Source organism: Phyllobates terribilis, unplaced genomic scaffold, assembly GCF_046119375.1.
Source record: "Phyllobates terribilis strain yellow unplaced genomic scaffold, ASM4611937v1 Scaffold_4__5_contigs__length_816908805, whole genome shotgun sequence".
NCBI lineage: Eukaryota > Metazoa > Chordata > Amphibia > Anura > Dendrobatidae > Phyllobates > Phyllobates terribilis.
The window spans coordinates 503,565,897-503,637,985 of record NW_027362764.1 but is presented as its reverse complement, the minus strand read 5'-3'; the positions used below and the strand labels follow the sequence as shown (position 1 = coordinate 503,637,985).

At 44.6% G+C, this 72,089-nt stretch overlaps 1 protein-coding gene across 2 annotated transcripts; it reads left to right on the top strand.

Annotated features, from left to right (window-relative positions):
* The first annotated feature begins 32,993 nt into the window (after nt 1-32,993).
* On the top strand, nt 32,994-68,872 carry DEK (DEK proto-oncogene). 2 transcript variants are annotated; one of them, XM_073678832.1, is made up of 11 exons: nt 32,994-33,320; nt 46,736-46,901; nt 47,989-48,087; nt 50,047-50,156; nt 53,849-53,943; nt 54,026-54,146; nt 54,266-54,463; nt 64,981-65,116; nt 65,925-66,088; nt 67,965-68,033; nt 68,212-68,872. In XM_073678832.1, exons 2-11 carry the CDS (start codon nt 46,745-46,747, stop codon nt 68,221-68,223), a joined length of 1,161 nt encoding a protein of 386 aa, XP_073534933.1. In that variant the 5' UTR covers nt 32,994-33,320; nt 46,736-46,744; the 3' UTR covers nt 68,224-68,872. The 2 variants fall into 2 exon arrangements, with proteins under 2 accessions (XP_073534933.1, XP_073534932.1); XM_073678831.1 differs by lacking the exon at nt 32,994-33,320 and adding an exon at nt 33,380-33,403.
* Nucleotides 68,873-72,089: the final 3,217 nt, after the last annotated feature.

Here is a 72,089-nt window from a genome sequence, read left to right as displayed (position 1 = left end):
AAACCTGGGAACGTGTGTCCTGAGTCTGCCTCCAGGAGAGCCGAGCGAGTCGTCTTGCCACAGGTGGTGTGAGAGTGGGTGCAGGATTCCAGGAACACGTGTACCTGCCACAAAGACCGGTGGATGTCCTGGGTGAAGGCTCCCAGCCAGCCAGAGAAGTCCAGCAGCATGGAGGAGCTCGTTAAGCACCTGGTCCAGGCCCAGCAGAGCATGCAGCAGGCCCAGCAGAGCATGCAGCAGCCGCACCAGGAGACGACCAAACTGTTGCTTCAGCAGATCCATTTGCAGCAAAAGTCACAACAGCAGCACCAGCAGGAGGCGCAACAGCAGATACAGCTTTTGGCGGACGCCATCCAGAGCAGGGCGGCCGCCCCACCCTCAGGGACGACTGATGATTCTCACGTCAGGAAGGCGGTAAGGCGGGCCATGCAGAAGATGACCCCTGGGGATGATGTAGAATCATTTCTGACTGTTTTTGAGAGGGTGGCTGATCGGGAGAGACTTCCACCAGCACAGTGGGCAGAGGTTCTGGCGCCATATTTATCGGGTGAACCCCAGAAGGCGTATTTTGACTTGGTGCTGCAAGATGCTAAGGAGCATCCCAAACTAAAGACAGAGATCTTAGCACGTCTGGGAGTAAATATGGCGGTGAGAGCCCAACGAGTTCATCACTGGGCGTATGCTAGCAACAAACCCCCTCGTTCGCAGATGTTTGACCTCCTGCATCTTGTTCAGAAGTGGCTACAACCGGAGTCCTCCACTCCGGCCCAGATGGTTGAGCGGGTGGTGATTGACAGGTTCATGCATTCCCTTCCCAAGCCAGTACAGACCTGGGTTGCCCAGGGTGATCCCCAGAATGCAGATGACTTCATCGGCCTGGTAGAGAGGTACCACGTAGTCGAGAGATCTCTTGGGAAACCGGATGCAGTCACTTCTCCCTACTGGGATACCCAAAAGGGGGCGGGTTCACCACGGAAGGGGTCTAGAGCCACCACTGGGGGACGTCCCACTCCTACTGAAGGTGCCTTTAGAACAGTTGGTAATGATATAGTTTGCTGGCGGTGTCACAACCCTGGACATGTAGCCGCCAGGTGTCAAATATCCCCTGAGCCCATGGACTGCAGCCTAGGCAGACAGGTATCCTATTATGCCTATCCAGCCTGTAGCGTGGACTGTCGACCCGGCGAGGGGCCACAGGCGTGTGCAGTGTCCATTAATGGAATAAAAGTGCTTGAGCTGTTGGACTCCGGGAGTCTGGTGACCTTGATCAGAGCATCCCTTCCCCACCACTTGATCCCTTCCAAAACCCTGGGCGTTCAGTGCATCCATGGTGACGCCAAGGACTATCCCGTGGCCACAGTAACAGTGGGGACAGACTGTGGTGCCCAGTCCCATGAAGTCGGGGTAGTAAAGGACCTGATACATCCCGTCATATTGGGCCGTGATTTTTCCTTATTCTGGGACTTGTGGGGGAAGGGAACTGGACTAAATAGCATGGGGAAAAGCCAGGTCCTTGAAGAAGAACCCCCGATGAAGTCTCAGATGGAGGAGTTCCCACTGTGCGTCCTTGTCGGTGATGAGGGTGAGACGGTGACCGAGGAGGCCGACCTCCCTGCGTTAGATATGTCCAGAGAGAACTTTGGGACTGCTCAAGTTCGAGACCTGACCTTAAAAGGGGTGTTCGACCAGGCTACTGTATGTAATGGGGTTGCCCAAGAGCCGGGGGGCGACACCAGATTCCCTCACTTTGCAGTGCAGGGGGAGTGGCTATATCGGGTGGCCAAACTGAGGGGCGGTAAGATAGTGGAACAGCTGTTAGTACCGGGGCCATACAGACGGCGGGTGCTAGATATGGCCCATTCACATGTTCTGGGGGGACACCTAGGGGTCGAGAAAACTCAGGAGAGGATATTGAGAAGGTTTTATTGGCCAGGGTGTTATCGAGAAGTTCAAAACTATTGTAGGTCCTGCCCCACCTGCCAAATAACCGCTCCCTCCTCCTACTTCCGTAGCCCCTTAGTCCCACTACCTGTGATAGAGGTTCCCTTTGAGAGGATTGCCATGGACCTCGTGGGCCCCTTAGTTAAATCAGCTCGGGGCCACCAATATATCCTGGTCGTCATGGACTATGCGACTCGGTATCCGGAAGCGGTTCCCCTAAGGAACATGTCCAGTAAAAGTATAGCCCGAGAGCTGGTCCATATTTTTGCTCAGACAGGTCTACCAAAAGAGATTCTGACAGACCAAGGAACCCCCTTCATGAGCAAGGTGATGAAGGAGCTTTGCAGAGTCCTTCAGATAACTCAGCTTCGGACCTCGGTTTATCATCCACAGACGGACGGCCTAGTGGAACACTTCAACAAGACATTAAAGGCGATGCTCAAGAAGGTCGTTGAAAAGGATGGGCGAGACTGGGACTACCTGCTCCCATTTCTCCTTTTCTCGGTCAGAGAAGTTCCTCAAGCCTCCACTGGCTTCTCTCCATTTGAGCTCCTATATGGGCGGCATCCAAGAGGTCTCCTAGACATCGCCAAGGAAACTTGGGAAGCTGAAGTCACGCCACACCGGAGTATCACCGAACATGTCACCCAGTTACAGGAGAGAATGTCAAAGGTGATGCCCATCGTGAGGGAACATCTCCTCCAGGCGCAGGAAGCCCAGGCGAGGGTCTATAACCGGTCGGCGAGACTAAGACAGTTCCAGCCCGGGGACCGTGTATTGGTAATGATCCCTACCGTCGAGAGAAAGTTCCTCACCAAATGGCAAGGTCCATACGAGGTGGTGGAGAAAGTCAGCGAGGTTAATTATAAAGTCCACCAGCCTGGCCGAAGAAAGCCGCATCAAATATATCATGTAAATTTGCTCAAGCCGTGGCGGGACCGTGAACCTGTGGAAACTCCTTGCCTGGGAGCCGCACCAGAAGGCAAGGTGGAGGAGGTCACTATTGCAGAGACTCTATCATCGGCCCAGAAGCCACAGTGTCGAGAATTACTACAGCGGAATCGGGAGCTGTTCTCAGAGTTGCCGGGGCATACTCAAGTGGTAGAGCATGATGTGCTGACAGAGCCGCACGTACGAGTGAATCTGGAGCCGTATCGGATTCCGGAAGCACGCCGGGAGGTGATCTCGGCCTAGGTGAAGAGGATGTTAGACCTCGGAGTAATAGAGGAGTCAAAGAGTGGGTGGTCGAGCCCAATCGTCCTCGTGCCGAAACCCAATGGAGAATGGAGGTTTTGTAATGACTACCGCCGGCTGAATGAGGTATCCAAGTGTGACGCGTACCCAATGCCCCGTGTCGACGAACTCATCGAGAGGCTTGGACCGGCGAGGTACATCACCACTCTCGACCTGACGAAGGGCTACTGGCAGATCTCCATGTCCCAGATGGCTAAGGAGAAGACGGCTTTCTCAACACCTGATGGGTGTTTTCAATACACGCGGATGCCGTTCGGACTACAGGGGGCCCCAGCCACTTTCCAGAGGGCTATGGATCGGATCCTAGCCCCACATAAGAAGTATGCCGCAGCCTACCTCGACGACATTGTGGTCTTTAGCCCAGACTGGGCTAGTCACCTACCTAAACTACAGGCCGTTCTGAACGCGCTAAGGAAGGCAGGATTTACCGTAAATCCGAAAAAGTGTGCCATCGGGAAGGAGGAGGCCAAGCACCTGGGCTATGTTGTTGGGAGAGGCGAAATAAAGCCGCAAATCAAGAAAGTGGATGCAATTCAAACCTGGCCGCAACCTCTCTCGAAGAAGCAGGTGAGAGCATTCCTAGGAATGATGGGATACGACCGGCGGTTTATCCCGAATTTCACCATGATTGCCGCGCCACTAACGGATCTTCTAAAAGGCACCAAATCAACCATGGTGAAATGGACCGAAGAAACGGAGACCGCGTTTCAACAGTTGAAGCTAACACTGTGCAAGCAGCCGGTCCTGGTCGCGCCAGACTTCAAGAAAGAATTTGTGGTCCAGACGGACGCTTCAGAAGTTGGTCTTGGGGCTGTACTCTCCCAAGAGATAAATGGGGAAGAACATCCCATTCTCTTTCTAAGCCAAAAGCTGTCCTCCTGCGAGAAGAACTATGCCATAGTAGAGAAAGAGTGTTTAGCCATAAAATGGGCCGTGGATACACTGAAATATTACCTACTAGGCCGGAAGTTTAGATTAGTATCAGACCATGCCCCGTTGAGATGGTTGAGGGAGAAGAGGGGTAAAAATGCCAGGGTAACTAGATGGTTCCTAGGGCTTCAAGAGTTTAACTTTCACGTGGAGCATAGGCCCGGGAAGTTACATGGGAATGCAGATGCCCTCTCTAGGATTCCCTGCCTGGTGTCAGAAGGTGCCCAAACCCCCGGCTTTGGGCAGAGGGGGGGAATATGTGACAGTGTCACTGGTTTTATATGTGAGGGGAGGTATGTGTCACTCAGGGTGCTCTCCTGTGTGAACTAAGACCTACTTTATTTTTCTGCCAGCGTGTTATATGCTGGTAGATTTACTCTGTTAAAGGGTGTGCGGTTTTATGGGAATGGCAAAGAGGGCGGGACGCCATTCCCCCTACCTCCCCTCAGGGTGTGGCTGAGCAATGTGTAAAAGCTCAGTCCTGTTTTTTTTCCTGTGGAGTGTGTTCTGGAGAGGGAAGTCTCCAGACAGTATTGTGGAAGCTGCAGAGCTTTTCACAAGGACTTTAGCAGTGCAGTTTATGCTACCGAGAGCGGGCGGAACCCGCTCATCTATGGACTGAGTTATACTTTGTTTTGTTTTTTCCGTTTAACCCAGAGGGGTCATGTTTGTTTTTCCTGTGAAACCTGCATGAGTTTATGGCTGATAATAAACCAGCAGAAAGGAAACCTGGGAACGTGTGTCCTGAGTCTGCCTCCAGGAGAGCCGAGCGAGTCGTCTTGCCACAATATATATATATATATATATATATATATATATATATATATATATAAAATCAGTGGCCTAACTAACAAATGTCTAATGTTATTATGTTCGCTACATTTGTTTTCTGGATTTCTGTGGATAGTCGATGTATGTGCAGGAACACAGATTGCTATACGATCTGACGTGAAGAGCTACTGTCCCAGTTTTTCTTGCTGACAGGACATTTTAAATTGCTTGTGTGACCTGAAACTTGAATTAAGATCTTCGGTATAGAATTCTCTGAACCTTGTATAAGAGTCCTAAATAGGTTTTTGTACTAAGTCCTCAACATCAATCTGTTAGCCTGTGGAGCTTTCTCGGATGTGGGCGCCACCTGGTGTAAAGAATCTATACTGCAGACTGACAGTTTGAAGAGGTACAGTACATGGTCTGTGTCTTATGTCCTCCAATGAAGAGGTCTTCTGACTTAGTCCAAATCTGGAGAAAATATTAATGCGCATGTCAAGGGACTTAGAGCAGAGAAAGCCAGAACTGTCAATACGCATGTCATGGCACATAAACTCTGATGCTATAAAAAAGAATTAGGGCACAAGTATTGGGACTACAGGGGTACATCCCTAAAAACAAGAACGGTAGAGAAATATCCCAAACTGTCTATTATAAAGGATAATAATTATAGAATATATGTTTTACCAATATATGACCATTTCGATCTATATGTTATAAATCACCAAATCTAAAAATAGGACAAATATGAGATAGACAGCTCTTCATTTTGAGGACTTCTACAAAGTTAGAAATATTTCATAAATACATCCACATCTGTGTACAGGGTCCATATATTCATACCATTTATTACTCAGATCGATAATAATAAATACAGACCCACTAATTAATCTTTTGTAAAGTCACTGGCAAAGTGCTGGAGCGGAGGTATGTTTCACTGAGGCTATTAGCTTCAGTGCTTTGAAACCCAGATGATTTGCTCCAGCACAGTGCTACGAGGGATTAAGCAGCCATTATAAGTCCTGGGTTTTTGAGAACAACCATAGAGCGGGTGGGAGGTTGTTCTCCACATCTCCACCCTATGGTGTAATCTGGGGTTTAAATAGACATTCAGGCTTTCAGCATTCAGTAGGTCTGGAGAGGCTAACTCCAGATATGTTTGTGTTGAGCTAATCTAAACCCTGTGGAGTTGCTAAACTCTGAGCAGGCGAATCCCTGCTACCACAAGGACTGTGCTTTGTGTGACCACTTTGTTTTGCCAAAAGGGCCATGTTTATTTTTACTTCAATATGGTTTATGAAGCCTGTATAATAAACCAGGGAAGAATTTAAAGAGACAGTGTTCCCATATCTACCTCTGTGTACTGATGACTGAGCCGATCTACCACAGGTGGTTGTAGAAGTGTGGGTAAGATCCCCAGGAGGCACATGTAGCAGCTGAGGACAAACCGCATGTCCTGGGCAATTGCCACCATAAGCCAGGAAACTACGACAGACAGCATGGAGGACCTGATTAAGCACCTGGTGCTACAAATTCACCAACAGAAACAACAGCAACAAGACCAGCTCAGACAGCAACAGCAGATGGAACTGCTCGCAGAGGCGGTTTGTGGGAGGCCAGCAGTGCCTCCCCCAAGTCCAGGTGATGACTCGTACGTCCGGAAAGCGATAAGACGAGCCATGCAAAAAAAAGGATGATGTGGAGGCATTTTTGATTATTTTTGAATGGGTAGCAAAGCTGGAGAAGCTGTCGCCAGAGCCAGAGCAGTGGGCGGAGGTGCTGGCCCCATATCTAATTGGCGAGCCCCAAAAGGCTTATTATGATTTGGCATTACAGGATGCACAGGAGTATGCCAAATTAAAAACTGAAATTTTGGCATGAGCTGGAGAGACTGTCAGTCAGAGCCCAAAGCGTTCACCACTGGGTGTATTATGGTGATAAACCCCCTCGCTCCCAAATGTTTTCTGCATCTTGTACAGAAGTGGCTGCAGCCAGTATCCTCCACTTCAGCCCAGGTGCAGACCCGGGTTGCCCAGGGAGACCCCTGCAATGCGGACAAACTGGTTGGCTTAGTGGAGAGGTCCCTAAGGAAGCCAGGCGGTGTTGCATCCCCATACTGGGGTACCCAGAAGGCGCCCGAACCTCTAAAGAGGGGTAGTAGAGCCACGACTGGGGGGAATCCAAGGCCCCAAGGGGTTGCTGAGAGGTTGCCAAAGGCTGCCGGTAAATACCTGATCTGCTGGAAGTATCACGGTCCTAGACACATAGCCGCACGGTATCCTATGTCCTCCGAGCAGATGGACTACAGCATAGGGAGACGCTGTTCATACTATGCCAACCCCGCCTGCAGTGTGGACTATCAGCCCAGTGAGGGGCCACAGTCATGTGACCATAAATTTCGTATGGGTTTCGGGACTTTTGGACTCGGGGAGTTTGGTGACAGGGCCACACTTCGCCACCAGTTGATCCCCGAGAAACACGTGGATGTCCGCTGTATCCATGGGAACGCCAAGGACTACCCTGTCACTAGAGTGACTATACTAACGTACTGTGGGGTGGAGTCCCATGAGGTCGGAGTGGTTAAGGACCTGCTACACCTGGTGATTATAGGGCGGGACTTTGGCCTGTTCTGGGACTTATGGCAGAAAGCGGGGGTACCAGGTGTCTCAGACAAGAGCCGGTGCCACCATGGTGAATCCTCATCACAGTCGGAGGCGGAGAAGCTGTGTGTCCTTGCAAGTGATGTGGATGAGAAAGCGACCCATGAGACCGAGATTCCTGAGTTGGGGGTTTCTGGGGGGAATTTTGGTACCACTCAAATGCAGGATCTTAAGTTAAAAGGTGCATACGATAATGTGACTGTGATCAATGGGGTCGCTCAAAAGCCGGGGGCTGACATCAGATTCCCATATGTCACAATAGATGAGGAGCTGCTTTATCAGGTCACTAAACCTAGATGGGAAGTGATAAAGCAGTTGTTCGTGTCGGGTCCCTAGAGGCGTAGGGTGTTAGATTTGGTCCATTCTCATGTTTTGGGTGGGCATTTGGGAGTAGACAAAACCGGGTCCTGCAGAGGTTTTACTGGCCTGGGTGTCATCGAGACATTGTTAATTTCTGCCAGTCTTGCCCTACCTTTAAGATAACTGCTCCAGTATCCCACTCCCGCAGCCCCCTAGTGCTGTTGCCCATTATATAGGTCCCATTTGACTGGATTGCCATGGACCTTGTCGGGCCCCTAGTTAAGTCCGCCAGGGGGCACCAGTACATCCTAGTGGTGATGGACAACGCAATACGATACCCGGAGGCAGTACTACTGAGAAACTCCTCTGCCCGGAGTATAGCGCGAGAACTAGTTCATATCTTCTCACGAACAGGCCTGCCAGAGGAGAGACTGATGGACCAAGGAACTCCTTTCATGTCGAAAGTGATGAGAGAGTTGTGTAAGGCTCTACAGATTACCCAACTCTATACGGACAGACTGGTAGAGAGGTTCATCAAGACCCTGAAGTCTATGCTTAAGAAGATCATGGAGAAGGATGGCGAAGACTGAGACTGCCTATTACTGTACCTACTGTTCTCCATTCCAGAAGTCCCACAGGCATCTACGGGCTTCTCACCCTTCAAGCTAGTATACGGACAGCACCCTTGGGGACTTCTAGACATTGCAAAGGAGACCTGGGAAGCAGAGGTAACACCTCACCAAAGCGCCATCGAACATGTGGCCCAGATGCAGGACCGGATCACAAGGGTGATGCCAATTGTGAGGGAGAGCCTACTTCAAGCACAAGAGGCCCAGGCAAGGGTCTACAATTGGTCAGCGGGACTAAGACAGTTTAGTCCTGGAGACCGGGTGTTGGTGTTGATCCCCACGGTGGAAAGTAAGTTCCCGGCCAAGTGGCAAGGGCCATCCAAGGTGGTCGAAAAGTTGAGTGATGTAAACTACAAGGTCCACCAACCAGGGAAAAGAAAGCCATATTAGGTGTACAACATTAACCTGCTTAAAGCTTGGCAAGACAGGGAACCGGTGGAAGCTACGTGCCTTGGGGCCATCCTGAATCCCAAGTCGAGGATGTTACAGTGGCAGAGACACTGGCCCAGAAGCAACAGTGCCGAGAGCTGCTTCAGCAGAACCGGGACCTGATTTCAGAGCTGCCAGGTTGTGTTGTATGCAGGTGGTCGAGCATGAAATCCTGACGGAACCGCATGGGAGGGTGAACCAAAAGCTGTGTCGGATTCCCGAATCCTGCTGCGAGGTGATTTCCAAGGAGGTGAGGAGAATGTTCAGCCTTGGCGTTATCGAGGAGTCAAAAAGCAGCTGGTCCAGCCCCGTTGTGTTTGTGCCGAAGCCGAATGGAGAGTGGCGTTTCTGTAATGACTACTGGAAGCTGAATGAGGTGTCCAATTTGACGCATATCCGATGCCCCGGGTCGAGCTCATTGAGAGGCTAGGGCCAGCCAGATATATCACCACCCTGGACCTAACAAAAGGGTACTTACAGATTCTCCTGTCCCCGAGTGCCAAGGAGAAGACTGCCTTCTCTATTTCTGACGGGTGCTATCAGTACACCAGGATGCCGTTCAGTCTGCAGGGAGCCCCAGCTACCTTTCAGATGGCCATGGACCAGATCCTAGCTTCTCACAAAAAGTATTCCGCAGCTTACCTGGATGACATTGTGATATTCAGCCTGGATTGGAGAAGTCATTTACAGAAGGTCCAGGCAATACTGGATGCGCTGAGGAAGACAGGGTTTACTATAAACCCAAAGAAGTGTGCCATAGGGAAAGAAGAGGCAATTTACTTGGGCTACATCGTCGGAAGGAGCGAAATAAAGCCGCAAGAAAATAAGGTGGAGGCTATCCAAAATTAGCTGCAACCGAACTCCAAGAAGCCAGTTCGGGGTTCAAGCGTTTCTGGGAATTGTGGGATACTAACTGCGATTTATCACGAATTTTGCCATGATCGCCGCCCCCCTGACATCTTCTTAAGGGAACAAAGATGTCGATGGTCAATTGGCCTTCTGAAGCAGGGATGGCATTCCAGGAGTTGAAGCTGGCCATATGTAAACAGCCGGTCTTGGTTGCACCTAACTTCACTAAGAAGTTTGTGGTTCAGACGGACACCTCCAAGGTCGATTTGGGAGTGGTGTTGTCCCAGGAAATAGATGGCGACAAACATACAGTCCTAATCCTGAGTAGGAAACTCTCCTCCTGTGTAAAGAACTATGCCATCGTAGAGAAAAAGTGCTTGCCCATCTAATGGGCAATTGCAACGCTGAGGTACTACCTGTTAGGCTGGTAGTTCAGGCTAGTGTCAGATCATGCGCCCCTGAGATGGATGAGATGGATGAAGGAAAGGAAGGACAAAAATGCCTGGGTGACTAGGTGGTTTCTCACCCTCCAGGACTTTAGTTTTCATGTGGACCACAGGCCAGGGAAACTACATGGTAACGCAGATGCCCTGCTCAGACTTCCCTGTTTAGCAAGTGAACGTGCCAAAAAACCCTGCTTTGGGCAGAGGGGGGGGGATATGTGACAAAGTCACTGGAAAAGTACTGGAGGGGAGGTATGTTGAGTCCCTGAGGCTATTAGCTTCTGTGATTTGAAACCCAGATGATTTACTCCAGCACACCAAGTGCTGTGAGGGGTTAAGCAGCCTTTTTAAGGGCTGGGTTTTTGAGAACAACCATAGAATGCATGGGAAGTTGTTCTCTACATCTCCACCCCAGGGTGTGGTCTGGAGTTTAAATAGAATGCCTGCTCAGGCATTCAATGTTCAGTAGTAGGTCTTGAGAGGCTTACTCCAGATATGTTTGTGTTGAGCTAACCTGAACCATGTGGAGCTGCTAAACTCTGAGCAGGCGGATCCCTGCCACCACAAGGACTGTGTTTTGTGTGACCACTTTGTTATGTTTGTTTTCCCCAAAGGGCCATGTTTATTTTTACACCACCATGGCTTATGATGCCTGTAAACAAACCAGGGAAGAATTTAAAGAGACAATGTTCCCATGACTACCTCAGTGTACTGCTGAGTGAGCCGATCTACATATACAGGGTGGTCCAAAAGTAGGTGGACTGAAAGTGTAATAAGGTTATGAAGGGGGAGATTTATCAAACACTAAATTGCAGCCACCTGTCTGGATCATCCTCCAATAAACCATGAATTAGACGTGGACGATAAGCTTTCCACCCAATAGATTTCAGGATTCGCATGATAGAAGCTCGTGAAATTCCCAATTCCAAAGAGGCTCTTCTGGTGGACTTTTTTGGACTCTGAACAAATGTTTCAGCAACAAGTTGTTTATTATCTTCTGTACAGACGGTTTTGGGTCGACCAGTTTTTGGAGCATTAAGGATTTAGCCAGTGGCATTGAATTTGTCACAAATGCGGTAAATGGTTTGTCTCTTTGGGGCTTGAGTGCAAAAATGTTTACACCCAATTTGCTCTAACGGTTTCAGCATTTTGAGATTTCCAATACTCTGTTAAAATCCATTTTATTTGATCTGTATTTCAATTATTTGCCATTATGTGTTATCTGAATTATCTGAAAGGAAAACAGATTTGGGGGAGATCTATCTGTGAAAACCAGATCTGTAAAACTGTCTCAGTTGCCCTTAGCAACCAATCAGATTCCACCTTTCATTTTCCAAAGAGTCAGTGAGGAATGAAAAGTGGAATCTGATTGGTTGCTAAGGGCAACTGAGCCAGTTTCACTTTACACCATGTTTGGTAAATCTCCTCCTTCATAACCTTATTACACTTTCTGTCCACCTACTTTTGGACCACCCTGTATATACACTGCTCAAATAAATAAAGGGAACACTTAAACAACAGAATATAACTCCAAGTAAATCAAACTTCTGTGAAATCAAACTGTCCATTTAGGAAGCAACACTGATTGACAATAAATTTCATGTGCTATTGTGCAAATGGAATAGACAATAGATTGAAATTATTGGCAATTATCAAGACAAACTCAATAAAGGAGTGGTTCTGCAGATGGGGACCACAGACCACATCTCAGTACCAATGCTTTCTGGCTGATGTTTTGGTCACTTTTGAATGTTGGTTGTGCTTTCACACTCGTGGTAGCATGAGACGGACTCTACAACCCACAGAAGTTGCTCAGGTAGTGCAGCTCATCCAGGATGGCACATCAATGCGAGCTGTGACAAGAAGGTTTGCGGTGTCTGTCAGTGTTGTGTCCTGAGGCTGGAGGCGCTACCAGGAGACAGGCCAGTACACAAGGAAACTTGGAGGGGGCCGTAGGAGGGCAACAACCCAGCAGCAGGACCGCTACCTCCGCCTTTGTGCAAGGAGGAACAGGAGGAGCACTGCCAGAGCATTGCAAAATGACCTCCAGCAGGCCACAGATGTGCATGTGTCTGCATAAACTGTTAGGAACCGACTCCATGAGGGTGGTAAGTGGGCCCGACATCCACAGATGGGGGTTGTGCTCACAGCCCAACACCGTGCAGGACGCTTGGCATTTGTCACAGAACACCAGGATTAACAAAGTCGCCTCTGGCGCCCTGTGCTCTTCACAGATGGAAGCAGGTTCACACTGAGCACATGTGACAGACGTGACAGAGTCTGGAGACGCCGTGGAGAGCGATCTGCTGCCTGCAACATCCTTCAGCATGACCGGTTTGGCAGTGGGTCAGTAATGGTGTGGGGTGGCATTTCTTTGGAGGGCCGCACAGCCCTCCATGTGCTCGCCAGAGGTAGCCTGACTGCCATTAGGTACCGAGATGAGATCCTCAGACCCCTGGTGAGACCATACGCTGGTGCTTTTGGCCCTGGGTTCCTCCTAATGCAGGACAATGCCAGACCTCATGTGGCTGGAGTGTGTCCGCAGTTCCTGCAAGATGAAGGCATGGAAGCTATGGACTGGCCCTCCCGTTCCGCAGACCTGAATCCGATTGAGCACATCTGTGACATTATGTCTCGCTCCATCCACCAACGTCACGTAGCACGACAGACTGTCCAGGAGTTGGCAGATGCTTTAGTCCAGGTCTGGGAGGAGAACCCACAGGAGACCATCCACAACCTCATCAGGAGCATGCCCAGGCGTTGCAGGGAGGTCATACAGGCACGTGGAGGCCACACACAATACTGAGCCTCATTCTGACTTGTTTTAAGGACAATACATCAACGTTGGATCAGCCTGTAGTGTGTTCTTTCACTTTAATTTTGGGGGTGACTCCAAATCCAGGCCTCCATTGGTTAATAAATTTGATTTCCATTGATGATTTTTGAATGATTTTGTTGTCAGCACATTCAACTTTGTACAGAATAAATTATTCAGTGAGAATATTTCATTCATTCAGATCTAGGATGTGTTATTTGAGTGTTCCGTTTATTTTTTTGAGCAGTGTATATACAGTGCATTGTGAAAGTATTTGGCCCCCTTGAACTTTTCCACCTTTTGCCACATTTCTAGCTTCAAAAATAAAGATATAAAATTCTAATTTTTTGGGGAAGAATCAACAACAAGTGGGACACAATCGTGAAATGGAATGAAATTTATTGAATATTTTAAAAATTTTTAACAAATTAAAAACTGAAAAGTGGGGCGTGCAATATTATTCGGCCCCCTTGAGTTAATACTTTGTAGCGCCACCTTTTGCTGCGATTACAGCTGCAAGTCGCTTGGGGTATGTCTCTATCAGTTTTGCACATCGAGAGGTGGAAATTCTTGCCCATTCTTCCTTGCAAAACAGCTCAAGCTCATTGAGGTTGGATGGAGGCCATTTGTGAACAGCAGTTTTCAGCTCTTTCCACAGATTTTCGATTGGATTCAGGTCTGGACTTTGACTTGGCCATTCTAACACCTGGATACGTTTATTTTTGAACCATTCTATTGTAGATTTTGCTTTATGTTTGGGATCATTGTCTTATTGGAAGATAAATCTCCGTCCCAGTCTCAGGTCTTTTTCAGACTCCAACAGGTTTTCTTCCAGAATGGTCCTGTATTTGGCTCCGTCCATCTTCCCATCAATTTTAACCATCTTCCCTGTCCCTGCTGAAAAGCAGGCCCAAACCATGATGCTGCCACCACCATGTTTGACAGTGGGGATGGTGTTTTGAGGGCGATGAGCTGTGTTGCTTTTACGCCAAACATCGTTTTGCATTGTGGCCAAAAAGTTCGAATTTGGTTTCATCTGAATAGAGCACCTTATTCCACATATTTGGTGTGTCTCCCAGGTGGCTTGTGGCAAACTTCAAACGAGACTTTTTATGGATATCTTTGAGAAATGACTTTCTTCTTGCCACTCTTCCATAAAGGCCAGATTTGTGCACTGTCTGATTGTTGTCCTATGGACAGACTCTCCCACCTCAGCTGTAGATCTCTGCAGTTCATCCAGAGTGATCATGGGCCTTTTGGCTGCATCTCTGATCAGTCTTCTCCTTGTTCGAGATGAAAGTTTAGAGGGACGACCGGGTGTTGGTAGATTTGCAGTGGTCTGATACTCCTTCCATTTCAATATGATCGCTTGGCACAGTGCTCCTTGAGATGTTTAAAACTTGAGAAATCTTTTTGTATCCAAATCCGGCTTTAAACTTCGCCACAACAGTATCTCGGACCTGCCTGGTGTGTTCCTTGGTCTTCATTATGCTCTCTGCACTTGAAACAGAACCCTGAGACTATCACAGAGCAGGTGCATTTATACAGAGACTTGATTACACACAGGTGGATTCTATTTATCATTACCAGTCATTTAGGACAACATTGGATCATTCAGAGATCCTCACTGAACTTTTGGAGTGAGTTTGCTGCACTGAAAGTAAAGGGGCCGAATAATATTGCACGCCCCACTTTTCAGTTTTTAATTTGTTAAAAAAGTTTAAAATATCCAATAAATTTCGTTCCACTTCACGATTGTGTCCCACTTGTTGTTGATTCTTCCCCCAAAAATTAGAATTTTATATCTTTATGTTTGAAGCTAGAAATGTGGCAAAAGGTAGAAAAGTTCAAGGGGGCCAAATACTTTCACAATGCACTGTATATATAATATAGCTCTTGAGAAAGGCTCACACCTTGAGACATCGCCACCATGAGCTATTAAAAAGTAATTTTTTCACTTTTTGAAATGGAGTGCTTCCTCAATTTTCTTATATGGTGTGTGTGTGTATGTGTGTGTGTGTGTATATATATATATATACAGTGGGGAAAAAAAGTATTTAGCCAGCCACCAATTGTGCAAGTTCTCCCACTTAAAAAGATGAGAGAGGCCTGTAATTGACATCATAGGTAGACCTCAACTATGAGAGACAAAATGAGAAGACAAATCCTGAAAATCTGATTTGAAAATGACAGAGGTCAAACGTTTTCTGTAATTCTTCACAAGGTTGGCACACACTGTTGCTGGTATGTTGGCCCATTCCTCCATGCAGATCTTCTCTAGAGCAGTGATGTTTTGGGGCAACACGGACTTTGAACTCCCTCCAAAGGTTTTCTATATGGTTTAGATCTGGAGACTGGCTAGGCCACTCCAGGACCTTGAAATGCTTCTTACGAAGCCACTCCTTTGTTGCCCTGGCGGTGTGCTTGGGATCATTGTCATGCTGAAAGACCCAGCCACGTTTCATCTTTAATGCTCTGGCTGATGGAAGGTTTGCACTCAAAATCTCACGATACATGGCCCAATTCATTCTTTCATGTACATGGATCAGTCGTCCTGGTCCCTTGGCAGAGAAACAGCCCCAAAGCATGATGTTGCCACCCCCATGCTTCACAGTAGGTATGGTGTTCTTTGCTCCCACAGTTGATTTCTTCACACCAAGCTGCTTGCCTATTGCAGATTCAGTCATTCTCTGTCTATAGATGTGATCAGAACATCTGTGTGTTGATCACATAACCAATCACATGATCTATCAAACGGGATCATGGGACATGCCATTTGATACATCCGGTACCTGGGGGGGGGGGCACACCTTCTAAACTGCCTGGGGCCCTGGCTACTCTTAATCCACCCCTGCATACACTATATAATGAGAGAGAGAGAGAATGTTTTAAGGCATTTTTATTACTTACTAAAAAGTCAAAAGTTTACATACATTTCATTAGTATTTGGTACCATTCCCCTTAAAATGAATGACTTGGGTCAAACATTTGGGATATAATTCCACAAGCTTCTCACAATAGTTGGTCAGAATTTGGACCTATTCCTCCTGACAAAACTGGTGTAATTGATCCAGGTTTGTAGGTCGCCTTGCTCGCACCTGCATTTTCATCTTTGCCCATAAACTTTCAATAGGATTGAGATTAGGGCTTTGTGATGGCCACTCCAAAACATTGACTTTGTTATCCTTAAGCCACTTTGTTACCATTTTGGCAGTATGCTTTGGGTCATTGTCCATTTGCAAGACCCATTTCCGCCCAAGCTTTAACTTCCTGGCTGATGTCTTGAGATGCTGGTTCAGTATTGCCACATATCTTCTTTTCTCATGATGCCATCTATTTTGTGAAGTGCACCAATCCCTCCTGCAGCAAAACAACCCCACAACCTGATGCTCCCACTCCCGTGTTTCACAGTTGGGATGGTGTTCTTAGGCTTCCAAGCTTCTCCCTTTTTCCTCCAAACGTAACGATGGTCATTATGCCCAAAAAGTTCAATTTTAGTTTCATCAGACCACAGGACAGGTCTCCAAAAATTAAGGTCTTTGTTCCTGTGTGCATTTGCAAACATTAATCTGGCTTTAGGTTTCTTTTGGAGTAATGACTTCTTCCTGTCAGAGTGGCCTTTCAGCCCATGTTGATACAGTACCCGTTTCACTGTGGTTATTGACACAATCTTACCAGCTTCCGCCATCATCTTCACAAGGTCTTTTACTTTTGTCCTTGGGTTGATATGCACATGTCTGACCAAACACGTTCATCTCTGGGACACAGAACCCCTCTCCTTCCTGAGCGGTATGATGGCTGGACATTCCCATCTTGTTTGTACTTGCGTATAATTGTTTGTACAGATGAATGATGTACCTTCAGGTATCTTGAAATTGTACCCAAGGATGAGCCAGACTTGCACAAGTCCACAATTCTCTTCCTGATATCTTGGCTGATTTATTTAGACTTTCCCATGATACTACACAAAGATGCAGTGTGTTTCAGGTTTGCATTAAAATACTTCCACAAGTGTGTCTCTAATTAACTCAGATGTTGCCAAAAAAGCTATCAGAAGCTTCCAAACACATGACATCATCATATGGGCAGTCCAGAATTGTTTAAAGGCATAGTAATCTTAGTGTATGTAAACTTTTGACTTTGCAGTAAGTAATAAAGATACCTTAAAACACTCTCTCGCTCATTATTCTGGCATTTGGTAAATATTAAAAATGATGGTAATCCTAATTAACCTAAATAGGGAAAGGTTTATTCTGATTTCATGTCAGATATTGAGAAAACCATGTGTATGTGTCTTTAATATAGTGTATGTAAACTTCTGGTTTCAAGTGTGTGTGTGTATATATATATATATATATATTTATAATTCAAATTCAAAGAAGCTTTAGTGGCAGGACAAATAAACATTAGTTTTGCCAAAGCATGTGTACAGTAGGGAATAGGGTGTAATAATTATAATGGATACCACAGGAGTCTCTTTGCGTGGAACAAAGATACTACAGAACACAGTTTATAGGTGTCAAAGTTTATATTATGAACACACGGTGTTTCAAACAAGTGCAGACGAAAACTCAAAGCCATGAACACTCAGGAGAAAATGCAATCAGCAGAGCAGTCTGTAAAGCACAGTTCACACTAGAGGATGCTAGAAAACAAGCAAGTCTTTATCAAGTCCATAAACAAATATACATATAGATGCAAGGAAGTCCATACAATATATATTAGATAATCCAGGGAGACCTGTGTAGGAAGTCCCTGATAGTTGCAGAGCACGGGTCTGTGCTGCACTATCTAATGAAGGTGAGTCAGAGCAGAAACCAGCTTACTTGTTAGCAAAATGCAGGTGAGGATTGAGGCTCAGAGAAAGAAGCAGGAGCAGCCAGGAGAAGGAGGAATGCTGGTAACAAGTGAATGCAGCAGAATCTCTGAGAGCAGGTAACAGGAGATCCACACAGGTTTGCAGGGGAGAGCAGGAAACTAGGAAACCACCAGGAACAGGCAGAATACTCTAGCACCGACTAGAGGCTGGGGTGGAGTTATAAAGCAGGAAGACAATGGGCACATGAGACAAAAGACACCATCTTGAAAGAGGGCAAAAATGGGCAAAATGTAATCAAAAATATTCAAAGTCCTGACATTACTCCCTCCTTAGAAGCGGCCTCAGGACGATCCTGGACCCGGTTTCTCAGGAAATCTCTGATGGAAACGAGAAATTTTCTGTTGGGCATTGATGTTTTCCACAGGTTCCCAAGAGTCTTCTTCAGGGGGATACCCCTGCCATCTTATCAGATATTGGAGCCGATTCCTGCGAAACCTAGAATCAATAATTTCTTCCACCACAAATTGTTCTTGCCCATCAATCACCACAGGCTGCGGAGGTGGCACAACACGTCCCTGGAAGGTATTAGGAGATACAGACTTTAGGAAAGAAACATGGAAAACTGGGTGTACCTTCATAGTCCTAGGCAACTTCAGACGGCAGGCCATAGAGCTCACAATACCGTTGATCTTGAAAGGGCCGATGAATTTCTGTCCAAGTTTCTGTGAAGGAACGTTCAACTTCAGATTTTTAATGGATAACCACACGGAATCTCCTACCTTGAACATGGTTGCCGGTTTACGGAATCTATCAGCCGATTTCTTGTAACGTTCCTGAGCTGAGGTCAGAGATTCCTTCAGAACCTCCAGATTTTGCCTCATCGCAGTCAGCCTTTCCTCTACGGCTGGAACCGGAGCATTAATCGGAGACTTAAGTAAGATACTCGGATGGTAACCCAGATTGGCAAATTAAGGTGTGAACTTAGTGGAGGCACTCTGAGAATTGTTATATGAGAATTCAGCTAATGGAAGTAACTCCAACCAATCATCCTGAAGATGGCTGAAATAGCATCGTAGATATTGTTCCAAAGTCTGGTTGGTACGCTCGGTTTGACCGTTCGTCTGGGGGTGATAAGCGGAAGACAGACATTAATATTGAGTGCACAGCAGAACCCCTTCCAAAATCTTGAGGTGAACTGCACTCCACGGTCAGAGATGATCTCATCCGGGACCCCATGCAGCCGAAAAACATTCTGTATAACCAAGTTGACTGTATCCTTAGCTTAGGGGAGACCGGGGCAAGGAACAAAATGAGCGGCCTTAGTCAGGCGATCCACTACCACCAGGATCGTATTCATGCCACCTGATGTAGGCAGCTCCACAATGAAGTCCATTGAGATAGACCCCCATGGGCGGGACGGAACAGGTAATGGTTGAAGAAGACCCGTAGGTGACACACGAGGAGTCTTATAATGAGCACATAACTCGCAAGAGAGAACATAGTCCTTAGTATCCTTCAGGCAAGTCGGCCACCAGATAAATCGGCTTAGGAACTCTTGTGTCTTCTGTACCCCCCTGTGACCAGCCACCTTGGAGTCATGGGCCAACTTGAGGATCTGAAGACGGACGGCCTCAGGGACGAAGATACGTCGATCTCTGAACCACATGCCACTCTTAAGGACAAGAATAATATCAACAGGTGGATTGGCCAGAAATACATCACCGTCCTAGGCCTCCTTGAACTCCTTCCACAAGTCCTGATTGTGGATAACTCCGATGAAGTTGGCATCAGATAGAATGGTCTTGGACGGGGCTCCAGGTACAGAATCCGCAGCATGGATTCGGGATAAAGCATCAGCCTTCCCATTACGAGAACCTGGACGGTTTGAAATAACAAAATTAAATTGATTTAAAAATAGATTCCAACGAGCCTGATGAGGAGAAAGACATCTAGTGGATCTGAGAAACTATAAATTGCGATGGTCAGTCAGCACTACAATCTGTTGTGTGACTCCTTGCAGATGATGCATCCATTCTTTGAAAGCTACAATAATAGCTAGCAGTTCCTTGTCTCCCACATCATAGTTCTTTTCAGCTGATGTAAGTCTACGGGAAAAGAAATCACAAGGATGTAGCAGACCCTTTTCTCCAGTTCTTTGGGAGAGAATGGCCCCCAAAGCATTATCGGAAGCGTCCACCTCCACAATGAAAGGATGTGCTGGGTCTGGGTGGATCAACAGCGGTGCTGAGGTGAAACAAGTCAAGCCGATCAAAAGCCTCTTGAGCCTGTGATGACCACTTAAAGGGCTTTTCCTTCTTTGTCAAGGAAGTAATGGGATGGACAATGTCAGAAAAATTTTGAATAAAACGTCTATAGAAATTTGTAAAACCAATAAAACGTTGGACCTCTTTAACGTTCTTGGGTACTGGCCAGTCAAGGATTGCCTGAATCTTACCAGATTCCATGTTCAGCCCCTGAGGAGATGACATAACCTAAAAACTGTATCTCAGAACGATGGAACTCACACTTCTCCGGCTTAATATACAGATGGTTCTCTTTCAGACGTTTCAAAACAGTTTTGACATGTTCTTCATGTTCTGTAGAGCAGGGGTCCTCAAACTTTTTAAACAGGGGGCCAGTTCACTGTCCCTCAGACCATTGGAGGGCCGTAATATTGTTTTAAAAAAAAACTATGAACAAATTCCTATGCACACTAGACATATTTTATTTTGAAGTAAAAAAAAACAATACAGGAACAAATACAATATTTAAAATGAAGAACAAGTAAAGTTAAATCAACCGGTATTTCAATAGGCAGGTAAATGTCCCCAATAGGCAGGTAAATATCCCCAATAGGCAGGTAAATGTCCCCAATAGGCAGGTAAATGTCCCCAATAATCAGCATAGGTCCCCAATAGGCCGGTAAATGTCCCCAATAGGCAGCATAGGTCCTCAATGGGCAGGTAAATGTCCCCAATAGGCAGCATAGGTCCTCAATAGGCAGGCTGTTTCCCCCTTATAATGCCCCATGCAGGATGTCACCCCCCATATAATGCCCCATGCAGGATGTCCCTTTCTCCCACCATATAATGCTCCATGCAAGATATCACTCCCCTGTCTTTATAATGCCCCATGCAGGATGTCACCCCCCCATATAATGCTCCATGCAGGATATCACTCCCCTGTCTTTATAATGCCCCATTCAGGATGTCACCCCCCCATATAATGCCCCATGCTGGATGTCACCCCCCCATATATAATGCCCCATGCAGCATGTCACCTCTCCATATAATGCCCCATGCAGCATGTCACCCCCTCCCCCATATAATGACTCATGCAGGATATCACTCCCCTGTCTTTATAATGCCCCATTCAGGATGTCACCCCCCCCCATATAATGCCCTATGCTGGAAGTCACCCCCTATATAATGCCCCATGCAGCATGTCACCCCCCCCATATAATGCCCCATTCAGGATGTCACCCCCATATAATGCCCCATGCAGGATATCACTCCCCATATTATGCCCCATGCAGCATGTCACTCCCCCATATATTGCCCCATGCAGGATGTCACCCCTAATATTATGTCCCATGCCTCCATACATTAAAAAAAATCAAATACTCACCTCACTTCTCCTCACTTGCTGGCGCTGCTCAATTCCGGACTCCAGGTTCGCCGGCGTCTTCCCGCTCTGCGCTGACTGTGACGGCTTAGGGGAGGGCGCGGTGGAAAGACATCACCGCACCCTCTGACCTGAGACGTCACAGGGAGCGCAGAGCAGAAAGACAGCGGATCTGCGGAGGCACAGGGAGAGGTAAGTATCCGGCTGCTGGGGCCCTGAGCAAGCTGGGGGAAGCGGGCGCTGACACCGCTCTCCTCCGCCCACAGCCCGGCGGGCCGGATAAAATTCCTCCGCAGGCCGCATGTGGCCCGCAGGCCGTAGTTTGAGGACCCCTGCTGTAGAGAGTCAGAAAAAATTAGAATATCGTCCAAATAGATCACCACAAACTGATCCAATAAATCTCTAAAAATGTCATTAGCCAGATGTTGAAATGTCACAGGGGCATTACAAAGCCCGAAGGGTATCAGAAGATATTCAAAGTGTCCATACCGACATCTGAATGCTGTCTTCCATTCATCACCGGAACGAATACGCACAAAATTATAAGCCCCACGAAGATCTAGTTTAGAGAACACCTTGGCATGGCGGACTCTTTCCAATAATTCGGGAATCAAAGGTAAAGGATAACGATTCCGTATGGTTACCTTATTGAGTTCCTGATAGTCAATACAGGGTCTTAGGGTCCCATCCTTTTTTTACAAAAAATATAGGCGCCCCTGCTGGTGAGGAAGAAGGACGTATAAAGCCTTTGGACAGATTTTCATCAATATACTCCTTCAAGGCTTGAAGCTCAGGTGCTGCCAAAGGATATACGTTGCTAAAAGGAATAGCCGCCCCAGGAAGCAGCTCAATGGGACCGTCATAATGCCTATGTGGAGGAAGTTGATCCGCCTTCTTCTTGTCACAGATGTCAGAGAATGCTTTATACGCTGAAGGTAAAGTGAATACCTGTACAGTAGATTTTGTATCCGTAGACTCAGGGACAGCTTCAGTTATCGCTGGGTTGCTCCTAGTCCGAAAAATAATCTCCTTGGTCTCCCAGTTGATAGTCGGGTTCTGAGAACGCAACCAAGGGATGCCTAAAATCACAGGGAAATGAGGAGAAGAAATTAACAAGAAAGAAAGTTGCTCCTGATGATTAGGCTCCAACAAAATCTTAAGAGGTACAGTCTCCTGATCCACAGGCCCGGAGATTAAAGGTGACCCATCCACTGTTTCCATGGTAACTGGAGAGGCTCTTCGCTGTATCTCAATACCATGTTCTTTGGCAAATATAATATCCATAAAATTGCCTCCTGCGCCAGAGTCAATCATAGCTACACTGGAAATCCACTGTCCTGAACACAGGATCTTAATAGGGAGTGAACAGTGAGAGTTCTTTTCCTTCAACTCCCTGGGAGGTGTAGTCATAGAGAGAGAATGGAATACAGCATTTAATGGCAGGCTACATTCAGAGATGTCAGATTCACCATCACAGTTATCATACTCTCCTACCGCTGCTAACACTTTGTTAGGCCGCTTGGGACAGTTGATTAGACAGTGGTCAGATTGGCCGCAGTAGAAACATAGACTTTCCCGAAGGCGGTGCTCCCGGCGCTCATTACTCTCACGCCTCTGCACAGAATCAATTTGCATGGGCGCCTCCTCTACCTCCCGAGATGTTTTACCTGCAGGCTCTTTGGGAGGAAGGGAAAAGTTAGACATACCGTTAAATACAGACAATTTCTCCTGCCTATGTTCAGTAAGGCGTATGTCTATGCGTACACAATGCTGTATAAACGCTTCTAGCTCTTGTGGTGACTCAGAGCGGGCAAATTCATCTTTTACAATGCTAGACAGACCTCTCTTAAAGATAGGTAATTGTGCATAACTGTCCCAATTGGTATCTACCGCTAATCTCCTAAATTCAGTAGCATATTCAATAACAGAACGTTTACCCTGGCGTAAAGATACTAAAGCAGACTCAGCGGTTGCACGGCGGTTAGGGTCATCAAACATTAATGCCATAGCGGCTAAGAAATCATCCAAATTATTTAACCGTGGATCACGAGACTCGATCATCAGATTCGCCCAGTGGAGCACTCGTGAGGTCAGCTGCATAATTACACACAATACTTTGGATCTATCAGTAAGGAAGCGGTCAGCATGTACATCAAAATATAGCATACACTGATTCACAAAGCCATGAAATTTGTCGCGATCACCATTAAATCTGAACGGAGGCAACTTAGGTGGGCTAGTTGGTGCGGTAGTCCAGAAGGTAAAGTCACTTGTGCCGCCATTTGAGTACTAATGTCCTGGAAAGCCCGTCCGTACTGGGACTCCAAGCCCGCAAGTTTGTTTTCCTGGGCCGCCATTCGGGTACTTAGGTCCTGTAAAGTTTGTCCAAACGCTTGTTCATTACGTTCAATGCCTCCAAGTTTCTTTTGCAAACCTTCCACATCCTTCTGAAGAGATCTAATTACGGAATACACCTGCTCTAATTTGCTTTCTGCAGACATTGTTCCAGCAGACTCCTTTTTCTTTTTTTTTGCTAGAGTATCCTGTAATAATTATAATGGATACCACAGGAGTCTCTTTTCGTGGAACAAAGATACTACAGAACACAGTTTATAGGTGTCAAAGTTTATATTATAAACACACGGTGTTTCAAACAAGTGCCGACGAAAACTCAAAGTCCATAAACACTCAGGGGAAAATGCAATCAGCAGAGCAGTCTGTAAAGCACAGTTCACACTAGAGGATGCTAGAAAACAAGTAAGTCTTTATCAAGTCCATATACAAATATATATATAGATGCAAGGAAGTCCATACAATATATATTAGATAATCCAGGGAGGCCTGGGTAGGAAGTCCCTGATAGTTGCAGAGCACGGGTCTGTGCTGCACTATCTAATGAAGGTGAGTCAGAGCAGAAACCAGCTTACTTGTTAGCAAAATGCAGGTGAGGACTGAGGCTCAGAGGAAGCAGCAGGAGCAGCCAGGAGAAGGAGGAATGCTGGTAACAAGTGAATACAGCAGAATCTCTGAGAGCAGGTAACAGGAGATCCACACAGGTTTGCAGGGGAGAGCAGGAAAGTAGGAAACCACCAGGAACAGGTCACAGGCAGAATACTCTAGCACCGACTAGAGGCTGGGGTGGAGTTATAAAGCAGGAAGACAAGGGGCACATGAGACAAAGGAAACCATCTTGAAAGAGGGCAAAAATGGGCAAAATGTGATCAAAAATATTCGAAGTCTTGACATAGGGATTGGGACTGTGGGGATAATGGATGGGGGCACATCCAGGGTGGGACGCTATGGAAGTCCATGGTATATCATAGTTCTCTTTCTCACAGCATACTGGGCTGCTATCTCCACCGCGCTCTCCCCTCAGCAAGATAAATGTTTTCTCTTCCTCCTTCATGGATCTGAAATTCGGGAAGAGATCAGAGAGTCTCCTGAAGTGAGTGTCCCTCACTGCTGAGTATTTGGGGCAGTGTAGCAGGAAGTGGGTCTCATCCTCCAGGTCACAGTGTGGGCACAGTCTGTCCTCCCTGGGCTTGTAGCTGTCTGTGCCGACCAACCTCGATGGCCAGATTGTGGGCGCTGAGTCTACATCGGCTCAGGATCTGGCAGTCTCTGGGGTGCGGGAGTTTCTCCAGATATGCAGTCAGTCTGTAGTCTCTGTAGACTCCGGTACATGGTCCGTTTCTGTGAGGTGATGATATCGTTCCTCCAGTCAATGACATACCTCTCCTGACCCTCATCTACCATCTTTCTGATTCTAACTTTTGTCAGGCTGCTGTGATTGGTGTTTTGGTCAGGTTGGGTTTGGGTGAAGGTGCTTACAGAATTCCAGGTGGAATATTTCTCTTGGGCTAGAATCCCACCTTGACCAGTCAGAGTATGTGTGAGGACCCCAGACTTCGCTGCCATACAGGAGGATTGGGGTGATGATGGCATCGAAGATTTTTAGCCAGACCCTCACAGGAAGCTTCAGATGGTCGAGTTCCCTACAGATAGTATAGAAGCTTTTGCAGGCCTTGTCCTTCAGGGGCTCTATAGCATGTTTGAAGCTCCCTGACTGGTGAATTTCCAGGCCCAAGTAGGTGTTTTTGTCCGTTACTGTAAGAGCGCAGTTGTTTAGCTCAACTGAAGGGTGCTGGTCCAATCTTGTATATTTTCTGGAACACCATGATGTTTCTTTTGTTTGGGTTGATATTTAGTGTCCATGTGGAGCTGAATTTCTCCAAGATTTTCAGGTTGTCTTGGAGACCTTTCTCGGTTGGTGACAGTAGCAGTACGTCATCTGCATACAACAAGAATTTCACCTGGGTGTCATGGAGTGTGAGACCTGGTGCAGCAGAGAATTCCAGAGTCGTAGCCAGCTCATTGATGTAGATATTGAAGAGCGTGGGACTTAGGCTGCAGCCCTGTCTGACTCTTCGGCTCTGCTGGAAATCAGCCATTCTTTTCCCGTTCACTGTAACGCTGCAGTGGTTCTCAGTGTTGGAGCTTTTGATGACATCATAGATCTTTCCTCCTATTCCACTATCCAGCAGTTTCAGGAACAGGCCCAGGTGCCATACTGAGTCGAAGGTCTTTATAAAGTCTACAAAACAAGCGTATATCTTCCCGTGCTTTGTGTTGTGGATGTGACTCTGAATCAGACTGTGCTGAGTGTAGATGTGGTCAGTGGTGTGGTTGTTTGGCATGAACCCTACTTGGCTTTTGCTGAGAACATTGTGTTCGGTGAGGAAACTGAGGATCCTCTTGTTTAGGATGCTGTTAAACAGTTTTCCCAGGTTGCTGCTGACACATATGTCTCTGCAGTTGGCGGGGTCATCCCTGTTCCCACTCTTGTGAATGGGTGAGATGAGGCCTTGGTTCCAGGTGTGAGGGAAGTAGCCAGCGCTCAGCACAATATAGAACAGTTTAGCCATTGCAGCCTGTATTTCTACACCTTATGGAAGAAACTTCTCTGAAACTTCCTGTAATGTAACTGGTGTATCCAGGGGGTTTTGGATTTTTTTTTTTACTTTTTGCTCCATTGCCTTTAGTTTTGCTATTACGTTTTCCTGTTCTTGGCTTAGTGCTTCCTTCGGGATGTCTTTCTAGAGGTCACTGAAGTACTGGAGCCAGGTGTTGCTGGTTTGGATATGGATGTTGCTTTTCTTGCTTTTTGTGCCCATATGGTTCCATAGTTCGCAGAAAGAGATGTCTTGGAGGGCGTCTTGGAGTTGGTTAAGTTTAGAGGAGATGTAACTCTGCTTCTTCCTCCTGAGGATGGTTTTGTATTGCCTTTGTATGGTGTTGTAGGCATCTCTGGGATCTGCAAGGATCTTATAACATTATCTGCATTAAAAAGGGAGACACATGAAAGACCACGTTAAACATCTGTGATGGTCATTATGAATATCTATTCATGCCTTTTGGATTATGGAACACATGGATCTTTTGTGATGTCCTGTGCTAGTACGTCCAAGTCTATTTGGTTGGCATCCTAGTCTTCTCCAGAGACTTAGACTCACACCACCTTCATGTTGACTCTTTTCTGAAGAGACTGTGAAAAAAAACTTCTTTATGACAAGCCAGAAAAATGTTTCTTTGAGCATCATAAACTGCAGTTTATCCACTTTATCATTTCATCTGGAGGTCTGCGTTTGGATACAGAGAAGGTTTCTGCTAACTTGGATTGGACACAACCACTGGTCTCAAAGCCCTCCAAAGATTCCTTGATTTTTCAAATTACCGCCTATTCAATAAAAGTGCCTTTACTAGAAAGGGTGCCAATTCTCGGAACTAGTCAGATTCTGAAGTTCAAGCCTTCTAGAAATTCAAATATTGTTTTCCACTGCTCCTAATGTTGACAAGTCTTTCTTCCTTTGAAGTGGATGTCTCTAAATTCCTTTGAATTTATCAGATTCTTCTGCAAAAAATTCTCTTCAGCGGAACAGAATTATTCTATTGTTGACTGTTCGCAATAAAATTAGCTCTAGAGGAATGTGACATCTTCTTAAGGGATCTAAGTTCCTGGTCACCATCTATATGAACTATAAAAATCTGTAATGTCTTCAATCAGCCTATATGCTGAATCCACATGAAGCTTGATGGAAAAATAAGATTTGAGAGTCCTCAGTGGATGAAGCTTGATGGTCATTCTTCTTCTCGTGGTTTGATTTGATCCTCACCTACCAGGAAAAATTTCAGTGCTGACACCTTATCCAGGTACTGGATCCAAGTGATGCCTCTAGAGTTACACCCTCACATGTAATTGAACCTGTACATATCCTTGCTTCCATCTCTCCACCTAAAGGATGATATCTAGTTTCAAAAGCACTCCACGGGAAAATCTTCTCTTCTGCTCAACTTCTGTTATCTGTAATCACCTAGGTGTTAAATTAATTAATGAACTCTTTTCCAATTTCTACAGGTCACCTAAATGGAAAAAAAAATGTCAAAAAATATGTGCCATCTTGTCCTTAGTGTGCCGTTCAAACTCTTATCTGGCACCTCTCAGTCCTCTTCAGTCTCTTCCTATACCACAAGATCCCTGGGCTAAGATTTCTATGGACTTTGTTAGTGACACTTACTGCCTGAGAAAGATCAGTATCATCTGTCCGTAGTGGATTGTTTCTTTAAGATGTCTCTTTTTGTTGCATTACTAGGACTTCAATCTGCTCTACAGCTAACTCAATTGTAGTTGAAAGAAATTTCAAGTTTCCACTGTTCGAATAGTGACTGACGGTGGTGTGCAGTTTGTTTCCAGGTACTGCAGAGTACTCAAGCATCTAAAAATCTCCTTAGACTCCTCTGCCTATCACACTCAAAGTAATAGGCAAACTATAGGATCAGTCCATTGAACAATATCTATGAATTTTCTTTCATTCCCATCAATATAATTGGCCAGATTTGCTTCCATTGCCTGAATTAGCCTACAATTCAGTTTCAGAGTCTTCTGTGAAATCTCCTTTTGTTACATTGTATGGTCAAGAGCCTTGTTTTCCTGTGTCAACTGTATTAAGAAAGCCAACTTTTTGCTGTGAATAGTGTCTCACAGGACATCCATAACATCTGGATTGAGATGCAAACCAATTTAGCTACAGTTGCTGCAAATGTGAGGTAGAGTATTGATAGACAATGTCAACTTGTTGCCAACATCTCTCCTAGGTAAGGTTAGTCTTCCAATAACATCAATTTACAGAATAACCATAATTTTATTTATTTTCATGAATTAATAGTATGTATAAAAATAAGTAACTCTGTAATATACCTTATCCGAGAAATATGCTTTGTTCTCTTGGACTGATATTTTATTCTCAGTAATCTTAATTCACATGTTAAATCTATATTCACTGAAAATAGACTTTCACATAAGATTCTATAGACAGAGGTGGGTGTGGAGGAGAGCGGAGCTAGAGGCAGCTATAGGCATGCTGCTGCAAGTTCTTCTGAAACTGTACACTTTAAAAAAAATCGTTGAATTTAGGAGCCAGCTTCTTGCAACTATCCATTCCAGCTTACTCATCCGGTTACTTCTCACATTAAAAATTCCAAATGCTTTTCATATCTCCTTAATACATTCTCTGGTACATAAATACATTTTCTTCTACTGTCAAGACAACATTTGCTTATGACATGGAGTATGAGACCAACCAAATTCTGGACTGCAAGAAGATTCGTGGGAACATCATCTACTTGATAGATTGGAAGGGATAAAGTCCCAAGAAGAAAGGATGGGTCCCTAAAAAGGATTAATATTTCCATTTTGCTCAGGAAATTTCATGCGAAGCCTTCTTTCTTCTGTTACAGACTCTTCTGGGGAGGTGCCACTAAAAGATCACTACTATTACTTACCTGTCCAGGCACCAATGTCAGGCCCTGCTTCTCCTCAGCCAACCTCCCTGGGTTTTTCAAGTAACCCAGCAAACTCCTTTGACATCACCCAAGGCCTTTTAAGCTACCGTATTTTTCGAACTACTAAGATGCACCGGACCATAAGATACACCTAGGTTTTAGAGGAGGAAAATAGGGGAAAAAAAAGTTTAAGCAAAAAATGTGGTCATGATGCACTGTTATAGGGAGGTCTGCTGCTGACACTGTTATAGGGGTATCCATCCTGGTATGCACGGCTCCCTCCTCCCCATCCGTCCTGGTATGCACGGCTCCCTCCTCACCATCCGTCCTGGTTTGCTCGGCTCTCTCCTCCCCATCCGTCCTGGTTTGCTCGGCTCCCTCCTCCCCATCCGTCCTGCTATGCACGGCTCCCTCCTCCCCATCCGTCCTGCTATGCACGGCTCCCTCCTCCCCATCCGTCCTGCTATGCACGGCTCCCTCCTCCCCATCCATCCTGGTATGCACGGCTCCCCTCCTCCCCATCCATCCTGGTATGCACGGCTCCCCTCCTCCCCATCCATCCTGGTATGCACAGCTCCCCTCCTCCCCATCCATCCTGGTATGCACGGCTCCCTCCTCCCCATCCATCCTGGTATGCACGGCTCCCTCCTCCCCATCCATCCTGGTATGCACGGCTCCCTCCTCCCCATCCATCCTGGTATGCACGGCTCCCTCCTCCCCATCCATCCTGGTATGCACGGCTCCCTCCTCCCCATCCATCCTGGTATGCACGGCTCCCCTCCTCCCCATCCATCCTGGTATGCACGGCTCCCTCCTCCCCATCCATCCTGGTATGCACGGCTCCCTCCTCCCCATCCATCCTGGTATGCACGGCTCCCTCCTCCCCATCCATCCTGGTATGCACGGCTCTCTCCTCCCCATCCATCCTGGTATGCACGGCTCCCTCCTCCCCATCCATCCTGGTATGCACGGCTCCCTCCTCCCCATCCATCCTGGTATGCACAGCTCCCTCCTCCCCATCCATCCTGGTATGCACTGTCCCCTAATCCCCACTCTGGTATATATGGCACCCCTCATCCCTATCTTGGTATGCATGACACCCCTCCTCCCCATCCCGTTATGCATGGCACCCCATCACTGCACACAGGAAAAGAAATAAAGGATTCTATTCACCTCGCATCCAGCGCTGCCTCCTGTTCTGCTGCCAGCGCCCTCACATGCTTAGATCAGCTGACAGGATATTCACTCCTCTCTAAGCCAGGACTATGGGCGTGGACTGAAGATTCATTGTCTTTAGCAGCGGGCACATGTAGTAGCTGCAGCAGCCGGCTACTGCCTGTGCGCTGCTCCTCCCCCACCATCTACAGCCAGATATGCACTATCTGGACTATAAGACGCAGCCCCCTCCACTTTCCTCCAAACTTTTGGAGGAAAAAAAGTGCGTCTTATAGTCCGAAAAAAATGGTATGTGCTGTCTGAGTATTCAGTAAGCTTTTTATTCAGTTCCATGTGTGCTGCTGAAGTTTATTTTACAATCAATTTCTCTTAGCTGGCTAATCATCTCTTCAGCAAACTTTTAGTTGTTTTCCATCTCTCTCTGCCTCTATGAAGCCAGGGCTGTCAATCGAAGAGGAGAGGTGGAGATGGAGGAAAACAAGCTGGCGACAAATGTAAAAGCGGACCTGTCAGCAGGATTGTGCTTAGTAAACTACATACACTGTCATGTGGGCGCCGTTACACTTAGTAAAATGATACCTTTGATGATGAAATCCATCCAGTGGTTCTTCTGTAATCTTTATTTTCAGTTCTGCCATAATGATATGCATGTGCTCTCATTATGTATTCCTATCTGTGCTTTGTGACAGGTCACTGTGCTTTCAGTGACCTGCCTACTGTTTTAAATACTGCCTGTGTAATTTCTGTTCAAAACTGAAAATTTACATCCCACAATATGGCCACCACGGCCCGCGCATGCACAGTAGCATCTTTTGGTTGCTGAGAGACGCTACTGCGCACGAGTGGGCGCCATTTTGCTTCAGGAAAAAATTTGGGTGCAGCAGTATGGCGTCGTGTATGCGCAGTAGCATCTCTCGGCAACTGAGAAATGCTATCCTGCAAGCGCAGCGGCCATTTTGCTGCAGACAAATTTTTTACATTTTTTTTAAGGGCCGAGAAAAACCGGAGCCCCGAATATTGGACACCCAGCTATGGGAAGCTATATAAACATAATGCCCAGCTTAGAGAAAGGGAGGCCACATCCTTAGGCTGTGTGCCCACGATGCGCATTTCATGCGTTTTTGGTGCGGAAATTTCCGCAGTGTAAACGCATGGTAAGCCTTCTGCCATGGTCCCCTATGCAATTACGCACTTTCAATGCCCATGCTGCGGATTTTTTGGCAGCATTTATGCTGCGCTCAAAAATCCGCAGCATGTCCATTAACTTTGCGGAAGCGCTGCGTTTTCGCCGCCATTGACTTGCATTAGAACGCGCCAATTCCGCAAGACTGCATCTGTACTTGCGTAATTGGCGCGTTCTAATGTGCGGATGGTACCCGGGTGTAGAGAAGAGTCTCCTCCACACCCAGGTACCATAAGAAAAAGAATAAAATAAAAATTATATTCACCTTCTGGCGGCCCGCGCTGCGCTCCTTCTCCTTTGACGGCACATCGCGTTGGACTGTAGGACCTGCGGTGACGTCACAGTCATGTGACGGTAGGTCCTTCAGTACAGGGCATCGCGATATCCCGGCAGCCAGGAACGAGCGCAGCAGCACACCCTGCGCCATCGGAAGGTAAGTATAGATTTATTTTTAACCATTCTAATGGTCACACTATATAAATCCATGCCGGTTGCATGGATTTATATAGTGTGACCTAGTTGTCAAGCACTTTCCAAGTGATGCTAAAATCACTTTGAAAGCGCTTCTCAATCTGCATGTGGAAACGCATGTATTACGCAGGAAAAACGCATGCACAATCCGCATGCGTTTTTTCTGCCAGTGAGATGCAGAAATGCTGCAGACATTTTCTGCATCGTGGGCACATAGCCTTACCTGCACTGGGTGCAAAAACCAGAAAAGAACTGGAATACAAGTTGGTGTGTAGGCGCATGTTCACAACAGCCAGTAAACAGGCAAAACCCAAGATAAAAGCAGTAAAAACTCTAAAAAAAAAAAAAAAAGAACAAACAACAATGCAGAATTGCATTTTCCCCCTCACCATTTCACCCCACCTGAATTTTTTTTATCCCCGTATGGTAAATTTAATATTGTTCGAAACCACAACTTGTCCTGCAAAAAAGATATACATGAATAAATAATAAGCCATTATAGGGTTATGCTGAAGGGGAAAAATATGGCTCTTTGAAAAACAGGAGAAAGATGAAAAAGCAAATACGAAAAACGTCTGGGTCCATAAAGGGGTTAACGAGTGGTATGTGAGCTGTACAGTGCCCAGCTCCTCCGCTGCCCTCCTGGTGAGGTATAAACCAACCACTCTGCATTATACACAGCCCAGTGATGAGACAACTGAGGCGACCAATTCCTGCCCCACACGGCATGTCGTGAGGAGCTCGCACTCCCTGCAGCCATAGACAGGCTGAGGACTTCCCGCCATGGAGGGAGGCGGCTCCTCCAGCTCCAGAGCCGTCCAGGCGGGAGGAGGCAGCTATACAGCACGCTGCTCTTCCGGGGGCCGCCTCAGTCCTGTCAGCTCTGCCGTGTCCTGTTCCCGCCCTGACAGGCCGCTGCTCCTCCTCTCCGCCTGTGGTTGGTCGTCGCTTTCCCGCTTTGCTCTTACACCGCCATTTTAAATAAAAATAAGTAAATATTCTCGGCCCGTCTGTAAGCTGCTGTGCTGGCGGGAACAAGGTCTGCAGTCTGTGTACCGGAGCCATAAGCTGCTCGTAGCTCGGGAAACGCCTCAGGGCTGGCGGAAGCTTCCAGTCGTTTCTAATTGAAAATCTGTGTCCTCTCATCTTCCCGCTGCGCCATCTCATCTCGCCGGCCTTATTCCACGGTGAGTGTCCGGGACGTGACTGGCCTCGTCACGTATGTCCCTGTGTGTATGGAGCTGCTGTGTGCCCGGCTGTAATGGCACAGGTGGGTATGGGATTCTACAGGGATGTCCAGCTCTGTACTCTGCCATGTGTGGGCAGCTCTGGTCACCTGCTGATGCCCCTTTATATAGAGATGTCCGGCTCTCTACTCTGCCATGTGTGGGCAGCTCTGGTCACCTGCTGATGCCCCTTTATATAAGGATGTCCGGCTCTGTACTCTGCCATGTGTGGGCAGCTCTGGTCACCTGCTGATGCCCCTTTTATATAGGGATGTCCGGCTCTGTACTCTGCCATATGTGGGCAGCTCTGGTCACCTGCTGATGCCCCTTTATATAGGGATGTCCGGCTCTGTACTCTGCCATGTGTGGGCAGCTCTGGTCACCTGCTGATGCCCCTTTATATAGGGATGTCCGGCTCTACTCTGCCATGTGTGGGCAGCTCTGGTCACCTGCTGTTGCCCCTTTATATAGGGATGTCCGGTTCTACTCTGCCATGTGTGGGCAGCTCTGGTCACCTGCTGATGCCCCTTTATATAGGGATGTCCGGCTCTGTACTCTGCCATGTGTGGGCAGCTCTGGTCACCTGCTGATGCCCCTTTATATAGGGATGTCCGGCTCTCTATTCTGCCATGTGTGGGCAGCTCTGGTCACCTGCTGATGCCCCTTTATATAGGGATGTCCGGCTCTGTACTCTGCCATGTGTGGGCAGCTCTGGTCACCTGCTGATGCCCCTTTATATAGGGATGTCCGGCTCTGTACTCTGCCATGTGTGGGCAGCTCTGGTCACCTGCTGATGCCCCTTTTATATAGGGATGTCCGGCTCTGTACTCTGCCATGTGTGGGCAGCTCTGGTCACCTGCTGATGCCCCTTTATATAGGGATGTCCAGGACTGTCAGATCTTGGTCTCCTCAGCTCAGGTGCAGCCAGAGGAGCAGCTTGTGCTTCCCGCCCCTGGCTGCCTGGGGAGCTGTCATCATGTCTGCAGGGAGCAGCTCTCACCACATAATTTCATTATGATGACCTGGATCCTTCAGGGAACTGATTAATAGATGTGTTACCTGTAGTAAGGAGACAGCACATGGCTCCCTAGATCAGGTCTGCACAAGACTCCATCACCGTACTGATACCGAGCCATCAATGGTCCACTGTTCTATCTATAGCATTCATTGAAATTGGTGGGTTTGTATCTAGAAATCGTTTGTGCATAAAGCTGGATTTTCCAGGGGGGAGGAACATCGGGAAACCTGAAGAAGTATTTGTGTTTTTCTTTTCTTTACATTTGAGAGGAAAAAACAGGCCATATTTCATCGACTTGCCACGTCTGATTTCTATTTATTTTTGGTCTGTGTCCATTTTACTATTACTGTAGCATCTGTCTGTTTTTGCATTTTTTTTTTTTTTTTTCCATAGGAAAAATTTTAAAAAAAGTACCAGTTTTACAGACTTATTGAATTCAGTTGGTGAGTTAAAAGTGAACCTGTCACCAGCGCAAAAAAAAAAAAAATGCTACTAACCTGCAGATATGGGGTTGATCTGCAGGTTAATAGCGTTATTAACCTGCCCGACGCCTGCACGCAGCCTAATACTGCAAGGAGAAAATTAACTTTATTCCCCCTAGCAGCATTCGGGTTCAGTCACGGGGGTGGAGCTGACGTCTCCATCCTTGGCTGACGCTTGCTTTGCATAGAGTCCGGCTGTCAGTCAGCGCTGAGGGCGCAGTTACAGCTGCCACTCAGAGCGGTGACTGAACCTGCGCAGGTCCCGTGACTGACACTAGAACACTGCCAGGAAGAATCATTTTCTCCCTGCAGCCGTCAGCTAGGCGCCAGGCCGGTTAGTAACGCTGTTAACCTGTAGATTAAACCCACATTTGCAGGTTAATAACGTTTTTGCTGGTGACAGGTTCCATCCAATGCCTTGTGCTTGCAGCGTCTATTTCAGGTGTCAAAAGTACCCCATAAAATGAACATAATTCACAGTAATGTCAGAACAACATTGCTGTGCATGTCTTATGTCACATGTGTAAGCACACTCCGGCTGTCAGACAAAGTGCAATGGTGTGCTTACAGCTATCAGAGTACTTTGAACAGTAATTGTAGCCGTGCCGGCATGCCTGTATGACTAAAAGCCGGCGGCTCCCAGGAGGAATAAAGTTAATTTTCTTCTGGTAGCCGCACTTTCAATATGGCGGTCAGGCACCTTTCTAACAGCGTTATCTGATGTGACTGGTTCCTTTTCAGTGATAACACGTATAATTTGGGCGAGCCTGGCACTCTGTGTACAAGCACTATCGTGTGTGCCAGATTCATCATTTATACCCTGTCAATATATCTGCTGTAGGTTTAGAAACTTGCCAGGATGCTAAATGTCATTTCACACTTGGCACAACTCTGAAGCCCTGCTCCCTTTTTTTTCCCCGATACTTTGTCTTAAGCACTTGTTGGGGCATGTGCCCACAATCCGTAGTAGCAGCGTTTTGGACGCAGCTCACCTGCGCTGCGTCCAAACCGCTGCGTTGTACTTGTACAGTAGAAGTAAAGTGGATGGCATTTCAATAAATCCCATGCCCACTGTGCTTCTTTTAGCAGCCGAATAAACTTGCTGGCGGGCCGGGTTTATAAGCCGCAGCATGTAAATTTCTGTTGTGGAGACGCTAGTCTCTTTAACAGAAACTTCACCCATAGAATGAATGAACACATGCAGAGTTACCTGCGGGATCAGACGCAGCGAAAAATACGCTGCTTCCAAAGTGCTGCAATAACCTGATCCTGGGCACATACCCTTTATATGGTCGATTTGCTGCTTGTTATGAAATGGTTTCTCTGGTCCCTTTAGGCTGTGTGCCCACGTAGCATTTTTCAAGCGTATATGCTGCGGAATTTCCGCAGCGTAAACGCTTGAAAAACGCATGTATATCCGCACCCCATGGTCCCCAATGGGATTCCGCAACTTCTATGCACATGCTGCGGATTTTTCCGCAGCGTTTATGCCGCGTTCAAAAATCCGCAGCATGTCATTTAATTTTGCGTTTCCGCAAGCGGAATTGCCTTAGTCCAATGCATAAAAAACGCAAGGCAATTCCGCATGTGGAAAACGCGCGAAAAATGCGCGATAAATGCGTGCGGAATTCCGCATGCGTTTTTCCGGGAGAGGACTTGCATTTATGCAGCAGAAATTTTCTGCTTCATAAATGCAACGTGGGCACATAGCCTAAGTGTAGTTCCCATTTAAATTTGTTGCAGTCCCGCTAAGATCAGAAGCAGGGCGTTTGGTATGCCAGTCTTCACAAAGAGTGCGCTGCAGTAAGATGAGCCAAAGAACTTGTGTTCTGCTGTATGCCACCACAAGAAATATACTCTAGTCATGGACTGAGGTGCATTTCTATCTGACATTATGATTAATTGGTCAGGTCGTGCTCTGCAAACCCCCATTTTGCTGAGCTCTGCCCATTTTTAAACAGTTAGAGGGGCTGGCGTTAAAACAATTGCTAAATTTTTCACAGATATGAGTTGCATAAAGATTTTGTGATATTTCAAGCCGTTAGGCCAGAATTTTGGTACGAACTGCTTGGTGAATTAGCCTCTGAGAACACACACAGCCATGGCTGTGGAGTCAGTAAGCCAAGCCTCCGACTCCTCAATTTCCATGACTCCGACTCCCTCATACATGGCTCATGTTTAAGTGGTAAATTTACTGTAGCACAGATTCATCTCGGCTAAAAGTCTAGACCCTTAGATGAGGAATAGGACACACATTTATAGTACATTTCATAACTTTCCCAAATTCTTATGAAAAATATTCCCCACAAACTGCATTGAACTACTGGACCCAATTTATTATATTTTAGGAGCTGGAGTCGGTCCATTTTATAACGACTCCGACTCCACCAAAATGGGCTCTAATTCCACGACTCCGACTCCACAGCCCTGCTGACACAGCTAATAATCTACCAATTCATCATAGCATGTCTATTTATTTCTATTAACCTCTTCTCGACTGGGCAATTTTTCCATCTTGCCTTTTCATTTTTCTTCTCCTTATTCTAAGAGCCATAACTTTTTTTATTTATTCGTACTCCCATGACAGCACCACGAGAGAGAGGATCCGCCTATCAAGGACAGGAAACCTACTGGTTAAAAAGGGCGGCACCTTTCTCCCGCCTCAGTTTAGGTTTCCTGTCCATGATGGGAGACCTCTCAGGTTACCTGCAGGATGAAGACTGTCTCCTGCCCCAGATGAAGTCGACAGGGTGTCTGGAATGCAGTCTCCCACCCTGGGTCGGTCCTGGATTTCTGGAGACGCCACGGCAGGGCTCATGGGGACGCCTCCGTGTGCGTTGTGGCAGGCGCGACATCGCCTCACGGGAGGTAGATGTCCACCATGTGTGGAGCTGCATGCGGGCGTGACCCCCCCCCCCCCCCCTACCCCCCCCCCCCTACTAGGCAGTGCAGGAGTTCCGGGCCGCGCCGGCGGGGAACGTGACAGGCGCGGCCCTGTGACGTGTTTCCGGTGCGTCGGAGACTCCACTGGAAGTGGGCGGAGCTCGCGCGTTCAACCCGGAAGTCGCGTGCGAGCATGAAGACGCCGGGAGTATAGGTGCTGGCCGCGGCGGTTAGCCCACCGGGGAGGGGGGTGGGGGTGTGTGACCTCCTTCCTGAACCTCCAAAAAAAACAACAAAAAAAAAAACAAAACACACAAGTACCAGGTATGGCCAGTATAAAAGATACCTGGCATCATACGGAGGTGCTTCCCAGCCCATTGTTTTTTGCCTTGGTAAACATGGGAGATTAACGGGAGCAGCTATCACCTCAGCAAGAACAACTGCTGCAGGAGCAGCCCTCTGGTGAGCCCTCACAACTGGCGGTGCAACGACGTTCCCGGTCTGGGTCCAATCGTTCGACTAGGAAGTTCACCGCAAAAAGCAGAAAAGAAGGTCCGGTTGTTCGGCGTGAGTCTCCGCCGGTTAAGATGGATTCTTCTGCTTCTACGGTACCAAATATTTCATGGGGTAAGTGGAATCTTCGTGAAAGTTCTACGAATTCTTCCTCCTTCTCTGTCTATAACTTTCTTTCAGAGCAAGAAATGTTCATTTAAAACTAAACATAAGGAATGTGCCTTATGCTGCAGCCCTCTCCCTGATGCATATGTCATAGAATCATAGAATGGTAGAGTTGGAAGGGACCTCCTGGGTCATCTGGTCCAACCCCCTGCTCAAAGCAGGATTCACTAAATCATCTCAGACAGATGTCTGTCCAGCCTCTGTTTGAAGACTTCCATTGAAGGGGAACTCACCACCTCTCGTGGCAGCCTGTTCCACTCATTAAACACCCTGTCAAAAAGTTCTTTCTAATATCTAATCTGTGTCTCCTCCCATTTAGTTTCATCCCGTTGCTTCTAGTCTTTCCCTGTGCAAATGAGAATAAAAATGATCCTTTTACAATGTGACAGCCCTTGACATATTTGTAGACAGCTATTAAGTCTCCTCTCAGTCTTCTTTTTTGCAAGCTAAACATTCCCAAATCCTGCAACCGTTCCTCATAGGACATGGTTTGCAGACCAGTCACCATTCTGGTCGCTCTTCTCTGAACTTGCTCCAGTTTGTCGATGTCTTTTTTAAAATGTTGTGCCCAAAACTGTACACAGTATTCCAGATGAGGTCTGACCAAAGAGGAGTAAAGACCGATAATGACTTCACGTGATCTAGACTGTATGCTTCTGTTAATACATCCTAGAATTGTATTTGCCTTTTTTGCTGCTGCATCACACTGTTGACTCATGTTCAGTCTATGATCTATTAGTATACCTAAGTCTTTTTCACATGTACTGTTGCTTAGCTCTATTCCTCCCATTCTGTATATGCTTTTTTCATTTTTATTGCCCAGATGTAGTACTTTGCATTTTTCCCTGTTAAAAACCATTCTGTTGGTTGCTGCCCACTGCTCCAGTTTATTTAGGTCTTTTTGAATCCTCTCTCTCTCTCTTCTCTAGTATTAGCTATCCCTCCTAGCTTTGTGTCATCAGCAAATTTAATCAGTTTACCCTCAATTCCTTCATCTAAATCATTGATGAAGATGTTGAACAATACAGGTCCCAGGACAGAGCCCTGTGGTATCCCACTTGAGACATTCATCCAGCTGGATGTGAAGCCATTTACAACCACCCTTTGAGTCCGATCACTAAGCCAGTTATGAATCCACCTAACAGTTGCCTGGTCCATTGCATACTTGGTCATTTCTTCAATAAGGATGGTGTGAGATACTTTGTCAAATGCTTTGCTGAAGTCAAGATATACTATATCTACAGCATTTCCCTGATCCACCCAGTCAGTGATTCTGTCATAGAAGGAAATTAAGTTAGTCTGACATGACTTGTTAGTTACAAACCCATGCTGACTCTGGTTAATCACTTCATTCTTATCCAGGTACTTACATACATGATGTTTAATAATTTGTTAAAAGATCTTTCCTGGTATAGAAGTCAGACTCACCGGCCTATAGTTCCCTGGGTCCACCTTCTTCCCCTTTTTGAAGATAGGAACAACATTTGCTCTTCTCCAGTCTTCTGGGACTTCTCCTGTTCTCCAAGAATTTTCAAAGATTATGGAGAGTGGTTCTAAAATTTCTTCTACGATCTCCTTCAGTACTCTGGGGTGTAATTCATCTGGACCTGGAGACTTGAACTCATTTATGTTAGCTAAATATTCCCTCACAATCTTTCTGTTTACAGATAACTTGGATTCTTCTATTCCTTTAAAAGGACAGTGAAGATCAGTTGATGTTACATTTTCTTTCTGAGAGAAAACAGATGCAAAATAGGAATTAAAAAGTTCGGCCTTCTCAACATCCTCTCTTACCATTTCTCCATTTTCATCCTGTAAAAATCCTATAGCATCTTTGACTTTTCTTTTACTTTTGACATACCCCCAAAATCCTTTTTTATTGCTTTTGACATCTCTTGCAAGCCTTAATTCATTGTCAGCTTTAGCTAACCTGATACGTGCCCTGCAGGATCTGCAGACTGCATTATAATCTTCTTTAGATATGCCTCCCTCTTTCCATTTAATAAACATTTCTTTCTTTCTTTTTAGCATGTGTTTAAGTTCTGTGTTCATCCATCCTGGTTTCCTTAAATGCTTCCCATTCTTCCTACTTTTCGGGATTGTTAACGATTGTGCTTTGAGAATCTCATTTTTAAAAATTTCCCATCCTTCCTGGACATTTTTGTCCTCAAGGACATCCAGCCATTGGATCCCTCCTATTCTCTTTCTGAGTCTCTTAAAATCTGCCTTTCTAAAATCTAACCTTGAAGTTTGAGTCTTCACATGTCTTCCTCCTCTAGTTATCCAAAATTCTATAATAGCATGATCGCTGCCTCCTAGGGTCCCAGCCACCTTTACCTCCTCAACCATTTCCTCCCTGTTTATAAGGATTAGATCCAAATGTTAAGAACTTATGCCAGCCTTGTATTGACAAGGTAGTAACGGAAGAGACTCCGGGGTTTTCCTTGGGCCTAAAGTCTTTAATTAGAGAAGAAATAGGCAAGGCTCTGCAGGGGAAATCTGAGTCCAGTCATGTTCCTAGGGACCCTCAGTCGGGCTCAGATTCTGATGTTTCAGATGTTTCTTCTTCTTTATCTTCCTCTGATGGCGAGTCGGATAGACAGTGTTTTCCTCTGCAAGAGGTTGATGCCTTGGTGAAAGCTGTCCGGGCTACCATGGGCATTATGGACACAGGCCAGAAAAATCTGTAGAGGATGTAATGTTTGGGGGATTAGGACAAAAGAAGAAAAGATGCTTCCCCGTGAATACGAGAGTCAAAGATGTAATTGACAGAGAGTGGCAAAAACCAGACAGGAAGGGCAGCGTTCATCCCTCTTTTAAAAGGAGGTATCCATTTGATGATGCCACATGTTCCTCTTGGTCAAAGGCACCAAGGTTGGATGTCGCCATCGCTAAGGCATCAAAGTCGTCTTCTCTCCCATTTGACGACATGGGAGCATTGAGAGACCCCCTGGACAGACGAGCCGATACCTTCCTGAAAGGTGCTTGGGAGACAGCTGCAGGAGCTCTGAAACCAGCAGTAGCAGCCACCTGCACATCGAGAGCCCTAATGGTTTGGCTAGAACAGTTAGACAATCAGCTAAAGGAGGGTGTCTCTAGGAAGGAGATTATTTCTTCCCTTCCCCGAATCCAGGGTGCTGCTGCCTTTCTTGCTGATGCGTCTGCGGATTCGGTTAGATTGGCAGCTAAATCATCAGCTCTGTCAAATGCTGCTCGACGAGCCCTATGGATTAAATGCTGGCCTGGAGATATACAGACGAAGTCTAGACTTTGTACAATCCCTTGCGAAGGAGAATATCTTTTCGGCCAGACCATGGACGAGCTGTTGGAAAAAGCCGGAGATCCTAAGAAGGGTTTTCCATCTGTACCTCTACCCGCTTTTAAGAAATCGTTTCGGAATAAGAAATTTATCCGAAGGAGATTTTTCAAAGAACAAGAAAAATTTGAAGAAAGAGGTCGCAAAGGTAGAGGCCTACTACTCTTTGGTTCTTCTTCCAAAAACGAACAGAAACCAGGGGAATCACAATAGGCCCAGGTGGGAGGGAGATTGTCGTTATTCCTCCCTGCTTGGGAGTGAATTTCACATAGTAATTGGATTTTGAGCGTAATTAAATTTGGTCTTAAATTTCAATTTCAAGCTCTTCCTTACAGAAGATTCTTGATTGTTCCCTCTAGTTCCTCCCCAGTACGGCAGACTGCCCTCGTATCGGAAGTTCAAGTCCTAATAAGGAAAAATGTCCTGATTGAGGTTCCGGATTCAGAAGAGGGTCACGGATTCTACTCCCCGCTCTTCCTGGTCCCCAAACCAGATGAGTGTTACAGGACAATCATAAATTTAAGATCTTTAAATAGCTTCCTTAAAATTGACACCTTTAAAATGGAATCCTTAAAAATGATGATAAAATTGCTATTTCCCCACTGTTATATGATAGTTCTCGATCTTAAAGATGCTTATTACCATGTTCCCATTCATAAGGACTATCAAAAGTATCTAAGGGTGGCCATTTAAAATAGGTGGAGTGGTTAAACATTTCAGTATACTGCACTTCCCTTTGGTTTAGCCATAGCCCTGCGAATTTTTACCAAACTAGTGGCAGAGGTTATGGCCCATATAAGAGATAAAGACATCTTAATAATCCCTTACCTTGATGATTTCCTGATAGTGGGGAACTCCTTTGTTCAATGCGAGGCCCACCTTCAGGTAACTATTTCTGTCCTGGAAGGACTAGGTTGGTTTTTAATTCTGGAGAAATCTAGATTGACTCCATTAAAAGCTTAACAATTTCTGGGGGTCATTTTAGATTCTGAAAGGCAATTATGCTATTTATCAGAAGAAAAGATTGCAAAAATCCAGGGCTTGGTAAGATATTGTATGGATAAACCGTCTGACACTCCGTAAGGCCATGCCATTATTAGGGACCTTGACCTCAAGTTTTTCCGCGGTGCGTTGGTCCCAACTTCACTCGAGCACTACAGTGGGACATATATAACGATTCGATCCTAGATGGACATCTAGACCGGGAATTTACCTTGGCCCCTCGCTCCTTACAATCCCTTCGTTGGTGGTTAGTACACACTAATCTTTCTAGGGGGGTCCCTTGGGAATGTAAGCCTACTGCAGTCTTGACTACGGATGCAAGTGCTACAGGTTGGGGAGCTCATTTTGAAGGTAACTTAGTTCAGGGGACCTGGTCAGAGAAGGAGGTGCAGTTTTCCTCAAATGTTAAGGAACTTTTGGCCGTGGATTATGCGTTCAACAAGTTCCTTGTATATTTACAGGGCCAGGATGTCCGTATACTCTCGGACAATCAAGTCTCAGTAACCTATATAAATCACCAAGGGGGAACCCGTTCAAGAGACTTACTGAAAATAGCAGACAGACTTCTTCAAAATGCAGAGGATCATTGCCTCTCCCTTTCTGCTGTTCATTTAAGAGGGAAAGAAAACGTTACAGCAGACTTTCTCAGTCGTACTTCCATAAAAGGAGAATGGTCCTTGAACCTTCGGATATTCTCCAGGATTGTGGCATTGTGGGGTCTTCCAACAGTGGACTTATTCGCAACAAAATCCAATCGGAAGGTGACAACATTTTGTTCCCTAAACCCCAGGGAAAATCCCCTGGCAGTGGACGCCTTCATGATTCCCTGGGAATTCCCTTTGGCTTATGCATTTCCTCCCATGATTCTGCTTCCATCAGTCATAAGGAAGATCAGGGCAGACAAAGCCAGAATAATTCTCATATGCCCCTTTTGGCCCAAAAGACCGTGGTTCCCTTGTCTCCGGAGAATGTCCATAACAGACCTCTGGGTTCTTCCGGAGATTCCGGGCCTTCTCACTCAGGGTCCAGTTTCCCAGGCTCAAATCTCCATTTAACGGCATGGAATTTGAAAGGGAGCTATTAACCAACAAAGGTTTCTCCTCAGATGTAGTGAATACTCTCCTATGTAGCAGGAAACCCGTTACTACTCGTATTTATGCTAGGACCCGGAGAAAGTTTCTGTCCTTTTCAAATATTAAACCAGAGGAGGGGCCCCCTATTGGGAAAATACTAGAGTTTCTGCAGCGGGGTTTAGAACAGGGCCTTACCATGAGTACATTGAAGGTACAAGTTTCGGCCTTGGGAGCTTTGTTTTCTTCCGATATAGCGGCTAATTATTGGGTAGCGCGATTTATAAAGGCTTCCTTTAGGTGTAGACCTATTATAAAAACTAAATCCTCTCCCTGGGATTTAAACCTAGTCCTAAATGCTTTGACTGACCCTCCCTTCGAGCCCCTGGATTTAGCCTCCAATAAGATTATTCTTCTCAAAACAGCCCTGTTAGTTGACCTGACTTCAGCGAGGAGAGTAAGTGACATACAGGCTCTCTCTATATCCCCACCATTTACTCAAATTCTAGACGATAGAATTATATTAAAACCTGACCCAGCCTTTCTTCCAAAGGTAGTCACTCGGTTCCATAGGACTCAGGAGATTAGTCTTCCAACCTTTTGTTTTCCCCCTAAAAATCAAAAAGAGGAGAAACTACACACTTTGGATGTTAGGAGGTGCGTACTTAAATACCTGGAGGTTTTACACGGTTTTAGGAAAGATAGTTCCCTATTCATGTGCCATCAGGGGGCTAGGAAAGGTTATAAAGCCTCAAAATCTACAATTGCGAGATGGATTAGAGAGGCCATCGCCCTCGCCTACTCTTCAGGGGAGAAGGAAGTACCAGAAGGGTTGAGAGCTCATTCCACCAGAGCAGTAGCAACCTTCTGGGCGGAGAAGACAGGGGTTTCCATTGAAGACATATGTAAGGCTGCCACCTGGTTTTCTCCCTCCACCTTCTATAGGCATTATAGATTGGATTTGGGTGACTCTTCTGATCTCGCCTTTGGGAGAAGGGTGCTTCAAGCTGTGATCCCTCTCTAGTCTCCTTTCGTCTCTGTAATTCTCTCGTGGTGCTGTCATGGGAGTACGAATAAAGCCTCAGTTACTTACCGGTAACGGGATTTTTCGGAGCCCATGACAGCACCCTTATATTCCCTCCCTACACTGGTGTTTTTCGCACTCCCGTAGAATTAATTTCCTTTTTTGCACCCTCGGGGGAAGTTACTTAAAGTAATTGGCTTAAAATGAATTTTTGTTGTAATTAACCTTGGCGGTCCTCTCATGCTCTGTTAACTAAACTGAGGCGGGAGAGAGGTGCCGCCCTTTTTAACCTGTAGGTTTCCTGTCCTTGATGGGCGGATCCTCTCTCTCATGGTGCTGTCATGGGCTCCGAAAAATCCCGTTACCGGTAAGTAACTAAGGCTTTTTCTGTCAACATAGCTGTGTGAGGGTTTGTTTTTGCGGGATGAGTTGTACTTTTTCCAATGACACTATCCATTTTTTCATGTGATGTACTGGAAAGCGGGGGAAAAAATTCCTAATGTGGCAAGAAAAGCACAATTCCGCAATTGTCTTTTGGTTATATTTATAAGGCTATGTGCCCACGATGCAGAAATGCTCCAGATTTTTTCCTGAGCGTTTCTGCATCTCCTTGGCAGAAAAAGCGCATGCGGATTGTACATGCGTTTTTCCTGCCAGGGACAAGCTGAAGTGAAGCGTTCTTCACATGCATTTCTGCATGTGGGTTGTCAAGCGCCTTCCAAGCGATTTTAGCATCACTTGGAAAGTGCTTGACAACTTGGTCACACTATATAAATCCATGCAACTGGCATGGATTTATATAGTGTGACCGAAAGAATGGTAAAAAATAAATATATACTTGCCTTCAGATGGCCCCTGGTGTCTTTATCCGATGCGTCCTGGCTTGCCGGCAGCTTGCGGTAGATTTAAGGACCTGCCGACGTCAGCGGTCGCGTGACCCGTCACTTGACTAAATGACGTCATGGCTGGTCCTTTTCAGACCATCGCGAGCTGCCGGCAAGCCGAGACTCATCGCTAAGGACACCGGGGGCCATCAGAAGATAAGTATAATCTATATATATATTTTTTTTTACAGGTTCTATGGTACCCGGGTCCGGAGGAGAGTCTCCTCTTCTCCAAACCCGGGTACCATCCGCACATTGAAACGCATGGATTCCGCATTTGCAGATGCAGTGATGCGGATTCCATGCGTTCCAGTGCAAGTCAATGGCGGCGAAAATGCCACGCTTCCGCAAAATAATTGGTAGTGCTGCGGATTTTTTCACAATGATAATCCGCAGCGGAAATTTCCGCAGCATGTGCACAGCACATCCGGATTATCATTGGGGAACATTGCAGACCTTCTACCAAGCGTTTAAGTGTTTCTGCAGCGGAATTGCCGCTGCGGAAACTCTTAAAAAACGCATAGTGGGCACACAGCCTAATGCTCATTTTACTGTGAAAGTCGACCTGCCAATATGATTCTCCAGGTCAGTATGCTTACAGCAATACTAAACGTGCATAGTTTTTGTTTTATTTCAGTGGTGAAAATTCAGAAATTAGTAGTTTAAAAAATGTATTTTTTGCTTGTCTCCATTTTACATTTTTGGGAGATGAAGCTGGGTGAGGGCTTTTTCTTTGCGCCCTGAGCCGATGTTCTTGTTGATACCATTTTGGGGTAGGTGTGAAGTTTTGATACCGTACACGTCATATGTTGCTAAGTGGTTAAACAGCCGTTGCACATTCATGGCAATTGCCTGATGTAAAACTGTATCGACCAAAGATCATTGCTACATTCATTCATCCCTACACAGTTTGCACTATTGAGCCCCATTGAGGTTCGGATTTGCGAAAACATGGATTTAGTAAGATTTGTATGTAATACTGACTCATGTTTACTTTTGTGGGGTTTCTTTTTTTCCAGATAAGAAACATGTCGTCAGCTGCTACATCAGACATACTTAAAGAGGAATTGGAGACTGTGGAGGAGGCCACAGAAGAGAAAGCAAAGGAAGAGACTGCTAATGGAAGTGAAGGAGAAGAAAATGATGAAGAGGAGGAAGATGAAGAGGATGACGATGAGAAAAAAGGTTTGTACATTAGTATAGATTGTCAAATACATCATGTAATATGCTGGTGTTAGGAATAAGGGCATCTTTAGACGCCAACTGCCGACCTTAAAGGATGGCCGATCGAATAGATGCAAGCCAATCTGTTGTCTTGAATAGCCTGATTAGACAGACAAACTGCACTTCATGCACAAAGAGCCATTGTTAATTCCATCATTCTGTGCACATAGAACATCATTTTATTGTCCTGGACATGTGCTATTGAGAGTGGTGATTTCTAAACAAATGTCTTCCCACAATGAACAAGAGTTTTGCTCATTTGATATTGCGATTGGCCGCAGTGCAGTTTTGTTACATTAATTTGTGAACCTGCGTTGCTTGTATCTCTGACTCCTTGGCACATCAACAGTACAGCACTGTTCTGAAAGCAAGGAATTGAATTTTATCTCCAAGGACTTGTGTCCAGCAGTAATATGGTCAAAACAAACGTCATTAAGGGAATTTGTCAATATGACTTTGGGGAGAGCTGTGGATATACCATAAATGTAAAGTTGGGAATAACCCTTTTATATGCTATAAAAGACTGATTAGTGGTCTTGTTGGCAAAGCTGCTGATGATTGTCGGGTTTTTTATTTGCATGCGCATATGGAGAGATCTGTCAATCACCTACATTGGCGTTGGGAAGAGCTGTCCGAGGGCAGAGGCGGACTAGTCTGGTCTCTGGCAGTATCTTCAAAGTATACTAATCTGAAACACTGAACCATTTCAGAGAATAACATCTGTAGCTGCAATTAATGCTGCTTGCGGTTTGTCATCCCAGTGCAGTCCAATATACACAGAGTCAGTCCATGAAGGAGATGGAGAAATTACTTTCTCCGTCTCCTCCGCAGCTGTGCTGTGATCATGCGAGAGAATTGCAGCACTGACACCCGTCTCGCGCTCGCAGCAGAGCAGGAGCCGAAGGTCATTAGCATATCACATCCGATGTTCTCGCCTCAGATGCCATACGATGATGTGGCTCCGGCCTTAGAATAGAAGAAGTTCCTCTGCATGTAGTACTATTGATTATTTTTTAAAATAAAAGGATGATTTCTGTTTTTTACTCAGAAAAGAGCCTTATTGTAGAGGGTAAAAGAGAAAAGAAGAAGGTGGAGAGATTGAGCTTTGAAATGTCAATTGTGAAAAAAGAACCAGTCTTAACTGAAGGTAATGATTTTATTTAAGTTTATAACAGTGTATGCCCATTTGGCAGCTTTTCTGCCATGACCTAATGCGTGTCCACAATGATTGTTTATGTCGCTGAACATGTAAAATGTAATCTGAATGCTGTTTTCATCCAATAGGAAAGTGCCCAATTCATCCTCAATATTGCACATAATGGTACCAATCCACAATGCTTACTTACTGTGTGATATAACACAACACCAGTTTGCGAGTATGCGAAGTGTTGTCAAATGTGGCGGGTGTCCAGAAAATGGCGTTTTGATTGTTTACATGGTGGTATTTAGCAGCTGAAATGAATAGTCTTCGCTGTTAAAAGGATGTACGTTGCGTTTATAGTAAATTTGAAAGCTGGTATTTGGTGCTGGATCAACAGGCTGCCAGGGACCTGCCTGTCCAACTAGTCTCCCATGTGGCTCGATTTCCGGCAGCTTGTAAAGTATGTTCTCTGAAACGCCGCAGCGTGTCAAACATGTCTGGTTGAAATCTTACAGCCACTGTCTAATACATGCTGCCCGTGGATCAGGCAGCACTTATCAGCTGTCAGGTACTCTTTATGGGAATATTTATATTCGGAGGATCTGTAGCTTTAAAGGGGTTGTCCACTACTTGATATGATCCCCCAATGTATTCCCCTAGGGCCCATAAGGCTGTGTGCCCACGATTACTTTTTTAAGCGACAAAAAACGCTGCAGAAACGCTTAAAAAATGCATGGTAGAAGGCCTGCCATGTTCCCCAATGATAATCCGCATGTGCTGTGCACATGTTGCGGATTATCATTGCGGAAAAAAACGCAGCACTACCAATTATTTTGCGGAAGTGCTGCGCTTTCGCCGCCATTGACTTGCATTAGACTGCATGCATTCCGCTTCGCTAGATAAGGACATGTGAAATACATGCGTTCAATGTGCGGATGGTACCCAGGTCTAGAGGAGAGGAGACTCTCCTCTGGACCCGGGTACCATAGAAACTGTGAAAAAAAGAATAAAATAAAAAATAAAGATTATATTTACCTTCTGGCGGCCCCCGCTGCACTCGTCCTTTCATGCCGGCAGCTAGCGATGGACTGAAGGACCTGCGCTGACGTCATAGCTATGTGACTGGTCACACGACGCGGACGTCTGCAGGTCCTTCAGCGTACCGCTGCCGGCAGCCAGGACGGAGGGAAACAAGACACTGGGGGCCATCAGAAGGTAAGTATAGATTTTATTATTTTTTTTTACCATTCTTTCGGTCACACTATATAAATCCATGCCGTTTGCATGGATTTATATAGTGTGACCAAGTTGACAAGCACTTTCCAAGTGATGCTAAAATCACTTGGAAAGCGCTTGTCAACCCGCATGCGGAAATGCAAGTGAAGAACGCTTCACTTCCGCATGTCCCTGGCAGGAAAACGCATGTACAATCCGCATGCGTTTTTTTCTGCCAGGGAGATGCAGAAACGCTCAGGAAAAAATCCTGAGCATTTCTTCATCGTGGGCACATAGCCTAAGTGTTGCGTCACACCCGGCATCCACCGTGCACTCTCCCTCTCCTCATTCACTGGGAAAACGTGCGGTGGATGCTGGATGTGATGCACGGGGTAACTCCGCCCACAGCCCAGCGGGAGCGCTTCACTGATGTCACTCTGCCGCTCAGAGGCAGAAAAGGTACCGCAAGGTATTTACAAAAACACTTCTGGGCCCCAGGGGGATATATTGGTTGGTTCATATAAAGTAGTGGACAACTTCTTTAATAAAACCTATAAGTTGCAATATGTGTCCACATATTGTTTTTGCATTGGTCACTGTTATTTGTTGCATGGTTAACTGCACTCAATAGAACATGTCTCAATATTGACTTTTCTTTTAATTGCTGTAATATGTTCGTCAGCTCTGATTTTGGTCTTTAACAGTTTGTAGGATACTTGGGGTTTTCATTCTTTCATTCCTGCCTTTTAGGAAAGGGAAAAAAACTGTATGATATTGAAAGGATACAATACTTTTTAAAGAAAAAGAAATGTGAAGAATTAAGACTCTTACATCGATTGCTTTTCAATCGTCAGGGCACAGTAAGTGTGACATGGATACCTTCTAAACTCTACTTCTAATCTTTTATCAGAGAATTTGCTATAATGTCATGTATATCTGTACCCTCTTTCAGATAAATGTTTAATTAGACATTGCTGTCAAGAAATGCACAACTTAATAATCTTAAAGTCCTTAGCCCCAATTCCCTTAAATTTCACTGTTCCCTTAAATTTCACTGCAGTGACTGCAAACAATATACACTGCTCAAAAAAATAAAGGGAACACTCAAATAATACATCCTAGATCTGAATGAATGAAATATTCTCATTGAATACTTTGTACTGACAACAAAATCACACAAAAATCATCATTGGAAATCAGATTTATTAACCAATGGAGGCTTGGATTTGGAGTCAACCCCAAAATTAAAGTGGAAAAACACACTACAGGCTGATCCAACTTTGATGTAATGTCCTTAAAACAAGTCAAAATGAGGCTCAGTATTGTGTGTGGCCTCCACGTGCCTGTATGACCTCCCTACAATGCCTGGGCATGCTCCTGATGAGGTTGCGGATGGTCTCTTGTGGGATCTCCTCCCAGACCTGGACTAAAGCATCCGCCAATTCCTGGACAGTCTGTGGTGCAACGTGACGTTGGTGGATGGAGCGAGACATGATGTCCCAGATGTGCTCAATCGGATTCAGGTCTGGGGAATGGGCGGGCCAGTCCATAGCTTCAATGCCTTCATCTTGCAGGAACTGCTGACACACTCCAGCCATATGAGGTCTGGCATTGTCCTGCATTAGGAGGAACCCAGGGCCAACCGCACCAGCATATGGTCTCACAAGGGGTCTGAGGATCTCATCTCGGTACCTAATGGCAGTCAGGCTACCTCTGGCAAGCACAAGGAGGGCTGTGCAGCCCTCCAAAGAAATGCCACCCACACCATTACTGACCCACTGTCAAACCGGTCATGCTGAAGGATGTTGCCGGCTGCAGATCACTCTCCATGGCATCTCCAGACTCTGTCACATGTGCTCAGTGAACCTGTCATCTGTGAAGAGCACAGGGCGCCAGTGGCGACTTTGCCAATTCTAGTGTACTGTGGCGAATGCCAAGCGTCCTGCATGGTGTTGGGCTGTGAGCACAACCCCCATCTGTGGAGGTTGGGCCCTCATACCACCCTCATGGAGTCGGTTTCTAACCGTTTGTGCAGACACATGCACATTTGTGGCCTGCTGGAGGTCATTTTGCATGGCTGTGGCAGTGCTCCTCCTTGCACAAAGGAGGAGGTAACTGTCCTGCTGCTGGGTTGTTGCCCTCCTATGGCTCCCTCCACATCTCTTGGTATCTGCTCCATGCTCTGGACACTGTGCTGACAGACACCGCTATCCTTCTTGCCACAGCTTGCACTGATGTGCCATCCTGGATGAACTTCACTACCTGAGCAACTTCTGTGGGTTGTACTGTAGACACCGCCTCATGTTTCTGTACCTCTAGGGGTGAGAGCAATGGCAAAATGAAAAAGTGACCAAAACAGCCAAACAGGATGAGAACAGAGAAATGGTCTGTGGTCACCACGTGCAGAACCACTCCTTTATAGGGGGTATCTTGCCAATTGCCTATCATTTCTACCAGTTGTCTGTTCCATTTGCACAACAGCAGGAGAAATTGATTCACAATCAGTGTAGCTTCATAACTGGACAGGTAGATTTCACAGAAGTGTGATGGACTTGGAGTTACATTGTGTTGTTCCCTTTATTTTTTTGAGCAGTGTATTAACAAATAGTTCAAGCTGCAGATAATATCCAGACAGCCTAATAAAAAGGTTTGGCGCTTGGAAGATCCTAACTCTTTGCTTCACAGTGGGAATATTATACTTGACCTGAAAATAGGCTGATTTATCTGGTAATTTATCGATGGGCATTGGTTGTCTTATTTGCACCCATTACACTATTTTTGCTGTGGATCTGATGTTTGGACTGTGTATTTATTATGAAACCTTTAACATACAGTACAGACCAAAAGTTTGGACACCTTCTCATTTAAAGATTTTTCTGTATTTTCATGACTATGAAAATTGTACATTCACACTGAAGGCATTAACACATGTGGAATTATATACTTAACAAAAAAGTGTGAAACAACTGAAAATATGTCTTATATTCTAGGTCCTTCAAAGTAGCCACCTTTTGGTTTGATGACTGCTTTGCACACTCTTTGCATTCTCTTGATGAGCTTCAAGAGGTAGTCACCGGAAATGGTTTTCACTTCACAGGTGTGCCCTGTCAGGTTTAATAAGTGGGATTTCTTGCCTTATAAATGGGGTTGGGACCATCAGTTGTGTTGTGCAGAAGTCTGGTGGATACACAGCTGATAGTCCTACTGAATAGACTGTTAGCTGCTTTTTTTCTTGCCATAATGCAAATTCTAAGTAAATAAAAACGAGTGGCCATCATTACTTTAAGAAATGAAGGTCAGTCAGTGCGAAAAATCGGGCTAACTTTGAATGTGTCCCCAAGTGCAGTTGCAAAAACCATCAAGCGCTACAAAGAAACTGGCTCACATGAGGACCGCCCCAGGAAAGGAAGACCAAGAGTCACCTCTGCTTCTGAGGATAAGTTTATCCGAGTCACCAGCCTCAGAAATCGCAGGTTAACAGCAGCTCAGAGACCAGGTCAATGCCACACAGAGTTCTAGCAGCAGACACATATCTACAACAACTGTTAAGAGGAGACTTTGTGCAGCAGGCCTTCATGGTAAAATAGCTGCTAGGAAACCACTGCTAAGTACAGGCAACAAGCAGCAGAGACTTGTTTGGGCTAAAGAACACAAGGAATGGACATTAGACCAGTTGAAATCTGTGCTTTGGTCTGATGAGTCCAAATTTGAGATCTTTGGTTCCAACCACCGTGTCTTTGTGCGACACAGAAAAGGTGAACGGATGGACTCTACATGCCTGGTTCCCACCGTGAAGCATGGAGGAGGAGGTGTGATGGTGTTGGGGTGCTTTGCTGATGACACTGTTGGGGATTTATTCAAAATTGAAGGCATACTGAACCAGCATGGCTACAACAGCATCTTGCAGCGGCATGCTATTTCATCCGGTTTGCGTTTAGTTGGACCATCATTTATTTTTCAACAGTACAATGACCCCAAAACCACCTCCAGGCTGTGTAAGGGCTATTTGACCAAGAAAGAGAGTGATGGGGTGCTACGCCAGATGACCTGGCCTCCACAGTCACCAGACCTGAACCCAATCGAGATGGTTTGGGGTGAGCTGGACCGCAGAGTGAAGGCAAAAGGGCCAGCAAGTGCTAAGCATCTCTGGGAACTCCTTCAAGATTGTTGGAAGACCATTTCTGGTGACTACCTCTTGAAGCTCATCAAGAGAATGCCAAGAGTGTGCAAAGCAGTCATCAAAGCAAAAGGTGGCTACTTTGAAGAACCTAGAATATAAGACACATTTTCAGTTGTTTCACACTTTTTTGTTAAGTATATAATTCCACATGTGTTAATTCATAGTTTTGATGCCTTCAGTGTGAATGTACAATTTTCATAGTCATGAAAATACAGAAAAATCTTTAAATGAGAAGGTGTGTCAAAACTTTTGGTCTGTACTGTATTTGCATACAAAATAAATAGCGTCCTTCAATTTTGTGTAGAATATGCAGCAATTCATTAGCAATATCAGGAATGTGCAAGACTGATTACTATAACTGCTTCTTCTTAGGTGAATATGATAAAGAAAAATATTGGTCAGTTTAATGGCTTTCCATTTGAAAAAGGCAGCGACCTATACAAAAAGAAAGAAGATATGCTTAAGAAGTACGTGTTTATAGTAATTTTTGGGGGGATGGATGAATTGCGTATTTTTAATGTTTTTGCGTATTATTTTTTTCTCCCCTAGGTTTAAAAAAGACGACTTAAAAAATATCTGTGGTGTGCTTGATCTAGAAAAATCTGGAGCGAACAGTGAATTGGTTTCTAGAATTATAACTTTCCTCATGGAGCCAAAGTCTACAGGGAAAGTATGTATTAAACTAACTAGTCTTGAAAGTCAATCACTGTAAAAGTTTACTTGCCAGTGACTTGAAAAATGTGAAAAAAAAAAATTTTTTTTAGCAAACTATTTATTCTCTCCTTCAAGCCTCTTCCAAAATCCAAATCAAAGTCTCCTAAAGGTGGTAAAAAAGAACGAAGCAGCTCTGGATCTGCTCGAAGATCAAAGTCTCGTAAATCCAATGTAATTTTGACTGATGAGTCTAGCAGTGAGGAGGAGAAAAAGGATAAAGAGGAGTCTTCAGCTGATGAGAAGGAAAGTGAGGAGGAAGTAGAAGATGAAGAGGTACAAATGAGAAGTGTGTGATATCTGTCTATTGCACATATGTGAACACTACTCTATACAGTCTATCATGGTCCCACATGCATACTACCACTCTATTTCCACAGTAGTGATTGGAGAGGGGGTCATACATTCACAGTGCTGCTTCATTCTATCACCTGTCCATGATAAAAGTTGTTTGTGGGATAACCTTTTCATTTTCAAATAAATCAAATGTGTATTAGTGATATGAGAAAGTGTTAGCCACCAAACAAATGTAAATATTAGACAAAGATAAAACAAACACAAAATGCAGTTTTTAAATGAAGGTCTCTATTGAGGGAAAATATTCAAACCTACAGGGCCCTGTGTGAAGTGATTGCCCCCTAAGCCTAATAACTGGTTGGGTCACCCTTGGCAGCAGCAACAACTGCAATGAAGCATTTGCGATAACTGGCAATGAATCTTTTACAATGCTCTGGAGGAATTTTGGCCCACTCATCTTTGCAGAATTGTTGTAATTCAGCCACATTGGAGGGTTTCCGAGCATGAACTGCCTTTTTAAGGTCATGCCACAGCATCTCAATCGTAGTAAGGTCAGGACTTTGACTATACCACTCAAAATGATTAATTTTGTCTTTGTTAAGCCATTCAGAGGTGGACTTGCTGGTGTGTTTTGGATCACTGTCCTGCTGCATAACCCAAGTGCGCTTAAACTTGAGGTTATGAATAGATTGCTGGACATTCTCCTTCAGGATTTTTTTGGTAGACAGCAGAATTCATGGTTCCATTTACCACTGCAAATCTTCCAGGTCCTGAAGCCGCAAAAGAGCCCTAGACCATCATAGTACCACCACCATATTTTACTGTTGGTATGATGTTCCTTTTTTGAAATGCTGTGTTACTTCTACGCCAGATGTAATGGTACATAAACCTTCCAAAAAGTTCAACTTTTGTCTCATCAGTCCACAGAGTATTCTCCCATAATTCTTTGGGGTCATCATGATGTTTTCTGGCAAAACGGAGACAAGCCTTTGTTCCTTTTGCTCACCAGTGGTTTTCGTCTTGGAACACTGCTACGCATGCCTTTTTCTTGCCCAGTCTTTCTTATGGTGGGAGTCATGAACGCTTACCTTAACTGAGGCAAGTGTGGCCTGCCGTTCTTTGGATGTTGTGTTGTCTTTTGTGACCTCTTGGATGAGTCGTCACTGTGCTCTTTGGGTAATTTGAGAAATACAAGATTTAAAAAGCCCTCCCTCTCTCTCCATCCTCAGTGTTTTTCCTGTCCCTAGGGATGAAAAGGTTTTTCCTGGAGTGCTGGGGCTGGCGAGCAGGCGCTCTATTCACATACCTTGTTAAGCCGGGAAACTGGCATCTATTGTCCTGTGCCTTCCTTCCCTATGCTGGTCCCGCTCAGGAGAGCAGGACCCCACAATCCTCCTGTGCCTCTGGGCAATTGTGGATGGTGAAGGGCTGGGGGCCTCCCTTTGCTCCCCAGCCTGGTGTATCATCGTCTCCTCTCCTCCACTGTCTTCGACGTGCTGGTCTCGCGTAGGAAGTGACGCATACCGTTGATCTCAGGGTGCGCGATGTCACTTCCAGGTTGTGTTCTGCGGTGGAACGCACTGCGTTTTGGCGGGAAAATTTGAATTATGGACCGCGGAAAGGTGCCCAACTGCATAGGACTTTACATTTGGAAGAGGGAAGATCCCAGATAGAGCCCGCCCCGGTGCACATCTGGTTCTCTGCTTGCTTATTCAGCTATATGCCTATTTTACATAACCCCACACTACTAAATATCTTATGTAAAATAGGAGGCAGGTCACTGAAGGCACAGTGACCTGTCCATAAGAGCATATAGCTGAATAAGCAAGCAGAGCACCAGATAGAGCCCGCCCCGGAGCACGAGCATATCATTACCCCAAACTGAAAGTAAAGATTACACAAGAACCACAGGACAGATTTCATCAACCAAGGTATCATTTTAATCAGTGTAATGGCGCCAACCTGACATGTATGTAGTTTGCTGAGCACAATCCTGCTGACAGGTGCGCTTTAAATTCAAAAGAGCAAATGATAGACAATAATTTAAAACAAAACAATAGAGAAAATGGAAAAACCTAAAGCTTGCTGTGTCACTGGTATTGGCACCCTTTACATTAATTTAGTATAGAAACACATTTTGACTCGTCTGTGGTAAATCACAAGAGATTCACCTGTGATTGTTGGTGCCCATGTGACATGAATTGGCCAATGAATGATAACTTCAGTGTTTTTAAAAAGCCACATGGTAGGCCCTATTCCTTTGTCACATTGGTGAAGACAAAGGAGCTGTCGGAGAACATTAGAACTGCTATTAGCAAACACAAGACTCCTAAAGGGTAGAAGGCCATCTTCAAAGACTTTGGTATGCCAGTTTAAACAATGTGCAATGTTAATAAGTTTGCCAAGCATGGAAACGTCAAGAACCTCCCTGGACGTGATGAAAGAGGAAGATTGATGAGATGTCTTCGAAGGTTGGTGCAAATAGTGGGAAAAGCATCAAGTCAAAAATCCAAAGACCTGAAGGCCAACCTGGAGCAGTCTGGGGTCATGGTTTCATCAAGTACCATACGCTGTACATTAAACCAAGCAGAGCTTTATGGACGAAGGCCATGGCTAAAGAAAAGACATAAAAGTATGACTGATCTTTGCCAAAGAGTATCTTGACAAACCACAATCCTTCTGGGAAAATGCTCTGTGGACAGATGAAACAAAAATAGAGCTTTTGGCAATGCAAAGTAACAGTTTGTTTACAGACTGCACAATGAAGCTCATAAGGAAAAGAACACCTTTATGAACAGTTAAGCATGGTGGAGGATCCATAATGCTGTGGGTTGCTTTGCTGCTTCCGGTACTGGAGGCCTTGTCCGTATCACAGGAATCTTGAAATCAGAGAATTATCAAGCGATATTAGAGCCAAGTGTCTTACCCAATGTAAAAGAACTTGATTTAAGGCGAAGATCATGGGTCTTCCAGTAAGACTGACCCAAAGCACAAATCCAAAAATCCACAGGAATGGTTGAAAAGGAAAAAATGGATTGTTTTAAAATGGGCAGCAATGAGTCCTGACCTCAATCCCATTGAAAATCTTTGGGGTGAGTTGAACTCTGCCATTGGGAAAAAGAACCATGCAAACATTTAAGAGCTTGAACAAACTGCAAAGGAAGAGTGGGAGAAAATTCCAGCTGAGAAGTGCAAGAAGCTTATAGATGGCTGCAAGAAACATTTGGAGGCTGTCAGCAATGCCAAAAGGTGTGCAACAAAGTATTAATTGGGGGTGCTTTTATTGCTGCACATGCTGTTCTGTTTTTTTTTTCTTTGTTTTTCAACTTCCATGTTGCAATTTCAATATTTTATTGTTGTATTACTTTGGATTACTAATTAAAAAATCCTGAGGCTATAACTTTGGTACGTTTCCATTTATTTCTAAAGATAAAGTACAGTCTATGAAAAAAATGTAGGGGTGCTAATAATGGTGAGCAGCACTGTATACCCTTCAGAGGAGAATACATGTTTGGCCCAGCTGTGGACGATCTATTAGTGAAAGCAGAAGATAAAGAGGTCTCTTCCTGAACCAAAAACCTTCAAGACCATTTTGTCCTCCACAAACTCAAAACCCTCAGCACAGAGGGAAAGCTAAAACAGGATGTTAAAGCTACCTTAAAGGGAAAAAATATTTTTGAAAGCCAACATACTGCGAGACAATGACTCCAAACAAGTAGGGTACAGAATTTCGAGGTTCCTCTTCCAGTGGCAGAAGACACCTTCAGATCAAAAAATTCTGCACTCAGAATGGGAGCAAAAATCAAGTTCACTTTTTGCCCACAAAGGCTGGAAGTAACATCCCTTCAAGTTATAAAAGATCCTAGGTTTAGAGCTCCAGGATCTGTTAATATCAGGAGTGATCTCCCCTGTTCCAGAAGCAGAACAGGGAGGGGCCATTATCCCGGGTTTTTTTTTTATTTATTTTTTTTTACAAGAAACAAAATGGCGCTACTGAGTAATTATAAATCTGAATCGGCACATACTTTACAGAAGATTCAAAATGGAGTCTGTAAAATCCACAGTCACATTAATCTGCAAAGACTTCGTCATGGCTATCTATTTTCGAGATGCATATTACCATGCACCCGTTATTCCAGATTTTCAGATATCTAAGATTTGCTGTCACCCTAGATCAAAAAGTAAGCCACCTTCAGTTCAGGGTTCTTCCCTTCGGGATTTCCTCAGCTTCTTGAACTTTTACGAAAATGGCAGAGGTGCAGGACCTTGCAGAAACCCTGCAGAAATTTCTGCAAGCAAATACTGATCGTGTAGTGTTGAGCGAGTATGTTCTATTAACCCTTTCGCAGAGTATGCTCGGGCCAAGCTCCGAGTATTTACAGCTGCTTGGTGATATGTTTGAATCGCTCCCGTGTGCATGATTTGCGACTGTTTAACAGTTTTAGTACATGTAAGGAATGTCTATTTCTTACACATTACTCGCATGTAATAAAGCTGTCAAACCGTTGCAAATCTTGCACATGGGAGCGATTCAACCATATCACCGAGCAGCTGTAAATACTCGGAGCTCGGCCCGAGCATACTCGGACCTGAACATACTCGCTCAACACTAATCGTGTGCACATACCCTGAAAGTCCAGGTGTCGGCCTTGAGTTCTTTCTTTGACCAGAATTTGGCAAACCACTGATGGATAAAGAGGTTTAGGACAGCAGCCTGTAGAATATGTCCAAGAAAACCCACCGTAATTCCATCCTGGGACCTGAATATAGTGCTCAACGGTCTGACTATCCTGCCTTATGAGCCTATAGCCCAAATTTAGATGGACAAGTTATCCTGGAAGGCGGCTCTCCTGGTAGCCGTTACTACAGCAAGGAGAGAGGGTTCCCTAATGGATTGGGTGAAATCCAGGCCCTATCTGATGATCCTGGATGACGGGGTAGAACTCCACCTAGATCCTTCCTTTCTGCCAAAAGTAACAACTGATTTCCATATGTTTTCAAGAAATAATCCTTCCTTACTTTTTGTCAGACCCCAACAAACATAAGAAAAATAAAATTCCATTCTTTAGATGTTCGGTGAACCATCCTCTATCTGAAATAAACTGAACATTGGAACCTTTTTGTCCAGGACTGTGGACCAAATAAAAGGCAAAAAGCCTCTAAAAGTTCACTGGCAAATTGGATCAAGAGAGATCAGTCATATGAAATCAGAACCCATCTCCTGAATCGCTGAAAGTTCATTCCACCAGAGCTGTGTCTATCTCCTGGGCTGATGGCGCTAGTGCATGCATCGAGCAGATCTGCAGAACCGCACCTGCTCCTCACTCCATACCTTCACTAAACACTATAGATTAGATCTAATGTCTATAAAAGATTTAGCCTTTGGCAGGAAAGTCCTCAAGGCCTTTGTCCCTCCCTAGCGCTATTCTTTGGTATTTCTTCCATGGTGCAGTCAGGGAAGGGTACTGTTTGTGTGCACCGCAGGGCTCTGAAGGAAAGGAGCGCCATTCGACTTTTGGAGCACAAAATTGGCTGGAATAGTTAACTGTTGCCATGTCGAGTCTGCAGAGCCCCTGACATGCCAAACTGCAGAAAAGCCCACAAGTGACCCCATTTTGGAAGCTACACCTCTCGAGGAATTCATCTAGGGGTACAGTGAGCATTTCTAACCCTCAGGTGATTCAAAGTTGTAGAACATTTGGGCTGAATAAATGGAAAAAATTACTACTTTTTTCCACAAATGTTTTTTATCCCAAGCTTTTAATTCTCAAAAGGGGTAATAGGAGAAAATAAATGGTGCAATTTCTCCTGAGTACACCAACACCCCATATGTGGTCGAAAACTAATTTTGAGACACAGTTCAAAGATCAGAAGGGAAGAAGTGCCATATTGTAGTGCAGATCTTACTGAAATGGTTTGAGTGCCATGTCACATTGGCAGAGCCCCTGAGGTGCCGGAACTGCAGTGACCCCCATTTAGCAAACTACCTCTCAATTCATCTAGGGGTGCAGTGAAGATGTTGACACCACGTACCCCACCAAATTTTATACCACTGGGTGGTAGTGAAAGAATAATTTAAATTTTTACTATTAAAATGTGGTTTAAGCCCTTAAATGCTAATAGGGAAAAATGGACCTGACAGTTTGGTGCACCAACACTCTAGATGTAATCGGGAACTACTTTTCAAGCACAATGGAAAGCTCAGAAGGAAAGGAGTGCCATATTATGGCACAGATTTTGCTGGAATGGTTTCCCGGTGCCATGTTACATGGACAGACCCCCCCCCCCCACCACTCCCATAAGTGACCCAATTTTACACACTACAACTCTCAATTCATCTAAGGGTGCAGTGATTATATTGACAAGTGTGTGTGTGTGTGTGTGTGTCAGAATTTTATACTATTGGCTTTAGAGAAAAAAAAATTTTTTTTACCACAAATTTTGTTTTAACACCAGATTTTTTTGTTGTCACACGTCGAAATGGATAAAAATTGCATCAGTTTATCACTCAATTTCGGCTGAACGTGGCAATACCTCTGTGACTCTTAGAAGGAAGATGGGCATTTGGCTTTGGGAGTGCATTTACTGGATTTCTTTTTGGGGGGGGTTGGAGCTATTGCGCTTTTCCAGAGCCTTTGTGCTATTTTTTTTTTTTTGTAGGTTGAGTTGCAGCTTTAATGGAAGCATTTTGGGGTACAAAACATTTTCACATTTTATCCTGTGCTCTACGCTGAGCACTTTCTGAGATTTAGATGGAAACTCCGATGTAATATGTGATTCAGATGAACCCCCACAGATCCGTTCATTAATGAGGCAGCAGGGTTACTCTGGACTTTTCCTGATATACCTGCCCACCATATAGCCCTACTTAATTAAAATATACTATCTGTTAGTTCTCAAAAAGACATTATCGGGCTTATTTATGGTATCTGCTTTTAATAAACCTGACCTGGTAGGGTCATTATTATCATCTGAGCAAGCGGACTTATTTGTCTGCTGCTCTTAGGACACCGTGCCTATGTCAGTTTTATATCCCACCCTTTGAGGATTGTGTACCTTCATTATTTAACTACCCAATCTGACCCCCTTAATTATCATAATTATCGAATCTTGACTACCTCTCTATTTTGATGGTGCAGACGCATCCCGCTCATGTGCTGCTCGTCCCCTGTGGCGTCGCCGGCTGCACGCGTTGCCGGGACGACGGGAGCGATGACGTTGTCCTCCCCCGGCGTGCGTCGGCCGGCCGCGCCTCCCAGGGGAGGAGCAACATGACGAGTGATGCGCCGATTCGCCAGCCGCCCGGACCCCGTGATATTTATAGTGTCCATTCTTAACTTGTGTTACGCCTCCTGACGAAGCCGGAAGGAGAAACGCGCGTCGAGGCGCCTGTGTGGATCTCCAGCCCTCTCCCCACAACGCGGATATGTCCCCAGGTACAGCACGTATTTAATATATCATACTATGCCGTGTTACACCCGCTTGGCCTTTATTGCCAAGCTTACCTTGATCTTTATCTATATTTAAAGTTTTGCTGTTCTGGAGGCTGCTATGCATGCCTATCAGTGTGTGGGGGCGAATTTCTGCCTATTTTGATTGAGGGCAGGGAATCCTCTGTGTTTCTATGAGTTTCCATTACTCATTATTGTTGTCAATATTTTAGCAACATATTTTCTCTCACCATATGTGGATTTCTCTATATGTATTAATATTTTGCTCTAATAAAATTATCTTGATATTTAAACCGATCCCGCGGTTTTTTCTTTTGACAAAGAGTCCTTTGGTTTTCTCTTTCTGAGACTCACTTGAACCCATAGTTAAAACTTTGATACTGTTATAATATTCTATTTCTTCTGGGCTCAATTGTTGTTATTATTATATACCACAGATCAGAGGTCTTTGTCTTCCCTTCCTTTTTGGTTAAATTATTCTGGACTTTGTCCAGAGGTGTCTGTCTTTTCAAAGGTGCACAAAACTTTGACTGTGTGCTTTTGTACATGCCTAAAAAGATGTGTAAAAGAAACACACTGCTGGATCACAGACCAGACGAAAGTTGAAAATTAATCAACTTGACAGATTACAGTGAATTTTCCGTCTGAATCACGTTATTCAGATATTTACACTGAAAGTGTGCGCTGAGCATTACTGCGATCTTTCTGAGGCAGAGCAAATCAGCAGGTCAAGAATTTGTAACAATTTTGTTTTTTAAGCCATTCACTGTGCCTTATAAGTGATAAGATACAGTAGATTTATTCTTTGGGTCTGTGCGATTACAGTGATACCACATGTATATTTTTATTATGTTTGGCTAATATACTGAAAAAAAAAAAAAAAACGCTTTTTTTTTTTTCCTTTTTAATGTGTTTTTTTTTTTTTTTTTTTTTTTGCATAACCACATTTAGAGAGCTATAGGTTCTTTATTTTTATGCAGACAGCCATGCATGGGCTTGTTTTATTAGTACAGTTTTTGGGCACAAAAAACATTTACTGATCGCCTTTTATTCTGCTTTTTGGAAAGCAAAGTGAACAAAAAACAGCACATTTTTTTAAAAAAAATAAAAAAAAATTATGCCGTTCAGTGTCTTAAAAGTGAGAAGACTGCTTTAGTCTTTGGGTCAGTACGATTACACACCTTCTCATTTAAAGATTTTTCTGTATTTTCATGACTATGAAAATTGTACATTCACACTGAAGGCATCAAAACTATGAATTAACACATGTGGAATTATATACTTAACAAAAAAGTGTGAAACAACTGAAAATATGTCTTATATTCTAGGTTCTTCAAAGTAGCCACCTTTTGCTTTGACTGCTTTGCACACTCTTGGCATTATCTTGATGGTCCAACTAAACACAAACCGGATGGAATAGCATGCCGCTGCAAGATACTGTGGTAGCCATGCTGGTTCAGTATGCCTTCAATTTTGAATAAATCCCCAACAGTGTCACCAGCAAAGCACCATCACACCTCCTCCCCCATGCTTCACGGTGGGAACCAGGCATGTAGAGTCCATCTGTTCACCTTTTCTGCGTCGCACAAAGACACGGTGGTTGGAAACAAAGATCTCAAATTTGGACTCATCAGACCAAAGCACAGTTTTCCACTGGTCTAATGTCCATTCCTTGTCTTCTTTAGCCCAAACAAATCTCTGCTGCTTGTTGCTTGTCCTTAGCAGTTGTTTCCTAGCAGCTATTTTATCATGAAGGCCTGATGCACAAAGTCTCCTCTTAACAGTTGTTGAAGAGATGTGTCTGCTGCTAGAACTCTGTGTGGCATTGACCTGGTCTCTAATCTGAGCTGCTGTTAACCTGCGATTTCTGAGGCTGGTGACTTGGATAAACTTATCCTCAGAAGCAGAGGTGACTCTTGGTCTTCCTTTCCTGGGGCGGTCCTCATGTGAGCCAGTTTCTTTGTAGCTCTTGATGGTTTTTGCAACTGCACTTGTGGACACTTTCAAAGTTTGCCCAATTTTTCGCACTGACTGACCTTCATTTCTTAAAGTAATGATGGCCACTCGTTTTTCTTTACGCTGCTTTTTTTCTTGCCATAATACAAATTCTAACAGTCTATTCAGTAGGACTATCAGCTGTGTATCCACCAGACTTCTGCACAACACAACTGATGGTCCCAACCCCATTTATAAGGCAAGAAATCCCACTTATTAAACCTGACAGGGCACACCTGTGAAGTGAAAACCATTTCCGGTGACTACCTCTTGAAGCTCATCAAGAGAATGCCAAGAGTGTGCAAAGCAGTCATCAAAGCAAAAGGTGGCTACTTTGAAGAACCTAGAATATAAGACATATTTTCAGTGGTTTCACACTTTTTTGTTAAGTATATAATTCCACATGTGTTAATTCATAGTTTTGATGCCTTCAGTGTGAATGTACAGTTCTCATAGTCATGAAAATACAGAAAAATCTTTAAATGAGAAGGTGTGTCCAAACTTTTGGTCTGTATTGTGTATGTATGTGTGTTATATATGTATATAACTTACTTTTTTTTTTTTTCTTTTACAGTTTTTCTCTTAGCATTTAGAGGGTTATTCAGCTGTGACAGTCAAGCTTGGCTATCACTTAAGCTGAGTTCCCGATGGCGATCGTTGGCGTACAGTTCCTGTGCCCTCATGACTGCATTGACTTACCTGTACGTCCATTTGCAGCAAGCAAGCATCGGCAAATATGACGTACTGGTACGTCATATGTTGGGAAGAGGTTAAAGGGAATCTGTACTCCATATTTCATCCAGAAACTGTTTATGTTCATGTAGCTCTTGGAAATATTATCCATACACCTAACAAGCCAGTCAGTTGCGGAGTTATCAAGAAATTTGCCATTTGAATCTGTGATCTGAAATCTAAATTTTTAGTTTTGCTTAAAGAAATGACTTGTTTGAGATGGGATCAGAGAGATTGTCACATGTACTAAATATCATGTTCATACAGTTTAGTGCTAGGTGGCTTTTTAATATTGGTATTTGTTAATCTTCCTTGTAGCCTCCAAAGAAGGTTGCCAAGAAAGAAAAGGCCAAACCCAAAGTGACATCCAGGAATAGGAAAACTGCAAAGTCTTCAAACATAAAAAAAGCAGATAGCAGTACTACTAATAAAAGTAAAAATAGTTCCAAGAAAGGTAAGTTTTGACTGTTAAGATTTTACTGACTGGAAAACCCTTCTACAATATCTGAAAAGGTGATGCTGCTTAAGATGCATCCTGTAGTACTGTGGTGTGTTTGTTGTTATTTTTTTGCTATAGTATCAGAGTAGCTATTTTTGCCCCTAAGGCTGTGATGCATTAACCAGCCGCGGGTCTTGTGAACTAGACAGCCTCATGGGCATCCATGAGGCTTTCTGATTTGCATCATAAAACCTGCAGTTGGTAACTATTAAGCTTGTTTATATAGCATCATCGTATTCCACAGAGCTTTACAGACATATTCTCACTGTCCCCCCTTGGGCTCACAATTTCTAAATTTTTTATCACTGTCTTTGGTGTGAGGGAGGAATGTCGCACAGATGTTGTCCTTGGTGGGATTTAAACCGAAGACCCCAACTCTGCAAAGCAACAATGCTATTGTGTAGTAGTCACAGTATCGTAGACTCCCTAATCCCTCTCAACAACGTGGCTAAAACATTGTCACTGGAGCACCCACCCCATCATGTACTTTTCTGCTACTTCTCCAAGGATCTTTTTTTTGCATCATTCATAACTTTCTGTTGTGTGCTAACTCTTCCTCTGGAGTGGTCTGTAATCGCTTCTTTGAGGAGAGTTGGAGATTTGGTCAGATTTATTCTATTTTACGTGAAACAGAAATTATTTTGACTAGCTTGCATGTGTAGTTTTAGAGATTTTAAATACCACATAATAAAAAAAAATCCTTTCTTGACCTGCGGTATATGCTTAGTTTATTTTTTAACATATTGGCAAATGTGTTTTACAGAAAAAGTTGTTCAGTCAGAGAGTGAGGATGACAGTTCAGATGATGAACCACTCATCAAAAAGGTGAAAAAACCACCAACTGATGAAGAGCTCCGTGAAACCATAAAGAAGCTGTTGGCTGAAGCAAATCTGGATACAGTTACGATGAAACAAATCTGCAAAAAGGTACTAGTCTCTGCTTGGTAAAGTCCTCTCTTTTTTTTTTTTTTATAGTTCCACCACCTCTTATATCTTATATTACCAAAGACTATAGTGCTAACCAATTCATAAGAAAATATTTACTCGTTATGCTTTAGATCCTGTAGAAGTGTATGGCACTCCCTGATTGTAAATAAGGTGCTCAAGTAGGGTTCCAACCCGTTGTCGAGTAAGTAAGGAACTTGGCACTCAAACTGCAGTGAATAAAACCATTTTATTTTAGTGGCAATCTAAATAGTTAACGTTTTAGTCCTAAAATTGGACCTTCATCAGAACTTATTGCCGTATGGTGATTTCTTATGTGCTGTCAAATAAAGCGCTGATGCATGCTATCTGATGATTAAACTACTAACAAAAAGGATAAAGGGTATGTTTTGGAGTGTTTCAGAAATATTGTACATTTTTGGTAATTACATCCTATGGCACACATGATTATGTGCTAAAGCTCTGTAACAGAAGACAAGTTGTTTTAAAAATACCGCTTTAAAGATGACCTCTGTTCTCTTGCTGTATATTTAGTAAGCATTTGCATTCTCCATAAAATAATCATTCTGGAGAATCTTTCAATCCCTTCCCGACATTACTATTTTCTGTTTTTGCGTTTTTCGTTCTTTCCTCAAAGCGCCGTATGACTGCTTGTTTTTGGAGGTACAAGTTGTAATTTTGAATGAAGCCATTCATTTTATCATGTGGTGTACTGGAAAGTGGCACAAAGCACAAATCCACAATTTAAAAAACAAAACAAAAAACAAACAAAACGTTTTTGCCTTTGCTGCAATTTTCCGAGTCCTCTAACTTTTTCAATTTTCGGGTGATTTAGCAGTGTGATGCCTTGGTTTTTGGCCTTGAGCCCGCCTTTTTATTAATACCATTTGGAGTAGATACAATGTTTTGATCGCTCTAACTGCATTTTTTCCAGTGTTGTGGCAGCCAAAAAACTAATTCTGGCATGTAGATTTCTTTTTCTCCACGTTAGAACAGTTACCAATCAGGTTAATTTTATGTTTTTAAAGAATGTATGTATTGATACATGTGTATTTAAAATTTTGTGTTTTTTATTTTTTAGTGGGAGGAAGACAGGTGATTTGAAACTATTTATTTAAAAAAAATTAAAATTTCACACTTGGTTACTCCCGTTAATGGACTTTTGAACCTGCGATCATTCGATTGCTTGTGCTGTATACAGCAATATTACTGTATTGCTGTATATAGTAAAACATCACGGCCTCCTATGAACACCAGCCAGAGGCTGGCATTCAAAGGAGTACAGTGATGCACCGATGTACACATACAATGACGTAACCCTCCCGCCCCCCACCTTTTGCCAGCACGCTGCAAATGCCGGTGTCTGAGGCATTTGACAGGTTAACTGCATTGGGCGGAGCTCTGGTTTATGTGCAGCTATTAGAGGCAGATGATGTTTGAATATCCTTTGCTGGCAGATGATAACTGAATATCACAACCATCATCTGCTGTTAAAGATATGTGCTCAGTTCCTGAGCCCTCATCAAATTCAGGGACCTTGCATGTGACATGACTGTACATCAAATGTTGGTAACTGGTTAAATAAGTTCTATTTTTCTGGTAGTTTGACTGACAACTGGGGTTGTTGCCATTTGACTTGTCAATTTATTCATACATATTGAGGAAGGAAAATACATGAACTGTATAGCACATGGCTATGAACAAAGACTCCCCAGAATAATTTCATTGGCAACGAAAGTATTAAATAAAACAGACAAGTTAGAGGAGCTGAAAAGGGCTCTTCTGAAACCAATACAGCATGCAACACTGGTGTATAAATGTCCCAGGATTGTCATAAAATATTTCCCATATTTTTAAGGTGTATGAAGGCTATCCGAACTGTGATTTGTCCCGAAGAAAGCCATTCATTAAGACCACAGTTAAAGAAGTAAGTGTCTGCCTATTACAATCACCCATACCTCCTGTTTATAATTAAAATGCTAATTAAATCTGTGAAATTGGAGAAACTTTCCATTTCCCTTATTGGGGTTCAATACTGACAATAAATGATGTAAAAGTATATTTGTCTTTAATGATTATAAACTTTCACTTTTTTTTTCTTCCAGTTAATATCCTGATTTCATATAAATTACATATTTTTTATTAATGGAGAATACATGGACTGTTGGATTACATGCACCAAGAAATCGCACCAGCAACAATGTATTGTTTTTACCACTTTGGTACAGTGTATTTTAAGCAGATTTTGCTATTTTGATTTGAAATGTTTGTAAATTGCATAATTCAATTTTTTTTACCATTTTTTTATTTTTTATTTCCCTTTTTTAGATTTGTTTTCAGTTTTCCCATGTCCTATTCAACACCCTTTATATTAATGTTAGTGCTAAAGTAGAGGCCATTTGTACAGGAATTTGTTGTAAAATGACATAATCACATATTTGTGCTTTGAATAAAATACCTTCTTGAAAGAAATAATGCACATCAGAATGTTTAAAAAAAACAACAAAAAACTCAGCATTGTAAATTGACAATACTGTTTTTTACTGACTTACCTATGAAATGAATAAGGAATAATAAGACTTCACCGTTAAGGTAAATGTTTTAAAATATTGTCACCTTTTTTGGTTGTACATTGCATGTGGATTGTTTTTCATTGCATGTAGATGTCAATATTTTTGTAATCTTTCATTTTTATTTTAACTTTTTATTGCTCTTGTGTAAATTTAAAAATACAATTGAAAAAATACAGCTATTAAAATGTGAAAATTCTGACATCGGTATATTTTGTGAAAGGTATTTACCACCTTTAATATGCGTGAAAAGTGATGGGTGGTAGTGATCTGTCTGGGAGCAATGCTAATTCACATCAGCTTGAAAACCGTACTAAAGTCAAAGAAGAAAGTTAATGAAATCTTTGTAATAGTACAATGTGCACAGGTCAGAAGAATGACTAGGAAAGAGGGAGTAAGATAGATAATGTGTCAGTGGTGGTGTCACAAATTAATACGGGTCTATTAATTATAAAGCATTTAAGATCCATTTGTTTGGGATCTTAACCTACCCTACACCGCTTCCTTAAGATAAGAATTGTCTAAATTAGTTTGATCTGATATCTGACTAAAGATTGAAGGTGCGTATGGTCAGAAATTTCTAAATAAAATATATCAGAAATTTGATGAATTTTTTTTAAATATGAGCAATTTTCAAACTTTTATTATCCCTTTTAATTGGAAACCACTGTTTGGGCACACGGCAGGGCTCAGAAGGGAAGGAGCGCCATTTTACTTTTTGAATGGAAAATTAGCTCCAAAAGTCAAATTGCACTCCTTCTCTTCTGAGCCCTGCCATGCGCCCAAACAGTGGTTTATGACCACATATGAGGTATTAGTGTACTCAGGAGAAATTGACCAACACATTTTAGGATGCATTTTATCCTGTTACCCATGTGAAAACTAAAAAATTTAGGCTAAAAGAAAATTTTTGTGAAAAAAAAAAGTACTTTTTTGTTTTCACAGATCATTTTGTGAAGCACCTGGGGGTTCCAAGTGCTCACTATGTATCTGGATAGGTGCCTTGGGGGGTCTAGTTTCCAAAATGGGGTCACTTGTGGGGGAGCTCCACTTTTTAGGCACATTAGGGGCTCTCCAAACGCAACATGGTGTCCGCTAACAATTTGAGCCGATTTTCCATTCAATTTGTTTGCGGACACCATGTCCCGTTTGGAGAGCCGCTGTGTGCCCAAACATTGGAGCTCACCTACAAGTGACCCCATTTTGGAAACTATACCCCCCAAGGCACCTATCTAGATGCATAGTGAGCACTTGGAACCCCCAGATCCTTCACAAATTAATCCGTAAAAATCAAAGTGTTTTTTTTTTCCACTTTTTCATTTTTATGAATCAATTTGTGAAGCACCTGGGGGTTCCAAGTGCTCACTATGCATCTATATAGGTGCCTTGGGGGGTCTAGTTTCCAAAATGGGGTCACTTGTTGGTGAGCTCCAATGTTTGGGCACACAGGGACTCTCCAAACGCAAAGGGTTCCAATTTGTTAGTGGACACCATTGTGTAGTGCATGTCAGGTTGGTGTGCGGTGTGGTATATTGTGGTGCATACACCACACACACACACCACACACACACACACACACACACACAATCTCATACACTACAACACACACACACCAACCTGACATAGCCTCCTCAGCTGAGTACGCCCTATACTGGGATGAGCGGGACATTTTGAGTGCTTTGTGCGTGTGTAAAAAAAAAAAAAAAAAAAAAAAATCAAAACTTTATTATAGTGTGAGTGTACGTGTGTGTGCTTGGTGTAACCTTCTGCAGTCACGTGTGGGGCCGGTCAGGCGTAGGAGGGGGCTGAGGAGATGGAGGAGCCAGAAGCAGCAGCAAGGGGGGTGATCACTGGGGCAGGAGCCGGCAGCAGCAAGGGGGGGTAGGAGGCCGGCAGCATCGGGGGGGTGATTACTGGGGCAGAAAGGGGAGCAGGAGCTGGCAGGAGCAGGGGGCTGATTACTGGGTTTTCGGGGGGGGGTGAACACTGGGAACAGGGGGGGGTGAACACTGGGGGAGGGGGTGATTATTGGGAGGTGGGGGGTGATATCACTGGGACTGGGGGATGGTGGGTTTGATCACAGGAGCAGGGCATTTACACTGAGCCTGCTGCTGCTGTGATCACAGTCCACCGGCTGTCAGAAGGAGAGCAGCAGCCGGTGGATGAAGACGTGGGAGAGGGAGCGGAGGTCGGGGTGCAGGTATGAAAGTGGACGGGGGGGGTCGGGGGGAGTGGCGGCAATACTTACCGCTGATCAGCGGTGGCGGCGGCAGATGCGATCCACAGGGTCCACAGCAGGGGGTCCACAGCAGACGATCTAGGGTTGGGAAGGTGCTGGGAGGTTTCAGACATCCCTCCATATCTGATTGGGGCTAGTATCCATGTGACGCTAGCCCCCCAATCAGATCTGGGGGGGGGGGGGGGGACAGAGGTGACACTCCCCCCAGCCAATGGCTGATGCTGTAAGCATCAGGCAATGCCCAGATTTAAATATTACACCAATTTTCATTGGTGAAATATTTAATTCATACCGATTGGCTGTTTCATTTTCACTTTTAGTGAAACAGCCAATCGGAGGGGTCCCAGGCACGGGGGGGTTAATCCACCCCCCGCGGGGTCGACTTCAGGATGTCCAGTTGCAGTAGCAACTGTGACACCTGAGCGACCCCCGCTCGCAGGCGCTGCAGGGGCTCTTTCCCTCCATGTCACAGATGCTGTGACATGGGTCGGGAACGAACTGTTTTCCATGTCACAAACGGTGTGACACGGGTCGGGAAGGGGTTAATGAGGATTATGGCTTACAGCCAATGAAAACACAAAAGTCATTATTTCAGTAATTTAGAATAATTAACAAAAAAACACCTGCAAAGGTTTCCTAAGCATTTTAAAAAGGTCCCTTAATCTGTTTCAGTAGGCTCCACAATCATGGGGGGAAGACTGCTGATTTGACAGATGTCCAGATGGCAGTCATGGACTCACTACACAAGGTCCCAGAGTTCCAATTTTCACTTGGAAATCAAGGTCCCAGAGTCTGGAGGAAGAGTGGAGAGGCACACAACCCAAGCTGCTTGATGTCTAGTGTGAAGTTTTCATAATCATTGATTGTTTGGGGAGCCATGTCATCTGCTGGTGTAGGTCCACTATGTTTTATTAAGACCAAAGTCAGCGCAGCCGTCTACCAGGAAATTTTAGAGCACTTCATGCTTCCCTCTGCCAACAAACTTTTTGAAGATGGATATTTCATTCTCCAGCAGGACTTGGCACCTGTCCACACTGCCAAAAGTACCAATACCTGGTTTAAAAACAAGAGTATCACTGTGCTTGATTGGGCAGCAAACTTGCCTGAACCTAACCCAATCATGGGATGATTACTCCAAAAGAAAAGATTCATTTTTGGCAGTACCTACCAAGAG

What these genes read in the sequence shown, in the direction of transcription:
- DEK (XM_073678831.1), top strand. An exon ending in AGAACCAGTCTTAACTGAAG is followed by an intron (nt 48,088 to 50,046) that starts GTAATGATTTTA and finishes CCTGCCTTTTAG; the next exon opens with GAAAGGGAAAAAAACTGTAT. An exon ending in TGAAACAAATCTGCAAAAAG is followed by an intron (nt 66,089 to 67,964) that starts GTACTAGTCTCT and finishes CATATTTTTAAG; the next exon opens with GTGTATGAAGGCTATCCGAA.